Here is a 72,089-nt window from a genome sequence, read left to right as displayed (position 1 = left end):
TCTTAAACCTGTTCTGTCAGCAGTGTAGCCTTGTTTCCTGTACTGCTTTGCAGTGTCTCTTTCTTTCTTAAACCTGTTCTGTCAGCAGTGTAGCCTCGTTTCCTGTACTGCTTTGCAGTGTCTCTTTCTTTCTTAAACCTGTTCTGTCAGCAGTGTAGACTTGTTTCCTGTACTGCTTTGCAGTGTCTCTTTCTTTCTTAAACCTGTTCTGTCAGCAGTGTAGCCTCTTTTCCTGTACTGCTTTGCAGTGTCTCTTTCTTTCTTAAACCTGTTGTGTCAGCAGTGTAGCCTTGTTTCCTGTGCTTCTTTGCAGTGTCTCTTTCTTTCTTAAACCTGTTGTGTCAGCAGTGTAGCCTTGTTTCCTGTACTGCTTTGCAGTGTCTCTTTCTTTCTTAAACCTGTTCTGTCAGCAGTGTAGCCTTGTTTCCTGTACTGCTTTGCAGTGTCTCTTTCTTTCTTAAACCTGTTCTGTCAGCAGTGTAGACTTGTTTCCTGTACTGCTTTGCAGTGTCTCTTTCTTTCTTAAACCTGTTCTGTCAGCAGTGTAGCCTCTTTTCCTGTACTGCTTTGCAGTGTCTCTTTCTTTCTTAAACCTGTTCTGTCAGCAGTGTAGCCTTGTTTCCTGTACTGCTTTGCAGTGTCTCTTTCTTTCTTAAACCTGTTCTGTCAGCAGTGTAGCTTTGTTTCCTGTACTGCTTTGCAGTGTCTCTTTCTTTCTTAAACCTGTTCTGTCAGCAGTGTAGCCTTGTTTCATGTACTGCTTTGCAGTGTCTCTTTCTTTCTTAAACCTGTTCTGTCAGCAGTGTAGACTTGTTTCCTGTACTGCTTTGCAGTGTCTCTTTCTTTCTTAAACCTGTTCTGTCAGCAGTGTAGCCTCTTTTCCTGTACTGCTTTGCAGTGTCTCTTTCTTTCTTAAACCTGTTCTGTCAGCAGTGTAGCCTTGTTTCCTGTACTGCTTTGTAGTGTCTCTTTCTTTCTTAAACCTGTTCTGTCAGCAGTGTAGACTTGTTTCCTGTACTGCTTTGCAGTGTCTCTTTCTTTCTTAAACCTGTTCTGTCAGCAGTGTAGACTTGTTTCCTGTACTGCTTTGCAGTGTCTCTTTCTTTCTTAAACCTGTTCTGTCAGCAGTGTAGACTTGTTTCCTGTACTGCTTTGCAGTGTCTCTTTCTTTCTTAAACCTGTTGTGTCAGCAGTGTAGCCTTGTTTCCTGTACTGCTTTGCAGTGTCTCTTTCTTTCTTAAACCTGTTCTGTCAGCAGTGTAGCCTTGTTTCCTGTACTGCTTTGCAGTGTCTCTTTCTTTCTTAAACCTGTTCTGTCAGCAGTGTAGACTTGTTTCCTGTACTGCTTTGCAGTGTCTCTTTCTTTCTTAAACCTGTTCTGTCAGCAGTGTAGCCTCTTTTCCTGTACTGCTTTGCAGTGTCTCTTTCTTTCTTAAACCTGTTCTGTCAGCAGTGTAGCCTTGTTTCCTGTACTGCTTTGCAGTGTCTCTTTCTTTCTTAAACCTGTTCTGTCAGCAGTGTAGCTTTGTTTCCTGTACTGCTTTGCAGTGTCTCTTTCTTTCTTAAACCTGTTCTGTCAGCAGTGTAGCCTTGTTTCCTTACTGCTTTGCAGTGTCTCTTTCTTTCTTAAACCTGTTCTGTCAGCAGTGTAGACTTGTTTCCTGTACTGCTTTGCAGTGTCTCTTTCTTTCTTAAACCTGTTCTGTCAGCAGTGTAGCCTCTTTTCCTGTACTGCTTTGCAGTGTCTCTTTCTTTCTTAAACCTGTTGTGTCAGCAGTGTAGCCTTGTTTCCTGTACTGCTTTGCAGTGTCTCTTTCTTTCTTAAACCTGTTCTGTCAGCAGTGTAGCCTCTTTTCCTGTACTGCTTTGCAGTGTCTCTTTCTTTCTTAAACCTGCACGGCAAGCAGTGTAGCCTTGTTTCCTGCTTTGCAGTGTATCATTTCTTTAAAATACACCTAAAGCATTGTGAGTTTGTTTCCTGTACCTACACTATACTGCAGTGGCGCCTTATCTCCCTTCTGGCAGTATCTGTTCTACTTTGCCTTTTAATCATTTTCCTGCACATGCACTGCATTGCACTGCAGGCCTGTTTGTGTACCTACACATCTTTGCAGTGTATCCATGATTTGTGAACCTGCACTGTTCACAGTGTAGCCGTGTTTGCAGTACCTGTTCTACTTTGCTGTGTAGCGATATTTCTGTATCTGCACTGCATTGCAGTGCAGCCCTGTTTATTGCACTTACACATATCTGCAGCATTTCGTTGTTTTCTGTACCTGCACTGTCTGCAGGTAACCCTGTTTGCAGTACCTGTTCTACTTTGCTGTGAAGTCGTTTTTTCTGTACCTGCATGGCAGTGCAGCCCTGTCTTTTTACCTACACTGCTTTTGCAGTGTGTCCTTGTTTCCTGAACCTCCTGTTTGCAGTGCAGCCATGTTTCCACTATTTTCCCACTTTTCAGTGTAGCCTTGCTTCCTGAACTTGCAGTATTTTTAGTGTAGCCTTGTTTCCTGTACTGCTTTGCAGTGTCTCTTTCTTTCTTAAACCTGTTCTGTCAGCAGTGTAGCCTCTTTTCCTGTACTGCTTTGCAGTGTCTCTTTCTTTCTTAAACCTGTTGTGTCAGCAGTGTAGCCTTGTTTCCTGTACTGCTTTGCAGTGTCTCTTTCTTTCTTAAACCTGTTCTGTCAGCAGTGTAGCCTCTTTTCCTGTACTGCTTTGCAGTGCCTCTTTCTTTCTTAAACCTGCACGGCAAGCAGTGTACCCTTGTTTCCTGCTTTGCAGTGTATCCTTTCTTTAAAATACACCTGAAGCATTGTGAGTTTGTTTCCTGTACCTACACTATACTGCAGTGGCGCCTTATCTCCCTGTTTGCAGTACCTGTTCTACTTTGCCTTTTAATAATTTTCCTGCACTTGCCCTGCATTGCACTGCATTGCACTGCAGGCCTGTGTGTGTACCTACACATCTTTGCAGTGTATCCATGATTTGTGAACCTGCACTGTTCACAGTGTAGCCGTGTTTGCAGTACCTGTTCTACTTTGCTGCGTAGCAATATTTCTGTATCTGCACTGCATTGCAGTGCAGCCCTTTTTATTGCACTTACACAGCTCTGCAGTGTTTCGTTGTTTTCTGTACCTGCACTGTTTGCAGGTAACCCTGTTTGCAGTACCTGTTCAACTTTGCTGTGAAGTCGTTTTTTCTGTACCTGCATTGCAGTGCAGCCCTGTGTTTTTACCTACACTGCTTTTGCAGTGTATCCTTGTTTCCTGAATCTCCTGTTTGCAGTGCAGCCATGTTTCCACTATTTTCCCACTTTTCAGAGTAGCCTTGCTTCCTGAGCTTGCAGTATTTTTAGTGTATCCTTGCTTCCTGAACATGCACTGTTTGCAGTGCAGCCATGTTCCCTGAACTTGCAGTATTATTTGTGTCTCCTTGTTTCCAGACATAGCCCTGTTCTGCAGCATTTCCCTGTTTCTTGACCTAGCATTGTTCGGTGCTTCCTGATTTCCTTGAACTTTCTCTTCTGATGTAGTTTCCTTTTTCGCTGTTGTTCCCTTCTGTTCCCTGCTCCCTTGTTTTACAGTTGACAGCAGGCTTGTCTTCTTTTAGTGGTTCCTTAGCTCCCAGGGTCTTGCTTTCCTACCCCTGCCGCTTTAGTTCTCAGTTCCCTAGTGTGACACGTTTGGTCTCTGCCCTTCTAAGCACTACTTCACTCCACTCCAAGTCTCCATGTTTATTGTGGCTGTCGGTTTAGTTCTCCGCCATTGCTGTTGCTGCCTTGCGTGTTCCTGTGCGATCATTAGAATTCATGGGCACCGCTAACAACCCAGGCGGTGTGTTTTGTCCACTGTGAGTTCAGCTTTGACATTGCGTATGTTGGTATGCATGTATGGATGAATGTGGTATTTTTATAGTACGAACTTAGCCAAAAGGCTGCAGAGCACTGCACAGGGTCAACGACGAGTATAAAATCATCGATTGATTGGAGAGGTAGCTGGGCTGTGGATTGTTACTGCAAAGTGATGTAGTGTTCTTTAAAGAGGTGAGTCTTCAACTCTTTCCTAAATTGGAGCAATGCTGGGGCAGTCCTGACAGACACGGGATGTTGTTCCAGATCCTGGGTGCAAAGATGGAAATGGCCTGCTGCCTTGTTTTTTTTCTTTTTCCACTTCTTTGTCTGCAGTCTGATGCTCTCCTAGCTGGACGCCTCTTTCGCTGACGTTGTCGGAGCCGGGACCTTATCACAGGTGCGGCATTACTTCCTTGATTCTTGACGTGGGGCATTAACGGACCCCTGGCCTTTACGCTACGCTAGCGGCAATTACTCTATGAATTTTAATGCATTTGGCTGCTTATACCGCGTCGCCGCCCCAATATGAGAATCCCTGTTGAAGACGTCACGACCATTCCAAATTGATTGTTTCCCTAACTTGGGGTTGTTAATAGCACCTGGAACATATTCGTCCTCACCACACCGACTGGGACTACTTGATTTCATCTCTACTTGGGTGTCTTTTTCCCAATTTAAGGCATTCAAATTTGACCCATCGGGCTCGGTTTTATCTCCGGTTTACCTAATTCTGTTGGCTAATGAGTGCTGCCCTGTGAAAATACTTGCTTGCCCTGACGAAGTTCCTAAAGGCAAAAAAAAGGGAACGAAACGCGTTGGCTGTGCCTTTGCTTGATGAACAATTTTTGAATAAAGAAGAAGATACTTAAAAACTACTTTCTCTATTGACTTCATTTGAGTGCACCTTCCATTTTGTTTCTTTGCTCTCCTGGCTGCGTGTGTGCTGAGAAGAACCACCAGGGGTGGTGAGCTTGTCCACAAGATAAGTGGGGGGCTGGTGGTGATGGCTTTGTAAATAATGCCGCTGGTTTTGAAGGTGCTGCTAGTCGACATTGGGAGCCAATGAAATTCCCTCAAGATGGAGGTGGAGTGATCCTATTGCTTCAGGCTCTGGAAGAGGCGGGATTTCCTAAAGGAATGCCATTATGGAGTCTGGGAGGCCACGGAACAGGGCATTACCACCATCTGGATACAAGAGTACCAGTGCTAGAGCAGCTCTGAGGTTGCTTTCTGGAAAAAATATTTCACTTTCTTTAGTGGTGCGAGGTGGCATCCGGCGATCTTTGTTTTTTGGCAATGTGTTCTTTGAGGTTGAGATTTGTGTCCAGGGCGATTCTAAGTGACTTGCCATACAGTGAAAGTTGGAGTTAAACTTGTCAAGACTCAAGTCATAGCCAGAGTTGAACTGTGTTTTTGCTTGTTGTTCTTGACAAATATCAGGAATTCTGTCTCGGTTGAGTTGAGCTTCAGGTAGGAGGTGGACATTCAGGCCTGGATGAGGTGAAGGCAGAGTCTGAGGTGTTGGATGCTTGCAGCAGAGGAGACTTTCGGGCAGAGTTGTGTAACATGGGCATATTGGTGAATCTCGATGCGTTTATCTGTGAGTAGAGCACCAACCGGCCCCATGTAGACGTTGAAGATTATAGAAGACAGTATGGAACCCTACGAGTAGAGCACCAACCGGCCCCATGTAGACGTTGAAGATTATAGAAGACAGTATGGAACCCTACGAGTAGAGCACCAACCTGCCCCATGTAGAGGTTGAAGATTATAGAAGACAGTATGGAACCCTTCGAGACTCTATTAGTGTTGGAGACTGCTTGAAAGCTAGAGGTGCCCATGTGAACAAGCTGGCGTTGGATTGAAAGGAAGGAGAACCGTAGAGGAGCATTGTTGATGAATCCCAGTCAAGACTCCAGGGTGCGTATGGGGCCAGGATGCTCGACAGTGTCAAAGGCAGCTGGAAGGTCCAGCACCATCAGAAGGCAGCGGTCATCTTCAAGGGGGGCTTGTTGAGTGGAGTGGAGGGAAGCGAAGGGCTCTGCACTCAGTACGAAGTCAAAATTCAATACATAATTACCTAGTGGAATACACCAACTGAGGTGCCGCCAATGCTTTATTATTTATGTGTACCACCTAACACAAGGCTTCTGTTGGCATTCACGTGCCCGCTGACAGCCGTCAGGGGTGTAGATATTAATAGTGCAGTAGGTGTTTGTGTACCGGGCCCATGGGACTTAGAAGCCCTCTCAACTTCAAATATGGCTGTTTTTCAACTTTAGCAAGATGTGACAGGTCCGCATTCGCTGCTTGCACCAGGGCCCATGGACTCCGTGCTACGCTATTGTTGGTGTAGCAGAAGGGGGCGTGCACACTATGTTGTGACGTACAGGACTTTCTCCACGAAAGAACACAGAGAATTGAATCCAACCAATCCCTCTCCCATCCCAGTCCCTTCACCCTGGGGGTGCCACAAGGCTCCTCGCTCTCACCCACACTATTCAACCTATTAATTGAACCCCTCAACGAAATCCTCAAAGCATTCAATAGCACATGTATGCAGACGACACCCAGTTGTACATGAAAATCTCCTCGCCTGACGATATCAAGTCACTCAACAGAACCTTACACAAAACCCTTAACTGGCTTACCTTCAACCATCTCAAACTAAACGCCCCCAAAACGGAATTCCTCCTTATTCCCCCGCCCAATCAAGCATCCATCATTGAGGAATACATGAAAAATCTGCTCTTGACTGCTCACCACACATCATAGACTGGATGCAATCACTGGGTATAGTGCTGGATAGGAACTTGAGCGTGCAGGATCGCATCAGTGCTTCTACCAAAGGAGTGAACTTCAAGTGAGCATCCTAAGGAAACTAAAACCTTTCCTTCCCCCCTCCCCCCCCCCCCCCAGATGACCTCAAGTCCGCTGTGCAAGCATTAGTCATCTCACGATTGGAATATGGCAGTGCAACACTCTGCGGTCTGCCTAAGTACAGACTGGCCCCCCTCAGAGCCTCATTGAATGCGGCCGCCAGGTTCATCACAGGCTCCAAGAAGTACAATCACATCTCCCCGGACCTGAAAACTCTCAACTGGCTACCTTTCGAAGCGAGGATACACCTAAAACTTGCCTGCATGACTCACAAAGCCCTCAACTTCAACGCGCCTCTCTACAACGCAAAAACACTTGAGCTGTCGGGTGGTGCCCGTACCTCCAGGAGCTCTAGCACCCTCCTACTTGAACCAAGGAAATAAAAAATAAAAAAACTACAACCGTTCCTTCTCAGGAATCGCCCCAAGACTCTGGAACTCCCTTCCGACAGACATGAGGCTGATTCCATCACAGTGTCCTTCAAAAAGGAAATGAAAGCGCTACTGAGGAGTGCTTGCCTATCCTGAATTCAGGTGGGGGTCCTGAGTCACCTTATCCACTACCACGCGGACTCTCTCGCCTTATCCTACTGCCTAATTCTTTGCCAACTATTTTGTTGTTATGTAACTTGTCATTATGTAACTTTTGTTATTGTTATCTATTGCGATGATTCTGCCTCGATTGCCCCCCGCCCAATCCCCCCTCATAGGTGTCACATCCCTCTGTAAAGCGCTCTGATACCCTCTTGAGTCATGTTAGCGCTATACAAAACTTTCTAAATAAATAAAGGGCTGTGCACGTTATGACATGACGTCTCTAGTGGCCTTTCCAAGGCATTATCCTGTTTTATTGGAGACCCCCAGTTTACCTCACGCAGCCCTCTTCGGCAGTGGGGTTGCCCTGTCTCGCCCTCATACAGACATCCCGTGAGCAGGGGTGCGTGCGCCACGGACGCTGCTGACGCTCTGTGTCCACTGAGACGGATTGTGTGATGTGCAGGGCCTGGTTGTGTGTGTCTGTGTGTGAGTGATTCTCGCGGGTCTCCCTGCAGACTCCTCGCCCCTACACAAGATTTAATTGCTGCCGATGATGAAGCTGTGAGCTGAGCGCCTCGGACACCTCTCGTCCTCCCGTGGTTTGGGGGAGTGGAAATTACCGAGCGGGGTCTTTTGGGGTCTGACTGCAGCAAGTAGCAGGGACCTAATGAACGCCATTACTCACCCTCTCTGGGGTGGGGGGTTGGAGGGAGGGGGAAGCGAAGGGAGGCAGGGGTGGGGAGCGAGGAGAACACGGTTGGTGAGAGGGGACACAGGAAGGAGGAAAACAAAGAATCCAAATCACAAAGACATTTTAAAAGCAGGCGGTAATTTACACCTCGGCGCAAATACCGGCAAAAAAATGTAAGGGGCAGATTTACAATAACTGGCTCATCCCCAGGGATGCGCCAGTTATTGTGCGCCGCAGCTCCGCCACCCATGGTGCGCCGCATTTACAATGCGGCGCACCATGGGGCAAAAACGGCACAGATGCGTGACGCATCTGTGCCGTAAAGGTGACGCATTGCTGGAGTTGTGTCGCAAGCGCGACACAGCTCCAGCAAGGCTCGGGGGTTGCCCTATCTGTCCAATGCTGCGTCAAGCCTTATGCCTGCTTCAAGCAGGCGCAGGGTTTTGACGCAGCATTGGCCTAAAAGTGACTGAGTGAAATCTTGTAGATTTCACTCAGCCACTTTTGCGAGGCGCACCTGCCCCGGAACGCCCACCCTGCGCCGGAACGCCCACATGTGGCGCAGGGCTTTACAACGTGACGCATCTGCCTAGATGCGTCACGTTGTAAATAGGTCGCAGGGATGCGCCACGTTTACGCCGCCGTTGCGTGACGCAAACGTGGCACAAGCCCAACATAAATCTGCCCCTCCATATTTTTCTGATGCTGAGGGTCTTAGATTTACACCTGGGTGTGGAGTGCTGGGCAATAACAGGGTCGGGGTATTTGAACCTATTTTGACCTTGTAATTTGAACCGATGCATGGAACTGTTTGGGGCAATGCTATGAGGTAGAAGCAGGGGGCAATATCGACGTAAACACGATCGACCCGCAATTTACACTGAACGCGTAATAAGAGCCGGTGCTAAAGCAGGTAAAATTGGCACAAGTGCAGTTTGCACCTGTTTTAACACTAATTTATGGATCCTAATGATTGCTCAAGTCATATGCAAATTGTATGTCTCTGTCTACATAAGTTCATTGAAAGCTATGGAATAAATCTGCATTCTAAAAACGTGTGCATAGTGCATGAGGTATGTGCACGGTAAAGCGCGTTGACAGGCAATATTTTGAGCGATCAACAGACACATGTGTGTATACCCTAAAAAGTAATAATTATTAAAAATAACTAGGCCCAGCCATTGGCTCTTCCACTGAACTTCCAGATGTACATCGAGATGACGGCAATGCCCTGCTACCTTTGGGATGCAAGGTGACATCCGATCCCTGCCTCCTCCAGGACAGCAGGTGACCGTCGAGCCCTGCCTCCTACAGGACAGAAGATGACAACCAAGCCCTGCCTCCTCCAGGACAGAAGATGACAGCCAAGCCCTGCCTCCTCCAGGACATCAGATGACAGCCGAGCCCTGTCCCCTCCAGGACAGCAGGTGACAGCCGAGCCCTGCCTCCTGCAGGACAGCAGGCGACAGCCGAGCCCTGCCTCCTCCAGGACATCGGGTGACAGCCGAGACCGGCCTCCTCCAGGACAGCAGGTGACAGCCAAGCCCTGCCTACTCCAGGACAGCAGGTGACAGCCGAGCCCTGCCTCCTCCTGGACAGCAGATGACAGCCGAGCCCTGCCTCCTCCTGGACAGCAGATGACAGCCGAGCCCTGCCTCCTACAGGACAGAAGATGACAGCCAAGCCCTGCCTCCTCCAGGACAGAAGATGACAGCCGAGCCCTGCCTCCTCCTGGACATCGGATGACAGCCGAGACCGGCCTCCTCCAGGACAGCAGGTGACAGCCGAGCCCTGCCTCCTCCAGGACAGCAGGTGACAGCCAAGCCCTGCCTCCTCCTGGACAGCAGATGTCAGCCAAGACCGGCCTCATCCAGGACAGCAGGTGACAGCCGAGCCCTGCCTCCTCCTGGACAGCAGGTGACAGCCAAGCCCTGCCTCCCCCAGGACAGCAGATGACAGCCAAGCCCTGCCTCCTCCTGGACAGCAGGTGACAGCCGAGCCCTGCCTCCTCCAGGAAAGCAGGTGACAGCCGAGCCCTGCCTCCTCCAGGACAGCAGGTGACAGCCGAGCCCTGCCTCCTACAGGACAGCAGATTACAGCCGAGCCCTGCCTCCTCCAGGACAGTAGGTGACAGCCGAGCCCTGCCTCCTACAGGACATCAGATGACAGCCGAGCCCTGCCTCCTCCAGGACAGCAGGTGACAGCCGAACCCTTCCCCCTCCAGGACAGAATTTGACCGCCGAGCCCTGCCTCCTCAAGGACAGCAGGTGACAGCCGAGCCCTGCCTCCTCCAGGACAGCAGGTGACAGCCAAGCCCTGTCTCCTCCAGGACAGAAGATGACAGCCGAGCCCTGCCTCCTCCAGGACATCGGATGACAGCCGAGATCGGCCTCCTCCAGGACAGCAGGTGACAGCCGAGCCCTGCCTCCTCCAGGACAGCAGGTGACAGCCGAGCCCTGCCTCCTCCTGGACAGCAGATGACAGCCGAGCCCTGCCTCCTCCTGGACAGCAGATGACAGCCGAGCCCTGCCTCCTACAGGACAGAAGATGACAGCCAAGCGCTGCCTCCTCCAGGACAAAAGATGACAGCCGAGCCCTGCCTCCTCCAGGACATCGGATGACAGCCGAGACTGGCCTCCTCCAGGACAGCAGGCGACAGCCGAGCCCTGCCTCCTCCAGGACATCAGGTTACAGCCGAGCCCTGCCTCCTCCTGGACAGCAGGTGACAGCCAAGCCCTGCCTCCTCCAGGACAGCAGATGACAGCCGAGCCCTGCCTCCTCCAGGACAGCAGGTGAGCCGAGCCCTGCCTCCTCCAGGACAGCAGGGGACAGCCGAGCCCTGCCTCCTACAGGACAGAAGATGACAGCCGAGCCCTGCCTCATCCAGGACAGCAGATGACAGCCGAGCCCTGCCTCCTCCTGGACAGCAGGTGACAGCCAAGCCCTACCTCCCCCAGGACAGCAGATGATAGCCTAGCCCTGCCTCATCCAGGACAGCAGGTGACAGCCAAGCCCTGCCTCCCCAAGACAGCAGGTGACAGCCGAGCCCTGCCTCCCCAGGACAGCAGGAGACAGCCGAGCCCTGCCTCCTCCAGGACAGCAGGTGACAGCCAAGCCCTGCCTCCCCAGGAAAGCAGGTGACAGCCGAGCCCTGCCTTCTCCAGGACAGCAGGTGACAGCCAAGCCCTGCCTCCCCAGGACAGCAGGTGACAGCTGAGCCCTGCCTCCTCCAGGACAGCAGGTGACAGCCGAGCCCTGCCTCCCCAGGACAGCAGGTGACAGCCGAGCCCTGCCTCCTCCAGGACAGCAGGTGACAGCCAAGCCCTGCCTCCCCAGGACAGCAGGTGACAGCCAAGCCTTGCCTCCCCCAGGACAGCAGATGACAGCTGAGCCCTGCCTCCTCCAGGACAGCAGGTGACAGCCAAGCCCTGCCTCCCCAGGACAGCAGGTGACAGCCGAGCCCTGCCTCCTCAAGGACAGCAGATGACCGCCGAGCCCTGCCTCCTCCAGGACAGCAGATGACAGCCGAGACCGGCCTCCTCCAGGACAGCAGATTACAGCCGAGCCCTGCCTCCTCCAGGACAGCAGATGTCAGCGGAGCCCTGCCTGCTCCTGGACAGCAGTTGACAGCCAAGGCCTGCCTCCCCCAGGACAGCAGGTGACAGCCGAGCCCTGCCTCCTCAAGTACAGCAGATGACCGCCGAGCCCTGCCTCCTCCAGGACAGCAGATGACAGCCGAGACCGGCCTCCTCCAGGACAGCAGGTGACAGCCGAGCCCTGCCTCCTCCTGGACAGCAGGTGACAGCCAAGCCCTGCCTCCCCCAGGACAGCAGGTGACAGCCGAGCCCTGCCTCCCCCAGGACAGCAGGTGACAGCCGAGCCCTGCCTCCCCCAGGACAGCAGGTGGCAGCCAAGCCTTGCCTCCTCCAGGACAGCAGGTGACAGCCGAGCCTTGCCTCCTCCAGGACAGCAGATGACAGCCGAGCCTTGCCTCCTCCAGGACAGCAGGTGACAGCCAAGCCCTGCCTCCTCCAGGACAGCAGGTGACAGCCGAGCCCTGCCTCCTCCAGGACAGCAGATGACAGCCGAGCTCTGCCTCCTACAGGACAGCAGGTGGCAGCCAAGCCTTGCCTCCTCCAGGACGCAGGTGACAGCCTAGCCCTGCCTCATCCAGGACAGCAGGTGACAGCCAAGCCCTGCCTCCCCAAGACAGCAGGTGACAGCCGAGCCCTGCCTCCCCAGGACAGCAGGTGACAGCCGAGCCCTGCCTCCTCCAGGACAGCAGGTGACAGCCAAGCCCTGCCTCCCCAGGACAGCAGGTGACAGCCGAGCCCTGCCTTCTCCAGGACAGCAGGTGACAGCCAAGCCCTGCCTCCCCAGGACAGCAGGTGACAGCCGAGCCCTGCCTCCTCCAGGACAGCAGGTGACAGCCGAGCCCTGCCTCCCCAGGACAGCAGGTGACAGCCGAGCCCTGCCTCCTCCAGGACAGCAGGTGACAGCCAAGCCCTGCCTCCCCAGGACAGCAGGTGACAGCCAAGCCTTGCCTCCCCCAGGACAGCAGATGACAGCTGAGCCCTGCCTCCTCCAGGACAGCAGGTGACAGCCAAGCCCTGCCTCCCCAGGACAGCAGGTGACAGCCGAGCCCTGCCTCCTCAAGGACAGCAGATGACCGCCGAGCCCTGCCTCCTCCAGGACAGCAGATGACAGCCGAGACCGGCCTCCTCCAGGACAGCAGATTACAGCCGAGCCCTGCCTCCTCCAGGACAGCAGATGTCAGCGGAGCCCTGCCTGCTCCTGGACAGCAGGTGACAGCCAAGGCCTGCCTCCCCCAGGACAGCAGGTGACAGCCGAGCCCTGCCTCCTCAAGTACAGCAGATGACCGCCGAGCCCTGCCTCCTCCAGGACAGCAGATGACAGCCGAGACCGGCCTCCTCCAGGACAGCAGGTGACAGCCGAGCCCTGCCTCCTCCTGGACAGCAGGTGACAGCCAAGCCCTGCCTCCCCCAGGACAGCAGGTGACAGCCGAGCCCTGCCTCCCCCAGGACAGCAGGTGACAGCCGAGCCCTGCCTCCCCCAGGACAGCAGGTGGCAGCCAAGCCTTGCCTCCTCCAGGACAGCAGGTGACAGCCGAGCCTTGCCTCCTCCAGGACAGCAGATGACAGCCGAGCCTTGCCTCCTCCAGGACAGCAGGTGACAGCCAAGCCCTGCCTCCTCCAGGACAGCAGGTGACAGCCGAGCCCTGCCTCCTCCAGGACAGCAGATGACAGCCGAGCCCTGCCTCCTACAGGACAGCAGATTACAGCCAAGCCCTGCCTCCTCCTGGACAGCATGTGACAGCTGAGCCCTGCCTCCTCCAGGACAGCAGGTGACAGCCGAGCCCTGCCTCCTACAGGACAGAAAGTGACAGCCAAGCCCTGCCTCCTCCAGGACAGCAGGTGACAGCCGAGCCCTGCCTCCTCCAGGACATAATATGACAGCCGAGCCCTGCCTCCTCCAGGACAGCAGGTGACAGCCGAGCCCTGCCTCCTCCAGGACAGCAGGTGACAGCCCCGCCCTGCCCCCCTGAGATAGCAGGTGACAGCCGAGCCCTGCCTCCTCCAGGACAGCAGATGACAGCCGAGCCCTGCCTCCTACAGGACAGAAAGTGACAGTCGAGCCCTGCCTCCTCCAGGACAGCAGGTGACAGCAGAGCCCTGCTCCTCCAGGACATCAGATGACAGCTGAGTCCTGCCCCCTCCAAGACAGTATGTGACAGCCAAGCCCTGCCTCCTCCAGGACAGCAGATTACAGCCGAGCCCTGCCTTCTCTAGGAGAGAAGGTGACAGCCAACCCTGCCCCCTCCAGGACAGCAGGTGACAGCCAAGCCCTGCCCCCTCCAGGACAGCAGGTCACAGCCAAGCCCTGCCTCCCCCAGGACAGCAGGTGAAGGCAGAGCCATGTCTCCTCCGAGATGGCAGATGACAGCAGAGCCTTGCCTCCTCCGAGATGGCAGATGACAGGTGAGCCGTGCCTCCTCCCAGATGGCAGACCTGCGTCCACCGAGATGGCAGGTGACAGCTGAGCCTTGCCTCCTCCCAGATGGCAGACCTGCATCCCCTGAGATGGCAGGTGACAGCTGAGCCTTGCCTTCTCCGTGATGGCAGATGACATCCGAGCACTGCCCCCTGCCCCCTCCAGGACAGCATGCGACAGCCAAGCCCTGCCTCCTCCAGGACAGCATATGACATCTGAGCCCTGCCTCCTCCAGAACAGCAGATGACAGCCGAGCCCTGCCTCCTCCAGGACAGCATGTGACAGCCGAGCCCTGCCTCCTGCAGGACAGCAGATGACAGCCGAGCCTTGCCTCCTCCAGGACAGCATGTGACAGCCGAGCCCTGCCTCCTGCAGGACAGCAGATGACAGCCGAGCCCTGCCTCCTCCAGGACAGCATGTGACAGCCGAGCCCTGCCTCCTGCAGGACAGCAGATGACAGCCGAGCCTTGCCTCCTCCAGGACAGCAGGTGACAGACAAGCCTTGCCTCCTCCAGGACAGCATGTGACAGCCGAGCCTTGCCTCCTGCAGGACAGCAGATGACAGCCGAGCCCTGCCTCCTCCAGGACAGCATGTGACAGCCGAGCCCTGCCTCCTGCAGGACAGCAGATGACAGCCGAGCCTTGCCTCCTCCAGGACAGCAGGTGACAGACAAGCCTTGCCTCCCCCAGGACAGCAGGTGACAGCCGAGCCCTGCCTCCTCCAGGACAGAATATGACAGCTGAGCCCTGCCTCCTCCAGGACAGCAGGTGACAGCCAAGCCCTGCCCCCCCCAAGATGGCAGGTGACAGCCGAGCCCTGCCTCCTCCAGGACAGCAGGTGACAGCCAAGCCCTGCCTCCCCAGGACAGCAGGTGACAGCCAAGCCCTGCCTCCCCCAGGAGAGCAGATGACAGCTGAGCCCTGCCTCCTCCAGGACAGCAGGTGACAGCCAAGCCCTGCCTCCCCAGGACAGCAGGTGACAGCCGAGCCCTGCCTCCTCAAGGACATCAGATGACCGCCGAGCCCTGCCTCCTCCAGGACAGCAGATTACAGCCGAGACCGGCCTCCTCCAGGACAGCAGATTACAGCCGAGCCCTGCCTCCTCCAGGACAGCAGATGTCAGCGGAGCCCTGCCTGCTCCTGGACAGCAGGTGACAGCCAAGGCCTGCCTCCCCCAGGACAGCAGGTGATAGCCGAGCCCTGCCTCCTCAAGTACAGCAGATGACCGCCGAGCCCTGCCTCCTCCAGGACAGCAGATGACAGCAGAGACCGGCCTCCTCCAGGACAGCAGGTGACAGCCGAGCCCTGCCTCCTCCTGGTCAGCAGGTGACAGCCAAGCCCTGCCTCCCCCAGGACAGCAGGTGACAGCTGAGCCCTGCCTCCCCCAGGACAGCAGGTGACAGCCGAGCCCTGCCTCCCCCAGGACAGCAGGTGACAGCCAAGCCTTGCCTCCTCCAGGACAGCAGGTGACAGCCGAGCCTTGCCTCCTCCAGGACAGCAGATGACAGCCGAGCCTTGCCTCCTCCAGGACAGCAGGTGACAGCCAAGCCCTGCCTCCTCCAGGACAGCAGGTGACAGCCGAGCCCTGCCTCCTCCAGGACAGCAGATGACAGCCGAGCCCTGCCTCCTACAGGACAGCAGATTACAGCCAAGCCCTGCCTCCTCCTGGACAGCATGTGACAGCTGAGCACTGCCTCCTCCAGGACAGCAGGTGACAGCCGAGCCCTGCCTCCTCCAGGACAGAAGATGACAGCCGAGCCCTGCCTCCTCCCGGACATAATATGACAGCCGAGCCCTGCCTCCTCCAGGACAGCAGGTGATAGCCGAGCCCTGCCTCCTCCAGGACAGCAGGTGACAGCCGAGCCCTGCCTCCTCCACGACATAATATGACAGCCGAGCCCTGCCTCCTCCAGGACAGCAGGTGACAGCCGAGCCCTGCCTCCTCCAGGAAAGCAGGTGACAGCCCCGCCCTGCCCCCCCAAGATAGCAGGTGACAGCCGAGCCCTGCCTCCTCCAGGACAGCAGATGACAGCCGAGCCCTGCCTCCTACAGGACAGAAAGTGACAGTCGATCCCTGCCTCCTCCAGGACAGCAGGTGACAGCTGAGTCCTGCCTTCTTTAGGAGAGAAGGTGACAGCCAACCCTGCCCCCTCAAGGACAGCAGGTAACAGCCAAACCCTGCCCCCTCCAGGACAGCAGGTCACAGCCAAGCCCTGCCTCCCCCAGGACAGCAGGTGAAGGCAGAGCCATGTCTCCTCCGAGATGGCAGATGACAGCAGAGCCTTGCCTCCTCCGAGATGGCAGATGACAGGTGATCCGTGCCTCCTCCCAGATGGCAGACCTGCGTCCACCGAGATGGCAGGTGACAGCTGAGCCTTGCCTCCTCCCAGATGGCAGACCTGCATCCCCCGAGATGGCAGGTAACAGCTGAGCCTTGCCTTCTCCGTGATGGCAGATGACATCCGAGCACTGCCCCCTGCCCCCTCCAGGACAGCATGCGACAGCCAAGCCCTGCCTCCTCCAGGACAGCATATGACAGCCGAGCCCTGCCTCCTTCAGAACAGCAGATGACAGCCGAGCCCTGCCTCCTCCAGGACAGCATGTGACAGCCGAGCCCTGCCTCCTGCAGGACAGCAGATGACAGCCGAGCCTTGCCTCCTCCAGGACAGCAGGTGACAGCCAAGCCCTGCCTCCCCCAGGACAGCAGGTGACAGCCGAGCCCTGCCTCCTCCAGGACAGAATATGACAGCTGAGCGCTGCCTCCTCCAGGACAGCAGGTGACAGCCAAGCCCTGCCCCCCCCCCAAGATGGCAGGTGACAGCCGAGCCCTGCCTCCTCCAGGACAGCAGGTGACAGCCAAGCCCTGCCTCCCCAGGACAGCAGGTGACAGCCAAGCCCTGCCTCCCCCAGGACAGCAGATCACAGCTGAGCCCTGCCTCCTCCAGGACAGCAGGTGACAGCCAAGCCCTGCCTCCCCAGGACAGCAGGTGACAGCCGAGCCCTGCCTCCTCAAGGACAGCAGATGACCGCCGAGCCCTGCCTCCTCCAGGACAGCAGATGACAGCCGAGACCGGCCTCCTCCAGGACAGCAGATTACAGCCGAGCCCTGCCTCCTCCAGGACAGCAGATGTCAGCAGAGCCCTGCCTGCTCCTGGACAGCAGGTGACAGCCAAGGCCTGCCTCCCCCAGGACAGCAGGTGACAGCCGAGCCCTGCCTCCTCAAGTACAGCAGATGACCGCCGAGCCCTGCCTCCTCCAGGACAGCAGATGACAGCCGAGACCGGCCTCCTCCAGGACAGCAGGTGACAGCCGAGCCCTGCCTCCTCCTGGACAGCAGGTGACAGCCAAGCCCTGCCTCCCCCAGGTCAGCAGGTGACAGCCAAGCCCTGCCTCCCCCAGGACAGCAGGTGACAGCCAAGCCTTGCCTCCTCCAGGACAGCAGGTGACAGCCGAGCCTTGCCTCCTCCAGGACAGCAGGTGACAGCCAAGCCCTGCCTCCTCCAGGACAGCAGGTGACAGCCGAGCCCTGCCTCCTCCAGGACAGCAGATTACAGCCGAGCCCTGCCTCCTACAGGACAGCAGATTACAGCCAAGCCCTGCCTCCTCCTGGACAGCATGTGACAGCTGAGCCCTGCCTCCTCCAGGACAGCAGGTGACAGCCGAGCCCTGCCTCCTACAGGACAGAAAGTGACAGCCGAGCCCTGCCTCCTCCAGGACAGCAGGTGAAATCCGAGCCCTGCCTCCTCCAGGACATAATATGACAGCCGAGCCCTGCCTCCTTCAGGACAGCAGGTGACAGCCGAGCCCTGCCTCCTCCAGGACAGCAAGTGACAGCCCCGCCCTGCCCCCCGAGATAGCAGGTGACAGCCGAGCCCTGCCTCCTCCAGGACAGCAGATGACAGCCGAGCCCTGCCTCCTACAGGACAGAAAGTGACAGTCGAGCCCTGCCTCCTCCAGGGCAGCAGGTGACAGCAGAGCCCTGCCTCCTCCAGGACATCAGATGACAGCCGAGTCCTGCCCCCTCCAAGACAGTATGTGACAGCCAAGCCCTGCCTCCTCCAGGACAGCAGATGACAGCCGAGCCCTGCCTTCTCTAGGAGAGAAGGTGACAGCCAACCCTGCCCCCTCCAGGACAGCAGGTGACAGCCAAGCCCTGCCCCCTCCAGGACAGCAGGTCACAGCCAAGCCCTGCCTCCCCCAGGACAGCAGGTGAAGGCAGAGCCATGTCTCCTCCAGAACAGCAGATGACAGCCGAGCCCTGCCTCCTCCAGGACAGCATGTGACAGCCGAGCCCTGCCTCCTGCAGGACAGCAGATGACAGCCGAGCCTTGCCTCCTCCAGGACAGCATGTGACAGCCGAGCCCTGCCTCCTCCAGGACAGCATGTGACGGCCGAGCCCTGCCTCCTGCAGGACAGCAGATGACAGCCGAGCCTTGCCTCCTGCAGGACAGCAGATGACAGCCAAGCCTTGCCTCCTCCCGGACAGCAGGTGACAGCCAAGCCCTGCCTCCCCCAGGACAGCAGGTGACAGCCGAGCCCTGCCTCCTCCAGGACAGAATATGACAGCTGCGCGCTGCCTCCTCCAGGACAGCAGGTGACAGCCAAGCCCTGCCCCCCCCCCCCCAAGATGGCAGGTGACAGCCGAGCCCTGCCTCCTCCAGGACAGAATATGACAGCCGAGCCCTGCCTCCTCCAGGACAGCAGGTGACAGCCAATCCCTGCCCCCCCGAGATGGCAGGTGACAGCCGAGCCCTGCCTCCTCCAGGACAGAATATGACAGCCGAGCCATGCCTCCTCCAGGACAGCAGATGACAGCCAAGCCCTGCCAATTCCAGGACGGCAGGTGAAGGCCGAGCCATGTCTCCTCCGAGATGGCAGATGACAGCAGAGCCTTGCCTCCTCCGAGATGGCAGATGACAGGTGAGCCTTGCCTCCTCCCAGATGGCAGATCAGCGTCCCCCGAGATGGCAGGTGACAGCTGAGCCTTGCCTCCTCCGTGATGGCAGATGACAACTGAGCACTGCCCCCTGCCCTCTCCAGGACAGCATGCGACAGCCAAGCCCTGCCTCCTCCAGGACAGCATATGACAGCCGAGCCCTGCCTCCTCCAGAACAGCAGATGACAGCCGAGCCCTGCCTCCTCCAGGACAGCATGTGACAGCCAAGCCCTGCCTCCTCCAGGACAGCATATGACAGCCGAGCCCTGCCTCCTCCAGAACAGCAGATGACAGCCGAGCCCTGCCTCCTCCAGGACAGCAGGTGACAGCCAAGCCCTGCCTCCTCCAGGACAGCAGATGACAGCCGAGCCCTGCCTCCTACAGGACAGCAGGTGACAGCCAAGCCCTGCCTCCCCCAGGACAGCAGGTGACAGCCGAGCCTTGCCTCCTCCAGGACAGAATATGACAGCCGAGCCCTGCCTCCTCCAGGACAGCAGGTGACAGCCAAGCCCTGCCCCCCCCCGAGATGGCAGGTGACAGCCGAGCCCTGCCTCCTCCAGGACAGAATATGACAGCCGAGCCCTGCCCCCTCCAGGACAGCAGATGACAGCCGAGCCCTGCCGTCTCTAGAACAGCAGATGACAGCGGAGCCCTGCCCCCTCCAGGACAGCATGTGACAGCCAAGTCTTACCCCCTCCAGGACAGCAGGTGACAGCCAAGTCCTGCCTCCTCCAGGACAGTAGATGACAGCCGAGCCCTGCCTCCTCCAGGACAGCAGGTGACAGCCAAGCCCTGCCTCCTCCAGGACTGCAGGTGAAGGCCGAGTTTGTCTCCCCCGAGATGGCAGATGACCACGGAGCCTCGCCTCCTCCGAGATGGCAGATGACAGCTGAGCCTTGCCTTCTCCCAAATGGCAGACATCTCTCCCCCGAGATGGCAGATGATGGCTGAGCCTTGCCTCCCCCGAGATGGCAGATGAGAGCTGAGCCCTGTCTCCTCCAGGACAGCAGCTTCCTGTAGGGCTAGCCTGGGTCCTTTCACAAGCCTCCAGCCCCCTTGGGCTCTTTAGCTTGCCCTCTCAGCTCCCTAGCTTGCCCCGCCTTGTTGTGGGGGTCATCTTTTGGGTCCACCCTACCGGTAGTCCCCCCAGGTTTGGCTCAGTGGGATTCTCTTTTAATTGTCCGACTCGTCTCTCAGCCCTTCTTGCCTGTGGGATGGGCGGCCCAGTGAGTTTGTCGTTGGGGTCTTGGAAAAGGGTTGCTCAGTGGTAGATTATCACCCTGCTGATCAAGAGGTCCCTGGTTCTGACCCACCACCACCCTCTCATTGATGCCCACCTGTGGGCTTGTATTCTTGCCAGGTTATGCAGCTGTCATTGGCCATCCTCCCGGCTTGTTATATTTTTTGATGGGAGATTCAGGGTCTCAAGTGGCAGTTTTGGGTCCTGGGTTCTATCTCGCAGTTTGTTTCATACTGTACTCTTTGCCTTCTTTGGTGTTACATTGGTGTGTTCAGTCTTTTTTTTTTAGTTCCCCCCGGCATCAGTGTTCCAGCTTAGTACAACCTAATGTATGTAAAAGCTGAGCGGAGGTTGACAGACGAGTCTGTAATGCCTTGATTACATTGCAGTTATCTTAATTACTCCAAGACCTGGACTTCCTCGCCACTGCCCTATATGATGTCCTCTCTCCCTTGTTGGGGTCGCCACTGTAGCACCTCTCCAGGACTTGAACGGTGGTCTCGGGTTGTTGGTGCTCAGTATTGACAGGTGGCTCCTTCAGTAGAAAGCTAGGTTACGGATGATGGGGGCGTGGCCACAGCATAAAGAGGAAAGAAAGGCTATGCCACTGTGCAGGAAAGGGGAAATGGCTTCTTCCAAAGTATGGGCGATCAGCCTCTGTATTGGGACCACCTCATGTAAGATGGACGACAACAAGGAAGACTACGACTCAGAGTAATGAAGATTACCGATAAGTAACCGGGGCTTTCCATGGTACTCCCTGAGCTCATGCAAGAGCCTTTCTGCCTGCTGTTACGGAGGCCTAAGGCGGGTAAAGTTCCTGGGCAGACAGTCAGATAGCTCGAATGGTCCCCCGTTGGGTGTTTAGACGTCAGACGGCCCTCGGTATTGAACCGGAGCTGAAGAATGGAAATCATTTCAGGGCGCCAGAGCTACTCTTGAGAGCCCTTCAATATCCGGCTCACAAACGAGCTAAAGAGGGGGAGGGCAGACGAGCGGCTCCGTAATTACAATAATTGTTCTCCTGAGACAGCCAAGCACCTCTCCTTTGTCTGCTCATAGTGAGCACAATCAGGGAGGACCGGATGGTTCTCTTCCTGGAGAAGCAGAGGATGCTGGGAGTGGGAGCCCACAGGCCTTTATGTGCTCTCAGAAGTGCAGAATGTTAAGCAGCGTCACTTTCTTGATTGTGTGTGTTTAAAATAAGACATCCTACAGTGGTTACCTACTGTGGTGTAAACTGTGGTCAAAGTGGGGGGAAAAACCAGGGGAACTGTGGGCAGAGAATCAGAGGGCGGGAATAACCCAGAATTGGATCAGTGGGCAGAGGTGTGGCCAGAATGTGCAAAACATCCCATTTTTTTAGGATTTGTTTGTCATTTAACTGACCAGTTACAGCTTATTAAGTTATTTAATTCAACCAATGGATACACATGTTTATTTAAGGTTGAATAGGAGTTATTGACATTAAAATAAATTCCTGAAGTGGGATATGTTTCCAATCACAGAATGTCCAAATGCTCTTAAAAGTGGAATCACAAGCCATTTGTCTCCCAGGCAGGAATGTTTCTGATATCAGCATTTCTCCCTTTTTCGACCAGAACAGTTCAAACATGAATGGCAAAATATCCTAGTCTGCAAATATTTTCTATATAGTTATGGCTCTGCCATATTTGCACACAATACAACACCTGCTACTTAATCTGACAATTTTAACCATTACATTGTTTGTAGCCCAAACTGATCAAAAGTTACCATGAACTGACTTGTGTTGCTGAGAAGTGGACGGCCCTTTGCAAAGGTTGACTGATCATCTTTCTCAGTGCTGCATTTGCATGTAAAACTGGCAATCATAAGGCAAAATCTTTCCAGAGACTGTTAACATGTGTAAAAAATGTAAAAATAATAAAGAATCAGAAAATATAGTGCATTATGCTGCAGGCTTTTTTTTGCTGCATAATTTAGTCAGCACTAAGGCATAACTGTGTCTTCCGTTGCTGCATAATTCCAGTGCCCCCAAAGCAGGCAGCACATGTTAAAAGTGCTTGTGCATGAAGCAGAGAGACTGTGAAGTTTGTGAACTTAGTTTGGTGTGCATGCAAATCCTGCATTGCCGATCCCTGGTGAGCTGCAGCTACTACAGCTGAAACAAAGCCTATGGAGGTACCAATGTGTGAGATGGACAGGCCTCAAGGGCAGGACCAGCCATAGCACTGGTGGCGCCCTGTGCAACACTGTTTGTTGGTACCCCCAATGACCACCTCCGCCATGGATTCACCCACTGCCACCCTTTAACAATGCCCTTCAAGTCTCCATAACCACTCTCTATCAGATGCATTTAACCCCTTGGCTGCTGAGGCTATTCCCCTGCTGTGCTGGGGGGCAGGGGGGTGCGCACAGCGCCCCCATGCTCTTGACGAGCTCAGCTCGTCATGAGCCACGGTGCTCCGGTGCTCATGAGCACCACGCCCGTTTAATGGAACGCATAGCACAGCAGGGGAATTACCCCAGAGTGCGAGCGTTCCACGGGCCATGACGAGCTCAGCTCGTCATGAGTACCGGAGCACCGTGGCTCGTGACGAGCTCAGCTCGTCATGGGCATGGGAGGGAGTAAATTGATTTCCGGCACCACTGATAACAGGAGTCGAATGACATTCCTACTAGTAGGCCGTATAGTTTAATGATGATTGTTCTGGGGAAACATAAACTCAGAATTTAAAATGCAATACCACGGTTGGGGGTTCTCTTTAATAATCAGAATTGGTTTCTATCTAAATAAACCCTTTTTGCAACATTAGAATAATCAAAGACTGGGGTGGAAAACCATAACACTCTAATTTATACCTTGCAGTTTGCATGCAGCTCTTAGATGACAGTTAATAGCTCACTGTTCTATGTTAGGATTTTAACTTATAAACTGCTGTAATAAAAGGATCTCCCTGACAACAGCAGTATCCCACTGACCTATTTACATTATATGCACTGCCAGGCCCGGACTGGCCGTTGCTGGCTACGGGCAATCCCCCGGTGCGCCGCACGGGTGGGGGCCAGTTTTGGGCTCCTGGGGGCCGTTTTTTTGTTACAGGGCCGTTTTTGCAGCATAGCTGCAAAATCGTCCCTGTAACAAAATCAGCAGAAAACCGGCCCTGGCAAAGAGCTCGGCGGCACCCCCAACCCCCCCGCTGAGCAGGGGGTGAAGGCCGAGCACTTTGCCAGGGCTGGTTTAAGTTCCCAGTCCGGCCCTGTGCACTGCGTGATCTGCATGGTACATGTTCTTTGCAGCAGGCACATTAACCTTTTCCTGTACCTTTCCATGAGTCAAAACTTCCACCAGACAAAACACTGATCTCTCTCTAGGAAGAACATTAATCGTCAGAGTTATCATGACATTTTTATAGTTGCCGAAAACTGCTTTAGGCCAGGAAGAAGGCAGCAAGTGCTTTTAAAACCGTAATATACTTGAAAACATGAGGCCCCCACACAAAGTTAGCGCTCTAGGTCCTATGACTGAGGTCACAGGACCCCTGAGAAGGGCCATCTCAGGGGTCCTGTGACCTCAGTGATAGTGTCACTATCACTCTAGGGTGTGCTGCTTCGTAGGCCGGCCCCCAAGACTGGAGGTGAACTTCAGTATGGATTGTGGTGGACAGGCCTTCATGGTTAACCCACACTTGCCACATCTAGGGTCACCTGCTGGTCCTAAGACACCAGGGCTTCTAAGGTCTGGCGGGGCCTGCTAAGGTCTAGCATGAGAATATGCCCCCTCAGGAGAGTGGTCTGGGGGACTGGTCATGAAGGCTGAAGCTAGTTCCCCACTTCCAAATTCGGCAGCTCTGATCATAGTGCCACATCCTCTCCCCCACTGAACACTGTACTGCCCCACTGACAGAAACTGCCTTCAGTTACACCCCAGTTGTGCCCCTCTATGAACACCTGATGCGACTCAATTCAAATGACACTCTAGACAAGAGTAATATGCTGCCTAAAAAAAAGTAACAACATCCTGGAAAAAGCAAAAACAAATAGGGAATGCAAGATTAAGTAAAGCATGTGAAATGTAAGCAGGAACAACATGGTTACCTTAACACTTTCACACTTATTCAAAAATCAGTGAGTGCTTTTCCCTGAAAAGTTAAGGACAGGAAGGGAACTGTTTCAATGTCCAATGCGTATATCCCAAAAAAGGTAAGCAGAATGGTTTATAAAGACCACATCTGGGAACACAGAGCTGCGGTGCCCATTTTTTTTCCCAATACACTTATCAATCAGACATTGCAGTACCTCCAGGACTGGTGCACTTCCCCTACCAGGGAAAACAATGCTGTTCAAAGAAAGACAAGAAAACAAATGTAGCGCTTCACTGGCAAACTGTGTAAAGTGTGGCTAATGTGTTTGGGTGTGAATAAAACCAATCTGGCCACTTTGAGAACACTCTATCCTGCTTTATTTAGTTATTTTTTTGTCTTCATATTTTGAACCTTTTATTCCAGAGGCTGCACTTTGGGATAGAAAAATGACAGAAAAACATGACATTTCCAGCAAAAGTGTTTTTCTTTTTTGGATCCATTTCACAGGGGAACAAATAAACGAAAGGAGGCAAGAGAGGTTGAGAACCCTTTCTTGGATCACGTTTGCAGTAAATGAGCAGGAGCAAGACAGAAAAAGAGGGAGTAAGAGGAAGAGAGAGGGGGGGCTGCTGCCAACAGCAGAGCAGGAGTGGACACTGTCCTTGTCTTCTCTGGGCAAGAACAAAAGACAGAGTCCGAAGGGCCAGGAACGCCAAGTCTCATCTGTAGGTCTTTGATATTTCTGCCGTCCTGGGAGGCATGTTTCAAAATAAAAAGTAGGGGAACGGAATGTATTGAATTTACGAAGTAGGGGCACGCCGTGCCCTGCTGATCCCGCCCACTTCGACCACTGGGTGTAAAAATGAAGGTCCCTCCAGCAAAATATGAGGATGGCCCCTGACCCTCCCATGTCAATACATGCCAACATTTAGAAACAGGAAAGTGAGGGATGAAGGACACAAGGAGGAATGTATTCTTCCCATTGACTCACATTGAAACAGAGGCAATTTTAGGCAGAGGACAGCTAAAATAAGGGTTTTTTGGGGCTTTATGAATGGGGAGTCTCCTGCCTGAATAGGGTCTGTTGACATCGGGTTCCTGCAGCTCCCCAGTTCTTCCTAATTGCTTAATTGTAATTAATAACACCATTAACTGTGGCTACTTTCAGCTCTGTGGACAGGTTTGAAGACACCCTTGATGTCAGCAGAGATGGTGACTCCTATCATGCACGAATGAAGAGACCTCATGAACGCTTTCACTATAACAGACGAGGCTGCAGGACCCAATCTAAGGCGCCTGGGAACAGCTGAGCTCTCGCAACTGCAATAAGGTAAGGTTAAACATAGAAAATTGTGACGTCAACAATTAAACAAACAGAAGCAGATGCAGATTCTTGGGTGTTTCTTTCTTTTTAGCAAGAAGATGATTTAATGTGTCCACACATGAAGAAAAGTCCACAGTTAGCCGACACGTGTTTCGTCATGCTTCGGTGAGTCAACACGACTCTTCAGGGCTTGTGGCCCAACTCAGAATAAATGAGTTGAGATCGGTCTCGTTATCGTTGTAGGATTATGTCAATACGTGGTCACATTCTTTAATCTAATGGGTTGCTGTAATGGTACGTCAGGTTTAGTTAGGAGCAAGGAGGTATTCCTGCTTCTATGTATCGTTCAATAGGGGAATTTCTGATTTCCAAGTTCAAGCTTAATACGGGTGCGTATGAAGCTGTACCGGGAGGGGATCCAACTGTTAGGTCGCTGTGGAAACAGGTGCGTTTCTCTTTCGCGATGTTCAGGAGTACGGTATCCCTCCTCTGTTGATTCCCGGTCGCCGTGTTTCGAAAGACGGACCCAATCTAAGGCGCCTGGGAGCCAGTATCAGCGCTACGGCAGACCTGCTCTGTAAATGAGTTTGCGTTTTCCAGATTTTGCTGCTGACATGCAGCACTGGCAGCGACAGAAAGCCGCTTTGTAGCAGGACCTATGTTTAACCAGCAGGACACCTGTTTGTAACTCAGCAGGGTCATCTCAGGATTTCAGCATTCTGAGGCGGATAAAAATGGTGCTACTTGGTTCACTTAATAAGAAAATGTGCTGCTTGCAGTGCTACAAAATATCAAATGATGCGGCAATAGGTTCTACATTAAATAAGCATTGGCAACGCCAACAGGCCTCACCTATCATGTTGTACAGCTGCATGGTTAAAACTTATCAAAAAAAGGCGCTATGAGCAGTGTGGCTGTGCAACATGGCGAAAACTTATAGGGGCAGATTTACAAGCCCCTTGCGCCTCATTTATGCCGCCGTTGCGTCACTTTTGTGACGCAGCGGCAGCGCAAATCCTGCTCCATGTTGCGGGGGTACTTACAACGTGACGCATCTGGGATGGCGGAGCTGTGGCGCACAATAACTGGCGCATCCCTACTGATTTGCAGGGATGCGCCAGTTATTGTAAATATGCCCCATAGTGTCTTGCACTTTTTTCTAATTTTTAGCCACGATGTACAGACATGATGCTGAACAACATGGCTAAAAGGCATTTCAAAGCCAAAAGCTCTCACATAGGTGAGACCTGTTAGCTTTGTCAATGCTTGTCACTCTAATTGTGCTATTAAAGGGGCTTGCCCTGGAAAACAAGAAATGGCTCATGTTGCAGGAAGCTGTGGCGACTGGCCTGCCAGGGGCTTGGCTCTTCTCTGAAGCTTTTACCGTGTTTGTAGACTGGAGCAGTAGTGGCGTCGGGTGTGGAGGTGACTGGCCTTCAGTCCCCGAAGAGCAGTGCTGGCTTGGGGCAGTGTCAGTCGGCGGTCTGCCAGTCTGCAGAGATGGAGTTTCACACTTGACCCATCTGCTTGTGGCTGCTCTCCACCACTGGTATTTCCAGGTGATCAGTCATAAAAGGTTTCTACAAGATCCATTAATGGGTTTATTTATATTAAAGCAATGCTTGTTTTTATAATCTACCTCGCAAGGCTGGGAGGTTGAGTTGGCCCCACTGAGACTCTTACACATAGACTTCAGATTAGCTAGATGTAGACAACAGGCACATTTACTCACTTTTGATAGTTATAATTGTCAGTCTGTGGTCAAGTCCTTGTGGGAGGGGTTTTGTATACCCTGCTCTACGAACTAATAAACAGATTTAGTTTGGGCATTTTTTTGTGTGATCTTGGTGCATATGTGACCAAGAACATGTGGTGCCCTGATCCTGAACTGCTGTGTAAAATAGCCTAGGGGCATATTACCAAGGCGGGCCATATGTGATTATTGCCGCTTTAGCAGCCGTTTTCGGTCGCTAAGCGGCGATAATCCTATCGCCCTATTAGCAAGCTGTCGCTAACAGCAGTTAGCGACAGCTTGTAGGCGATAGCGAGCGGTTTGGGGCTCGCTTTGCATGTCAGCGATATTTATCGCTATAGACATGCAAAGTGGTCGTACCCAACCAGTTAGCGACTGAAAGCAGTCGCTAACGTCTCTATCGCCTATTAGCAAGGCAGGCGTAGCGATGGAAATCTTCGCGCTAAGCGCGAATATCTCCAAATACTAACGCCTGCTCAGACCAGTTCCTAGCCATTATATCCAATGGGAGGTGGATATTATGGCTAAGTCCCTGTTAGCAGTAATGATGCATGAATATCGCTGTATTCTCAGGGATATTCACGGATTTCGCCGCTATCGCCAGATATATTATAGCTTTTGAGATAAACGTTGCTAATAGCACGTTATCTCAGCGATAATATCCAGCGATGCGCGGCGATAAAAAAATTGCGGCTAAGCCTACTTAGCGATAAAAATCGCGAGTTGTTGGTAATATGCCCCCTAGTGGCCTTAGTGCCTGCTGAAGCGATCTGTGTGCCACGCGCCAGTTCACAGGCTCAAATTCTAGTCGAGCAGTGTTCATCCTTGCAAGGTGGATAAAACAAGACCCTTTGAATTGGATGGATACACTATCGTTTTACCAACAGTCATTCCGTTCTTGGTACACACTGCACACACTTACAGATTTCCACTGCAGGGGAGTCCTTGCAGCTCCCACTGTTGGGTATAATTAACCGGATCACGTGGTTGGAGTTATTCAGAGTGAAACCCATCCAACTCTTGGCCCCTCACCGGAGGCTACCAAAACAAATAGCAAATTCTGCCTCTTTTGATTGTTTGGAGGAACCTTATGGAAGGAATGAAATAATGATGTATGTAAACACTGTAAAGCATGAGAGGTGGGGCAATACGGACAATCAGAGGGAGGGTGTTAGGGATGAAGGAATGCGGACAATAGGGGGAAGAAGCAACGCGGACAATGGGAGGGTGGGAGGTGGTAGGGAAGAAGCAACGTGGGAAGAAGCATCATGAGGTAAGAAGAAAGAAGCAACAAGGGGCAAGGGGCATGAAGAAAGAAATGAGAGGTGGGAGGGAAGAAGAAACACGGGGGAAGAAGAATGAAAATGAGAGGTGGGAGGAAATAAACAACACGGACAATAGGAGTGTGGGATGGAAGAAGCAACACGGTAAGATGCAACAAGTACATAGGAAGAACAAAGAAACAAGAGGGGTGGGGAGAAGAAGGACAATAGTTCCTCAATCACAGTGTAAGCAGTGGCAGGAACTAATCCAAATTAATAAATCAGTACTTGGTCCATGTTCCAAATGAAAGAAGAAGAAACATCAGCATGCACCAGTCAACGAGAAGGCAGCAAATAAGAGCGCCTATGAAGCCAAAAAAAGTTAAGGATTGGGCCGGCTCCAAGACCCTTTTAAGAAACAAATTGTCTGTCAAGCAAGAACACATGCGCTAGCGCATGCACTGTCTCAAAGGATAAGTGGAGAAGTGTGGCTCACTGGTTAGAGCAGGCAGACCCTGAAGCAGAGGTCAGACCCGGGACCAGGGTTCAATTCCTGACGCGGCAGGATCTTGAGCTCAAATGTCCATGGACTCGATAATTCTCGCTTTGGTGCCTGACCTAATCATGGGTTCACACTCTGCAACTCTGGGCATTAAGCTTGCTTAATCTCCACAACGGCCCCCCGCGGTGGGATGCCTGGCTTTCACCTTGGGGATGCCCTGTAGGGGCTATCTCACAGGGAAAAACCAGGACGGGTTCCCAAGGCAAGCGCAGAGATACCCCTTCGGGGGTCGATTCAGGCGCTATATAAGAAACATAATAATAATACCTAAAAACAAGTGATTATATCATTATTTTAAGATTTAAAAAACAGAGGTTTCAAAAGATGTTGAAGGTACATGCGCAGCAGGCTTCAACACATAAGGAACACATTCTAAATATTACTGAAGCACATTAGTTGATGTTTAAAAAATAAATAAAATACATTATAACACTATAAAAAAAATACCTTAATCATACCTAAATTATGTTGGAAGTTGTATATTGTAATAGTGATAATTATTCACACTTACGTAAGTATTTTGTGTATCACTATTTTGGTTGTATTTTTCAGAAGCACCTTAGATGGTGTATTCCAGTATGGTTATGACACATGTTTTAGAGCTCATGGCGTGCACCCATTGTACTCTTATTCACAGTTGAAATCTGTATTTTATGTGATTGAATAAGCAGAGCTATGGAGTGCACTATATGGTTTCAATGTTTGTTTGGCAAATGTTAAGTACCATTTACACAATTTGAGACCAAATTTAGGTTACAAAAACCCAGATATCTCATCACTAGTGATGGAGCACAATAATGCCCTTTTCATTTGTAGGGGTGCATTATAATCACAGGTAGTTCGCATTCTCACATATTCCTTTTTTGTGTTAACATTTGACCATTAGAAAGTGTTCAGTAATAACATATGAAAGTGTGATGATAGAAATGTACCGCGCCATGCAAAGAGACAATGTGGCATTCATGTTTTAATATTGTAATCCATAGTATTTGATGTTGTTTGCTTAATGATGTGCTCACATGTAATAATGTAAAGGATTTAAATGTGCACCATATTAAAGTTTCACATAGTTGTGACTAATTGTGTTACATGTAGGATTTCATAAGTTGTTTGCAATGAAATGTATTTGATTTTGATGTGTTTTGTACTGCACCGATGCGGAAACGCCTAAATGAAATGTACACTTTATAGGGCCAGATGTATCAAAGGGATTTGCCCTTTCTGTGTCTATGGGGAAACATGTTGATACATATGGCCCTATGTGTATTTGAAAGGCCTATGTGCTTCATTTTGTGTTGGCCGATTTCTGTAGGCGGCCTGAAATGCTTTTTCCCTGGAAGCTCTCGAGTTGAGATTTTATTGGTGAAATTTATGTGCATGTTGAATTTGTTCTGTTCTTACGTTTCTGTTGCAGGTGGAGAAAGTCATCTTTGTTTGTTAGAATAACACCTTTTGTTTTAGGAGAGTTAAGCTCCGGAGGAGAAGATACATTTTCGGTGGAACGTTGATAATTGGGAGATGTGTTCTTTCTCTCCGAAGGAGGCTTGGGAATCAAGGTCATCGAGCCAGGAGCAGGAAGAGTGGAGAGTGTGATGGAAATTTACCTATGAGAAGTGACCAGAGAGATGAGGTGATCTGTGGGTTTGTTATATGTTTCTGTGTTTTATATTAGGGAAAGTGTCCCATAGGTTGAGTTAGGAGTTCAGAGAGAGAGGAGTTAAGGGAGAAGGTGAGGAGATCGAAGGAGAGAGGGAGCTTCTTAGAACGAGCTCTGCAGCTTACGTTACTTGACCCATGCAACGTGAGTGTACTTCTTAGGAAGTCTTCACGGGCTGACCTGACACCTTTTCCTGATCTTGCCTGGGAAATGCTAAGTAGAGATGTCTCAGTAGTGGTAGCGTAGGGACAAACTAATGCTTTTTATTCATTTCGCACAAATGAAGCCAGATCTTGACCCAGGGGCTATTATTGCCTGCGTTCTGCTTCTGGAGATTGTCATTCTGTTTATGATTCATCGCATAAAGTTAGCCTGTAGGTTTAGATTAGTATTAGTTCCCATGTATTTCTACAACCTCGTTATGAGGTGCCTGTATATTCAGTTGTTTTTGGCTCTGTAATAAATCCACTAACTTGGTATTCGGAGTCTGTCTTCCTTCCAAGAGTCATGGTATGGAAAGTTTGTATCCTGCTTTAATGAATTATTTCTCCCCTCTACACTTCTCAGCAGGAAACAAGGGTCCATTGGCCAAGAGTTCCACAGTAAGTTGGAGGAAGGAATTCGGTTCCATCACTAGCAGCTCTAGCATACAGTTAGTTTTTACATTAATGGGCTGATGGGAAAGATAGAAGTGTCACCTCAACAAGTAATGTTATTAGAGGTAAGAGCAGCCCAAAAAACAATATTGTTGGCATTTACCAACTTAATGGTCCACAAAAAAGAAAACTGAATGACATCAAAGTCAGATGGCATAAGACATAAGCCCAAAAAGTGAGCTATATTAGGAATCATGCATACACCTGAGAGTCATTAGAAAGATATGGTTTCCGCTTCGTCCAATTGAACATTCTCGAAAGAGTGCACTACACAAGGGTTCATTCAGCTGTGGATATTTGGGTAAACATGTGCTTTTGAGGCTGTGGCCAAGAGGGTGCTTTTATCTACATATTGTGGAGTTTCTCAGTCTTAGAAAAATACTGGGAGTAAGTTGGAAGGTGTAGTTCCGTGGTTTGAGGGTCCATGGTTCGGTGGTTACGAAACCGTTCAATAAAGGTCGTCGGAAATAGACGATTTTGGTGTCAACGGACCGCAAATCACGAGTGCGGTATGTACGAGTGTTTTCGCATCAATCAATCAATGAGAACACTACGTATTTAGAGATTTCGTTCAAACCCTTGGGTTCCATTTTGTGTGTGGCAGCCATTTTGAGTGGTTGCCCTCACATAGGCCGATGACTGCGGCGGAACGAGTCTTTGGGACACGTACACCTTAGCTGACTTCTGAATGACCTGGCCGAACTGTCTCCCTTGCGCGAGGCTGACCTCGTTGAGCCAGTTCCTTGTTAAGCAGCTGGTCAGATAAAGATCAAAGAGAAGGACATGCCAGAGTTTACAGTACACTGCACCCATCTTTCTATCTTGCCACTAATCTGTTTCTGCTCCTTCCTTTACGACATAATCACTGATTTGGGTTGAGGGTTTTATGATGGGTTTGTCCGGCCTGACTGAACAGGATAAGGGAATGTGCTTGGTCATTTCTGGTGGGCTGGACAACGGAAAATGGGATTGTCGTCATGGGATATGTTTGAAATGTCACTCTACGATTGGTCAGTTTGTATGAACCCAATGCTAATTTGGAATGTTGTCTGAGGCTTGATTTTTGGCATAAAAGACCATGCTCCGCTCATTGAATTTGTGCAGTCTCTGACGAACCACCCGTGTGTGCTTCGTAGACCTCTGTTCCTGGTTGCAGCAATAAACCGTTGTCGTTGACGTCATCAAGAAGTGTCCCGTGTCTCTGTTTGCCAAGACAGGGGAACTCGAAGGCATCTGGCGTTTTCCCTGACGCCGCTGGGTTCTAAAACCCGGTCCTTTAAAGGAAGCTGGAGGCGACACTGCGGGTCCCCTACTAAGGAGTGATATAGCATAATGATGGGCCAGCTTATTACCACCAGCCACTGAGGAATGGACCCATAATATGGAAAAAGTGGGATGTAAAGGGAGGGGGCTGTATGAAGATATTTATTACAAACTTGGCAGACCCGAGTAACACATAATGGACTTGCTTAAATTAGGACAGCAAGTCAAGGAGAACAGGTAGCAAAGTACCACAGAGCCCCTGGCAAAGCGATTACTCATTACAAGAACTCAAAAACCCGCCCTGTAACAAATATTATCTGGAGTAAACCGCTTATAAGCGTACAGGTGAATTACAATGCCATTTTGCCTGCATTAGTGACGTATTCAGTCATAACTGTAATGTGTACATCTTACAGACACCGTATTTCTGCTTGCAGTGTTGTCACAAAAAGTTACTAACTGTTTAAATGAGCATTAAAAAAATAAGAAAAACTCAATAAAATGTCTATTTGTAAAAAATATTTTAATCTTTTCTTCTATAATATCCTTGATTCAGGTTCCCTTAAATTTGCATGTGTAACCCCATGTATATCCCAAGATGACATTTGAAATTTCGTAAACTTTATTCAGATATTTCAAAAGGTTAGCCAAAAATGGAGTTTGAATCTCCCTATTTTCACTAAAAAAAGGCACTGAGTTATATCTCTGGCACAAATACAGAAAATCCCTGATGAGGGGCGAATAAAAAAGAAAACTTACCTTGAGGGCGGGGCCCGCATCTTCTCTGCTCCTGCTCTTCTGCCTCTGACAGGAACAGGAAGCAGGCAGCCAGGCTCCCTCCCCTAGGCCAATCACAATGCTGCAATTCCGCATTGTGATTGGTCTGAGCGCCGTGACACGGCGCTCAGTCAGAGGCTGGAGGAGTGGACATGTTCTTCATGCAGGCTGTATTGCAGCCTGCATGAAGAACAGAGAAGTAAGCATGGCTGTTTTGGGCGGTCCGAGAGGGCCGACCAAGCAGTCATTGCGCACTTAGGAGTGGGCAAACCACTCCTCCCCTGCTCCCAAGGCAGCTCCGCCCACCTGCCCGCAACACAGACGGACACAAACCATTAAATGATAATAACTAAGTTATTATTATTTTATGTTTCGGAAGTTGGCACTGCAGTGAAGTAGTGAGGCAACGCTCCTCCGCCATAGCGGGGGAGCCGCCACTGACAACACCACAAGACACATAACTTGTGCTGTCCACCATGTTATAGTTGTTGCATTTGTTCTATTGGCACATTGTTTTTTGAGCATGGCAGGTGGTCCAAGTTATGGTGTGTGAGTTGTGTGTAATAACCATAACTGGTGAATTTCAGTGGTCATCAGCCTTTGAGCCAGAACCACAGCTGTTATCACTGTGAACACATGTGTACAAAAAAGATAAACAACAGCAAACTGTGTATTATGGTATTAGATAGGGGTGTGCAAAATAGTTACAGGGCATAGAGCATCGCATTCTTAGACGTCAGTGCTTTGCAAAATGCTAAACTGCCAAAGTATTTCCCTTCACCCCTTAGCTACGGCGGCTATTCCGCTGCAGCGCTAAGGGGGAGGGGGGGCACGCGGCGCTCCCATACTCATAACGGAACCACTCCATCACGAGCCTCGGGCACGCTGTGCCTGTGACGGAGCGGTTCCGTCACGGCCCAGCCCGCTCAATGAAATGCGCTGCGCAGGCGTGAAATCAGCGCCGCGCAGGCGCGCCGAGCGGGCCCTGACAGAACCGCTCCGTCACCAACACAGCCCACCCGAGGCCCGTGACAGGGCGGTTCCGTCACGAGCATGGAATGGGTTAAAGAAGTGAAAAGCAGGAAGGGGTCTTGTGGCCTAGGAACTGTCCTACTATTTCATCTGACCACGAGCCTGCAGCCCTCCTTCTGCATCTTTAAGGTTCTTACAAGTAGCGCCCCGCCCCCTCACCAAGGCAAGAAGCGCTGGTGCAGGCATTCTTGAGGAACAGAACACAACATATGTAGTGTAATTGCATTTATATAGCGCTTAATACCCCTGACGAGGCGTCGAAGTGTAGCTCATTGGGTGGTGGTTAATGTGTTAAAAATGACAAAATTGGACAAATATGAGCACCTAAAATATAAGATCACCAAAATATTTTTTTTAATTATGTAGCCTCTGCCATTTGTCTCGCGGCCCACCCACGCGTCCTCAAAGTCCTCCTAGATAAATAATCCTGGTCGGCGTGTGTACATATGGCTCAGATATCCATTAGTCTTTGGGTGAATGGGGCCCCCTAAAAGGTGTGGGGACCCTAGTGGACAGGGACCCCCACTCTCAGGGGCTGCAGGGGGTTCAGGGTCCGGCGTTACAACCCTGTCCCAACGCTTATTCTTTGCAGAGCACTTTGTCTGTCTCTGCCTAGCGCAGGCATGCCTGCTTGCTTTGCCTCTGGCTGCAATCCCTTCCAAGCAGCATCTGCCTGTTCTTGTCGCTCTTCGCGGGGCCTGTATGGCATATGAAACAAGCACTTTATGTTGACAAAAATGTCATGATCTGAGCCATTGCACTTTATACAGTTGCACTTCACATCACATATACTTAACATCTTCAAAGGACTGAAAAGGTCAACAAACTCCATGGGCCTTTAGCTAACCTACCAGCTACTGCAGGTCCACCGGCTCCTCGCCTGAGTAGTCCCTCCCCTCTTATTTAGGGCGGACTTCCCAGCTCCAGACCGCCACGCCTTGCACAGCTGTACCGGACATGAAAAAATCAACATTGTTTCCTATGTGCAGAGAGAAACCTCCCAGTACATCAAGAACATTGGGGCATATTTATCAAAGTTTTCCGTTGCCCTTGGCCACTAAATGAGGCGCCGGAGCGATGCAACTCTTTAGTTAGATAAATCAACCCGCAAGACACTTTGCGTGACCCTGCCTGGCTTGATAACTCTAGAGAAACACAATGAAGCGCAAATTGCTGCGTTGCGTTACTTTGCCCCAGGGACGTTCCTGCGAGTCCATCCATAATTTTTGGCTCGTTACCAGATTTACTATTAGTGGTAGACCTAGGAATGCTTCAAGATGCTACCACCCCCCCCCCCTGCTCCCCCTCAACAAGAAGAAATATCTTTATTCCTCCTCGATACTTCCATTTTTTTGTGTGCTGCATTCTCACCTTTGAGTAACAGACTATCAGACACGAACCCTGATCACACATTCCCCGTCTTAAATCTGAATGCCAGGTTGAGGTGGGACTCGTTCAAGTGTCCTTCTCAGGCTGCTTTCCAGAGACAGACTTTGTGCAAAGTGATGCATTCTGCCATAGTGGAGTAATAGGCTCTTTCAAAGTCACATTTTAGCATTCATTTATTAACCCCTCCCCTGCTGATGACGGAGAAGTTCCGTCATGGCCCTGCCGCCGCGCCTGCTCGGCGCTGATTTCACGCCTGCACGGCGCGTTCTATTGAGCGGGCGGGGACGTGACGAAACCGTTGCGTCATGAGCACAGCGCAACCGACGCTGGTGACGGAGCAGTTCCATCACCAGCATGCGCCCGCCGCTCGGCCGCCCTCCCCCCTTAGCACTGCGGCAGAATAGCCACCGCAGTGAAGGGGTTAATTTACTAGAAATATATATGAATAGACAATAGGTTATTAGAAAAATTCATTAAGTGTTTACAATAATAAAAAAAATTGTAACGTGTACTCAAATTTTATGCAGCAAATACTTAATATATTCTTAGGTATATGGGGAACGAAGGATCACTGATAAACAATACATTCTTAGAGACTGAAACTCAGGTATTTCCATCAAATAGCTCCTCTTGCATTTTTATATACCATTAGCTGAATCAGTGGCAAGCCAACACGTGTTAGCTGGCCAATTCAGCAATTTACCAGCCAATTATTTTCATCACAGTTCCATACTGTGACAGTTTTACACCGGGGCAGTTTTACCTCCCAGTAATTCAGGCCCCTAATTGTTAGGAAATGCCATCTATATTGAGACAAGACCTGGTAACATTTGTTCAGAACCCTGGAAAGAATTAAACAAGTTTAGAAAACTGGTGAGTAATTGTTTTAGGAAGCACTGACCACGCACTCTGTGTGTGTGTAATAACGATGAGTGGGTATAATAATGGAGTCATCAAGTTTGCAAATTAGAACATTTTCTTTTAAAGTGCACGTGTTCCGCGAACCGCAATGTTGGCGTAGTTAAAAAGTAATTGGAGGTAATAAAGACACTCTGCGTGTCAGCAGGAACGTTTCTGCTGCTGTCCAGAGCTGGGAGCCCACCAGGGCCGGACCGGGAACCCAAAGCAGCCCTGGCAATTTTTGTTCGGACCAGCTCCCTGGGTGCCTCATTTATGAAAAGTGACGCATCGCTGCGTGAAAACAGCGATGCGTCACTTTTCACTGCGCACTCCTTGCGACACCAATGATGCGTCATATTTAATGTATGACGCATCATGTCGCAAGGATTTACAGATACGTCAGTATTTCTGACGCATCTGTAAGCGCAAAAGTGACGCATTTCTGGAGTGTGTCACAAAAGTGACGCAACTCCAGCAATGCGTCCTTTCACATGGGGAAAGCCCCATGTGAAAGGGCTTGCGTCAGTCTTACGCCTGCTGTGAGGCAGGCGCAAGATTTTGACGCAACAGCGTCCTAAAAGTGACGCAGTGAAATCTCATAGATTTCACTGCGTCACTATTACGAGGCTTTTTGCGGGAGAACTCCCCCTCTGCATACATTATACCTGACGCAGGTATAATGTGGCGCAGGGGTTTAAAAAGTGACGCATCTACCTAGATGCGTCACTTTTTAAATATGGCGCAACAAGGCACATTTTGTACGCCGCTGGTGTGTCACAAAAAGTGACGCACCGGTGGCGCAAAACTGACGCAAGGCCTCATAAATAAGGGCCTGGGTTTGCAAGTGTGAAGAACTGCCGCTTTTGTTACTGGGGGCCGATATTGCAGCAGCCTGCCCTCCGCCTCCTTAAAGTCCCGGTGGAGGCTACTGTTTTCACCCAGATGGGCACTTGCAGGGCCGGACTGGCCTTAGCAGGCACCCACCGGGCAATCCCCTGGTGCGCCGCACGTGTGGGGGCCGGTTTTGGGCCCCTGGGCGCCGTTTTTGTTACAGCTACAAAATCGGCCCTGTACCAAAATCGGCTGAAAATTGGCCCCGCAAAGAGCTTGGCAGCACCTCCAACACCCCCCCCCCTCCCCCAGTGGGGAGGGGGGCTGGCCGAGCACTTTGCCAGGTCCGGTTGTGGTTCCCAGTCCGGCCCTGGGCACATGCCCCTCAGCAGTGGGTTTCCTTTCAGCAGCTCAGGCTCCGTCTCCTTTTCCTGCTACCAGAAGTCCTTTCTGGGACTTCTAGGAGCCTGGAAAGGAGATTTCCACCAGCATGTTTCCTGGTACATGTAGGTTTCATGATTGACCTCTGGAAATACTTCAAGGGGGAAGTGGATCTACGCTGTCCTTGGGCGAAATCTAGGAATTGGCAACATTTTAGTTACAACAGTGGGATTTACATTGCATAATATTTAGGCACTTTCTGAAAGTTTCATGCTGCACCATTTTGTTTTATGTTTTTAAGCAAATGTGTATCTTGCAACATACAAGGTAGAGACTTGTCTGCACAGAAAATGTTTTGTCAAGAGAAATGTTCTAGTTCGCCCTGCTTCCTGGCGGTATGTTTTTATGTGAGGTGCACACTTTCTTCTAAAACGTCACACAACAGATTCACATTTTGCTGTAACAGTGTACTCTTGTTAAACTTTAATGGAATTTCACAAAATGTCACGAGAAAAGGTAGCTGTAATAAATGTTTAATGTACGTTTCTTTGGACTATTTATTTGAAGGGATTTTGTTCACACAGGGCAGTCTCTAAGCATAGGTGACACAGACAAGCACCTGTGGTTGCACCTGCTCAGGGTGCCTTTGTTCAGCAAGAAATTGCAATGCTACCTGTTTGTCCATTAAAAAAATAAAATTCTGTAAATGTTTACATGGAGTACTGCATTTTTTTCTTTAAACAAAACTGCCACAGCTGGCTGTAAGTTCCAAAAAAACTGAGAAAGCAAAGAAACTTGATAAATAAAATGCTTTCTCAAGTCTAAATTGACTATGCCTTATGTATGTTGTTCAGATACTTGCGTAATGCATGAAATGTACTAGCATTTGTAATGCTTTAAATTGAGATATTTATATTCCATGTAGCAACCAAATTAACCAAGCGTGCTCCCAAATAATCAACATTGTTTCATGGACAAACGCTTCATTTTTATAGGGATAATCGAGGAGGTGATCGTTAATGTTAATGAAACTTCTAAAGCGCCCGTATACCCTGGGGTGTCTTGGCGCTGAACTGGAGTATAAGCCCTGTAGAAATGAAAGAGGAGGGGTTAGTTTCAAAACAACTAGTTTTTTAGTTTTTTTTCTGAAGGAAAAGAGAGAGTTAGCCTCTCTCATGTCAACAGGAAGAGTATTCCATATTGTGGCCGCACAGTAGGCCGTGCTCCGACCTCCCCAGCTCGCAGTTCGGATCCTTGGTACTAACATTAGTCTGGCATTTGTAGATCTTAACTGTCTGCCTGGGTGATACCATGAGAAGTTGTGTTTCAGCGGTACCTGTCCTGTCCCATTCAATGCTTTATAGGCAAGGCAGAGTACCTTAACCCCTTCAATGCTGATGGCACACAGTGCTCATGTGCTGATGACGGCTCCCAGCTGCCATGACCATGCACGTGATCGGAATGTGCCGCACAGGAGCGGAATTCCGGCCGCGGGCAAGGGGTTAAACTTGAAACATAGCACCACAGGCAACCAGTGGAGCTTCTGAACCTCTTCTTTGATTGATTGGTACTTGGGTATATTCAATAGGTGCCTGGCTGCAGCGTTCTGCACCATCTGAAGTTTCCTTAAATGTTGTCTCCGAAATCCAAGGTATAAACCGTTACAGTAATCTAACTTTGACAGCACCAAGGTGGTCACAACTGTTTTCCTGAGATCATAGGGAATGTAAGGCATAACCTTCTTGAGTTTCTTTAACAGATTAAATGAGGCTGAGACTGTGGCATTAGTTTGATGTGCGTAGGTACAACGTGGATGTTTATAGAGATGATCGAGGAGGTGTTCGTGGGTGTACGCTTCATATTTATAGAGATGATCGAGGAGGTAACTGTGGACTTGCGCTTCATGTTCATAGAGATGATTGAGGAGGTGATTGTGGATGAAATCATCATGTCTATAGCGATGAGCAAGGAGGTGACTGCAGATGTGCTCTTCATGTTTATAGAGATGATCGAGGAGGTGTTCGTGGGCCTATGCTTCATGTTCAATGAGGTGATCGAGGAGGTGTTCGTGGGCGTATGCTTCATGTTCAATGAGGTGATCGAGGAGGTGTTCGTGGGCGTATGCTTCATGTTTATAGAGATGATCAAGGAGGTAATCGTGGATGACCGCCATGTTTGTAGAGATGATCGATGAGGTGAACACGTGCCTGCTTTTCATGTTTATTGCAATGAGAAAGGAGGTGACCGCAGATGTACTCTTTATGCTCATAGACATGATTGAGGAGATGACTGCATACATCATCTTCATGTTTACAGGGTGATCAAAGAGGTGATCATGGATGAACTCCATGTTTATAGAGATGATTGAGGAGGTGACCACAGTCGTACTCTTCATGTTCATAGAGATGATTGAGGACATGACTGCAGACGTACTGTCCATGTTTACAGGGATGATCGAGGAGGTGATTGTGGATGAAAGTCTTGTATATAGAGATGATCGAGGTGGTGACCACGTGCCTGCTCTTCATGTCTATAGCGATGAGCAAGGCGGTGAACGCAGACATACTCTTCATGCTAAAAGACCTGATTGAGGAGATGACCACAGACCTACTGTTTATGTTAATGGAGATAATCGAGAATGTGACCGTGAACGTACTCTTAATAAAAATGATCGAGAAAATGACAGCAGACGTACTCTTCATGTTCATACAGATGATTGTGGAGGTGACCACAGACGTACTCTTCATGTTCATACAGAAGATTGTTGAGGTGACCACAGACGCACTCTTCATGCTTATAGCGACTATCGAGGAGGTGACCACAGACATACTCTTTACGTTTATAGCGACTAACAAGGAGGTGACTGTAGATGTACTCTTCATGTTTATAATAACCATAAAGGAGGTGACAGCAGACCTACTCTTCATGTTTATAGCGACCATTGAGGTGACCGTAGATGTACTCCGCGTTTATAGCGACCAACGAGGAGGTGACCGCAGATGTACTCTTCATGTTTATAGCAACCATCAAAGAAGTGACTGCAGACATACTCTTCATGTTTAAAGCGACCATAGAGGAGGTGAGTGCAGACGTACGCACTCTTCACGTTTATAGCGACCACTGAGAAGGTGACCGCAGATGTACTCTTCATGTTTTAGCGACCACCGAGGAGGTGATCGCAGACGTACTCTTCATGTTTATAGCGACCATCAAAGAAGTGACTGCAGACGTACTCTTCATGTTTATAGCGACTATCAAGGAGGTGACCACAGACGTACTCTTCATGTTTATAGCGACCATCGAAGAGGTGACTGCAGATGTACTCTTCATGTTTATTGCGACTATCAAGGAGGTGATCGCAGACTTACTCTTCATGTTTATAGCAACGATCGAGGAGGTGACCGCAGATGTACTCTTCGTGTTTATAGCGATCATCGAAGAGGTGACCGCAGATGTACTCTTCATGTTTATAGCAACAATCAAGGAAGTGACCACAGACATACTCTTTATGTTTATAGTGACCTTTGAGGAGGTGACTGTAGACGTACGTATTCTTCACGTTTATAGCAACCACCGAGAAGGTGACCGCAGATGTACTCTTCATGTTTATAGCGACCATTGAAGAGGTGAGCTCAGATGTACTCTTCACGTTTATAGTGACCACCGAGGAGGTGACCGCAGACGTACTCTTCATGTTTATAGCAACCACCGAGAAGGTGACTGCAGATGTACTCTTCATGTTTATAGCGACCACCGAGAAGGTGACCGCAGATGTACTCTTCATGTTTATAGCGACCACCGAGAAGGTGACCGCAGATGTACTCTTCATGTTTATAGCGGCCACCGAGAAGGTGACCGCAGATGTACTCTTCATGTTTATAGGGACCATTGAAGAGTTGACCTCAGATGTACTCTTCATGTTTATAGTGACCACCGAGAAGGTGACCGCAGATGTACTCTTCATGTTTATAGCGACAATTGAAGAGGTGACCGCAGATGTACTCTTCATATTTATAGCGACCACCGAGGAGGTGCCCGCAGACGTACTCTTCATGTTTATAGCAACCACCGAGAAGGTGACTGCAGATGTACTCTTCATGTTTATAGCGACCACCGAGAAGGTGACCGCAGATGTACTCTTCATGTTTATAGCGACCACCGAGAAGGTGACCGCAGATGTACTCTTCATGTTTATAGAGACCACCGAGAAGGTGACCGCAGATGTACTCTTCATATTTATAGCGACCACCGAGGAGGTGCCCGCAGACGTACTCTTCATGTTTATAGCAACCACCGAGAAGGTGACTGCAGATGTACTCTTCATGTTTATAGCAACAATCAAGGAAGTGACCACAGACGTACTCTTCATGTTTATAGCGACCATCGAAGAGGTGACTGCAGATGTACTCTTCATGTTTATTGCGAATATCAAGGAGGTGATCGCAGACTTACTCTTCATGTTTATAGCAACGATCGAGGAGGTGACCGCAGATGTACTCTTCGTGTTTATAGCGATCATCGAAGAGGTGACCGCAGATGTACTCTTCATGTTTATAGCGACCATCAAAGAAGTGACTGCAGACGTACTCTTCATGTTTATAGCGACTATCAAGGAGGTGACCACAGACGTACTCTTCATGTTTATAGCGACCATCGAAGAGGTGACTGCAGATGTACTCTTCATGTTTATTGCGACTATCAAGGAGGTGATCGCAGACTTACTCTTCATGTTTATAGCAACGATCGAGGAGGTGACCGCAGATGTACTCTTCGTGTTTATAGCGATCATCGAAGAGGTGACCGCAGATGTACTCTTCATGTTTATAGCAACAATCAAGGAAGTGACCACAGACATACTCTTTATGTTTATAGTGACCTTTGAGGAGGTGACTGTAGACGTACGTATTCTTCACGTTTATAGCAACCACCGAGAAGGTGACCGCAGATGTACTCTTCATGTTTATAGCGACCATTGAAGAGGTGAGCTCAGATGTACTCTTCACGTTTATAGTGACCACCTAGGAGGTGACCGCAGACGTACTCTTCATGTTTATAGCAACCACCGAGAAGGTGACTGCAGATGTACTCTTCATGTTTATAGCGACCACCGAGAAGGTGACCGCAGATGTACTCTTCATGTTTATAGCGACCACCGAGAAGGTGACCGCAGATGTACTCTTCATGTTTATAGCGGCCACCGAGAAGGTGACCGCAGATGTACTCTTCATGTTTATAGGGACCATTGAAGAGTTGACCTCAGATGTACTCTTCATGTTTATAGTGACCACCGAGAAGGTGACCGCAGATGTACTCTTCATGTTTATAGCGACAATTGAAGAGGTGACCGCAGATGTACTCTTCATATTTATAGCGACCACCGAGGAGGTGCCCGCAGACGTACTCTTCATGTTTATAGCAACCACCGAGAAGGTGACTGCAGATGTACTCTTCATGTTTATAGCGACCACCGAGAAGGTGACCGCAGATGTACTCTTCATGTTTATAGCGACCACCGAGAAGGTGACCGCAGATGTACTCTTCATGTTTATAGCGACCACCGAGAAGGTGACCGCAGATGTACTCTTCATATTTATAGCGACCACCGAGGAGGTGCCCGCAGACGTACTCTTCATGTTTATAGCAACCACCGAGAAGGTGACTGCAGATGTATTCTTCATGTTTATAGCGACCACCGAGAAGGTGACCGCAGATGTACTCTTCATGTTTATAGCGACCACCGAGAAGGTGACCGCAGATGTACTCTTCATGTTTATAGCGACCACCGAGAAGGTGACCGCAGATGTACTCTTCATGTTTATAGGGACCATTGAAGAGTTGACCTCAGATGTACTCTTCATGTTTATAGTGACCACCGAGAAGGTGACCGCAGATGTACTCTTCATGTTTATAGCGACCATTGAAGAGGTGACCGCTGATGTACTCTTCATATTTATAGCGACCACCGAGGAGGTGCCCGCAGACGTATTCTTCATGTTTCTAGCAACCATCTAGCGGCCCTCGAGGAGGTGACTGTGTCCTAAAGAGAGGAGGACTGGATCAAAAGATTTGGTACCTCATGTTCGCGAAATCTTAATGTTGAAATACATTTCAAAGCTTTTCCATAAAGTAACTACAATATAACGTGAAACCAGACCCTGAAAAAATGTAAATGGAAATATAAACATGATGTATCATAATTAACACAGCATAACAGTTACAAAGTCCTTCTTCCATGTGAATTTGCTCAACACGATAGCCATTACTATCTGGATTAAGAACGTTAATTAAGGCTTTATGTAGGCGAGCATGATGATTGGGTTTATTTATTTTTTTAATTCAACTAAAAATGCCTTTGTTAATCTATGTTTTATTGATATCAATTTATACCAATAATTGAGCTCTTGATGAAGTGCAGCAGTGTATAAAATGTATGAAGTATATAAAATACAATTATTGGACTCATGTTGAGTGTTTGACAATTGAATGAATAAGAGAAAGTAGCTGCTTTTCACTGTAAAATACAGAACAAGGCTGCTATTTAAAATAGTCATTCGAAATGTAATTAGATTTTTTCTAAGGCCTGTTTCTCAATGATGTGTGTGCACCACAGACAGAGAAACCTCGTGGCAGCATGAGTCCTGCCAGACAATGCCTTCTGCAATTGCTCTGCCAGTGTTCTCCGGGTCCTGTCTACCTGCCACTGATGGGTACATACTTGCCTTTTATTGCAGGCAGCTGAACCCTTGTCGCACTGACCACGACATTCACTATTAATGCGGGTGATTGTCTACCTTTCATCATGTCTAGTTCTGATATAATGTATTCATCGCTGCCGCGAGGCTCCATGTAATGCATGACAGGGTTCAGCCAGTCCTCGCTTTTCAACCAATAGCGCTTCATGCTCCTCAACCGTTCGGGTTCATCTGAAATCAAAATGGCGGCCCTAATGGAGCTTCCCATTGAAATGCATTGGACTGAATTCAAACTGTAAATGTTTGCTCCAGAGATCTGGGTGCCTTCTCGTGGTAGCAGTGTGCAAGAGCAGTCGGTCCTCGTCTGATCTCACGTGGGACGTACCCGAAACCACTTGTGAAGCAGCCTTATACCAACATCACAGATGCTACCTGCTCAACAAGCCTAAAATTCAGCATTTGCGCCAAAGTCCCCTCTGCCATTTTTTAGAATCCCATGACAAATCGTTTTCAATCATGAATGTCCTTTAGTGGGTACCCGTGGGTTGCAGCTGCGACCCCTGACTTGCCCCTTGCGACTACTGGCACTACATTTGCAACCCCTGGCCTCAGAGCTGGAAAAATCAGTGCCTCGAACACAGGGGTAGCTCGTCCTTATGGACATTGGTTGGGGTTTCAATCAGTTTGTTTTTTTATAATTTTTGTATTACACTGATAGTTGATAGTATTATTCCCTAATAGTGTAATAAAAAAATTGAGTATAATTAGCTGGAGTATGACCCTCCCTGGCAGCTGAGGCAAATAACAAATGCTTTTAAATGTATGTTGTGTGCATGCTTACGGATGAGAGTTTGCTTATGTGAGGGGGCAGCGTGTGTATGTGTGATTGTGTATGTATGTGTAAGCATGTGTGTGCGAGTGGACGTAAAGGTCAAATGGTGTGTGATGTCACTCCCGCTACCCCCGACTTCTTGTTGAATTGACGGTCATGTCTTTAATTATTACTGTGCTTAGAATTTAAGGATTTAAATCCAACCAAGGTTAATGACCTAAAATGTACCATTTATTACCGTATTTGGAAGAAATTCCTTGTGTGGATACTAGACCTGGGCGGTGACCTTCACTCCGTTCGCAGAGTTTGCAGAGTTTTCTGCACGCCGCACCGCGCGTGAAGTGCAGAAAACTCTGCTTCGCGATGTTCAGCTGAGTTTTTTCCCCGTTCGGAATCGCAAGTGGTAAGTTCGCGATCACGAAAAGTAAGTTGGAGAGCGAGCTGCCACTCGGGTAGAATTTCTATCCGAGCAGCAGAAATACCAGTACAAACTGCAGTTCGCACTGCACTCCGCGGCTCGTGGAACTTCGCAGAGGTTTTTTGTAACTTTGCGGAGTTTCGCGTAGCAAAACTCTGCGAACTCCGCCCAGGCCTGGTGGAAATGCCCAATCGACCGTGCTTGGTACGTGTTGTTACTTAAAAGCCTTCATTCGTATATGCGTTCATCCAGCCATGCCACTACCTTGCTCTGTGGGGTAATAAAAAATACAGGGGTCTACAGCACTGAAAGGTGTGAAACTAACATTGTCCCTCCCCTGTACTGGTAGACCACACGAAGGCACCCTTTCTTTCTTGTCTCACTCGGCAGAACTGTGTGCGGACATTTGCTGCATCAGGTACAAGAGCAGGTATTACCTCCTCTTCTGGGGTCTTCCTCTGTCCACCTGTCCTGTGCCCTTTCTCATAGGAGGTCATCAGTGCATGGGTGAGGCCCACTGTCCCACAGACCACAGAGATGAGCCACAGTCACCTGCTACACCAGGGCTCAAGTCCTAAAAAAAGAAGTGGGGGGACGCTGTCACCGGAAGTGACTTACAATAGGAAGTGACGTCACAAAAGGTGGCTTGTATCCTCATCACATTAAAATGTGGTTAGTTATAAATGAGTAGAAAAGTTTGAGGCGTCTATGTTGACGGTTATTTCCCCCCAATCAGCTCATAATCCATCAGCACAGTGGGACCCTTGCCGCCAGGCCGATCCAGTAAGCCAATAGTATTATACACGTTCCAATTTTCTTTTTCTCTAACAATGCAAACGATACCAAACACTGTCCAATATTTACATTGTGCGCGAAATAAGTGACTCTTGGCTTTAAATGACAAATGTGGTCTTAGAATCAGATCAGTTGACTGGGGGTGAGTGTTTGTCTGTCATCCCCTTTTGTTTCGCTTTGTTCACCCTAAGTGTGGCAGGGTATGCTCAGACGTGAGTCCCTTGCTCACTTGGCCACTGGATTCAAAATAGCCTGGCTGATGATGATTATGAATCCGAAACCGGTTCCAGGATGCTTGTTTCTGGTCCAGGGAAGACATGGCTTGGCAGTTCGGGCTGGACTGTTCCCATGAGGCACAGGGTCAGACTGATTTGCATATGGCCATGTCTGAACTGGGGTGGCTGAGTGAGCTAAAGAATGGTGATGGATTCAACCCAGATCAGTTGACTCGGTGAGTATTTGATTTGCTCTAAAGCTCCTTCCATCATCCCCTTTTGTTTCGCTTAGAATGAATGCACAACTTTCACTAGTGGATGCATGTACTGCCTCAGGTTTGATTGTTCCTTTCATTACCTGCATGCATGCTTTTTTACACTATCGTCCACTAGGTGGCACCTCTGAGTGAAGTCCAGCTGTTTGGCAGGGGGACGGCGTCCACCCGTTAAAATAAGTGGGGGGACGCCATTCACCCGCGTGGTACCTTGACTCGAGCCCTGTGCTACACTCTACACTCCATGCATCTCCCACCGCAGTGCACGTTTCTACCACGCGATACGCCACGGTGGTGTTATCTGCATCCTGATTGGTCTCCTTCAGAATGGAGAAACAGAAAGCGTGGTCCCTGAAATCACGCCAAACAATGTCTGTAGCGAACAACATCCTTCACAGAAGGCAGGGAGTGAACGATGACAACCCCAATGGCCAGGTGCGCGCTAAGGGCCTCGTAGGGTGGAGAGACAGTGCAATCCCATGTTGTATTATTTACTTATGTCTTACCACGTGCCATTCTCCTGCATGTGCAGAGTGAATGCAATCAGGGTTCGAATATCTGCTGCTACAGTAACTATTGAAGTACTTTTAATGCATTTTATTTAGTATGCTTTGCACGTTGTCACTTTAAACTGCAAAATTTGCAATATCATGTTATAGTATTTATTGATGTATGGTGAATTGGTCTGGATTTTTGATGTTATTATGAATGTATTAGAAATTCTTAAATAGTATATGTGGTACCGTTTTTTTTAACATTGTGTGATGTGATGATGTTTTGATTGCAATGATTTTTATTAATCAAGCAATAAAGATTTATATATGCTGAAAATAAAAAAGGGTGTCGAATATATGCTACAGAATGAGGTCAGATGTTCCCTCGATGTGTAGCTGGGTGCTGGATAACCCAATTGTGCTTGTCATGAGGTCCAAATGGAAATGGGATCTGGAGCTGACAAAAACAAGAAAGAATTATAGGGAAGATCAGCCAGAGGTGCGCCAATGTGCTGCTGTGAATAGTGCGGCAGGTGCAGCTGCACCAAGGCACAGAGGCCTCAGGCTCCCACTTCAACCAGCTTTTTGCAGTATTGTTTTCTCTCCAACAAGCAGCTAGAGGGCCTGTTTGCCTTGCTGCCCTAGGGCCCTCAGCAATCTTATACGCCGCCGGTGCGGCTGTGGGTGGGTGGGGGGGGAGGGGTTTGAAGTTGCCTTGCCTCATGACTCCCAACTGTCTTTTCTAGGTTCTCTAGGTCACGACCTAGGTAGGTGAAGCGATTCTGCGTGGCTGTCTCGTCTCTGTCCCTGGCATGAAGGCCCCCTCTAGCCTTTTACATCTGACGTATATATACGTATATATCAGACCATTATTGAACCTTTTGGAATAAACAAATAGGAGGAAGTGATCTGATGTTCTTTAACTTATTTTTATTCTGCCAAACCAAGCTTTTTGAACAACAATAACAAACGAGAAAGCAAATGACCAGTTGTTATGAAAGCTTGTCACGAGTCAGCAATAATTATTTTAGAACAGAAGGTACCAGATTTAATACTGTGAATACACGCGAGCAAACTTGATGGTCACATTGCAAAAAAAAGTGAGAAGCATTCTATTTGTATCATTAATATGGAAATGATGAACAGATGTGCCCTAGAACAAAGGACACCTAGAAGAGGAAAAATATTATAATTATAACACCGCATAACTTCTTTAATCTTCGGGTGTAAAGCGTCAATGGGGGCAGTTGGGGCAACAGAAGACAGGTGCCTCTCGGCAGCTGCCATCCATCTCCTGGTCCGAGACAAACAATATGGTCTACGTGGGCATGCCCGCCATCTTTGTTTCCCGACCTCTTCCTGCTCATATGTCCACACAAGACACACCCAGGCCCCCTCACAGTCTCAGCTGCTTGCTAGGCCACCTACTGGTGTACCCGGGAGCATGCAGTCTGCCTGCCCAGAGGCGTGAGCTGATTGGCTGACAAGTGATTCCTGAACCATGAAGTGACGGTCAGGGAAGTCCCGCCTATTTATCCACTATTTCCTGTTCAAGGATGTCAAACAGGAAGTCAATGGCAACGGGCAAGCAGCAACCTCCGATGGAACACCAGTAGACGCTGAGTAGGGACAGATTTATGCAGAGGAACTCTGCTTACTAGCCATGAACTGGAATGTTTTGATTGTAAGGAATTACCATGCCTAATGAAAACCTTTCACACCTCTGCTATAAACTAGGCCCTAGGGGTAGGCAAAATGTAAAGTTCATTAGTGTTGATTTTTACAAAGTTTCAATACTTCCCAAAGGTTGTTCAGTTGCAAAAACTTTACTAAACTTCCCTTGTGAGTAAAGATTCTTACAAAAACATGTTTGTGAAGGATTGCCTTTCAGAACCCTTTTCCAAGAAAATGTAATTTTCTCTGAGATTTGAATCTTCAAATTCGATTTGAGATGTTTTTTTGTTTGTGCAATTTAACTCTTGGAACCTTTGCAAAGTGACAGAAGCCTGCAAAGATTTGTAGAAATTTGTAAAGGAAAAAATCAGCAAATTCACACAGACCTACTTCAAACATTTCTTTCATTGTTGTACTGTTTCCAAAGAAGAATCCAAGAAAGTACCAGGGGCCACCAAGGTATTGACATTGAGGGCTGGCCCATGGCACCTCCGTTGAGTTGTAGGACGATCAGTGACTGCCACCCAACACTACTGCGGCCTCTTCCTTCCTTTCATTTGCATTTGGCGAAGAGTGGCGAAGAGTCGAGAGCGCCCCCTGCCGCTCGCACTGCGTCGCGCCCTGTCTGGGTTCTGGTTGCATGTGCAGTAGTAAGCGGTCAAGGTGTAGTCAGGGTGCTGAGAGGGCGTGGCTCCTTCTAAGTCATGGACTCCAGCCAGGAGGTACTGCTTCTCCATGCGTGGGCGGAAATAGGTGAGCTGGCAGCCTGGCACCACCTGAAATAAAGCAGAAGAGACACTGGTTGGTGGGAATTAAGAATGTAATATGGGTAAGGTGTGCAATGAGGGCCCCTAAGGTCTTCGAGGGGGGCCCCTGCTGTGTGCCCCGTGATGGCTGAACTGGGCAAGGCAATGTACAATCTGACCAACCGCAGCACCTGGGTACATAGAGAGACTACATGGGTGGGTAGACCTTTTAAGAGTCAGAGCACATGTACTGAGTCCCCATTAGCAGGGCTCAGGGCATTTCAGAGCCATTACACCAGTGCCTAGTAGTCAAAATGGGGGGGAAAGTGGGGGTGAATCCTGCAAAAAGCTGTTTCTTCACACTGATTTGATTGATTGATTTGATTTTGGGTTTTATAGAGCGCATAGCTACCCTAGGGCATCCCAGCGCTAGTGACCACTGTCCTGTGGGGTGAGGAAACATGGGAGGAGGGCTCAGGGGAAGAGTAGGGTCTTTAGTCGTTTCCTGAACCTGAGGTGATTGTGTTCTTGCCTTAGGGAGAGAGGAAGGGCATTCCATAGTCTGAGGGCGTTGTACGAGAACAGGCGACCGCCTGTTCTGGACTTCCTAATTCTGGGAAAGTTTGCAAGGGAGAGGGAGTTTGATCTTAATTGTCTACTAGACTGTTGTTTTGTCACAAGTGGCCTAAGGATGGGAGGGCCTTCGTTGTGCATTATTCTATGAGCTATGCACAGGGATTTAAAGTTGACCCGTTCCTTCACTGGCAGCCAGTGCAAGCTTCTAAGGGCTGGCTTGGCCGAGTTCCTTGCTGCGGTTCCTGTGAGGATTCTGGCGGCCACATTTTGTGCACATTGAAGTCTGTGGACTACAGAAGCTGGGGCCCCCAGATAGAGGACATTGCCATAATCCAATCTGGAGTTCACCAGCCCCTGCATTAGGAGCTTCCTGGATTGGAGGGGGAGTAGATGTAGAATCTTTCGTGCCATCTTTATAAGGCCGAAGCAGGTTCCTGCGGTTTTCCTAGCTTGAGTCCTAAAACTGAGCTCCTGGTCCAGCCATATCCCAAGGCTCTTTACTTCGGGTTTGGGGGATGGCGGGGTTCCCATGCATGGTGGCCAGGGAAGGGGAGTGGGGATTTTCTTAGGGTTTCCCAGGAGGAGTATTTCTGATTTCTCCCCGTTCAGTTTTAATCGGGAATCGCACATCCACTGGTGTAACTTTTCCAGACAACTGAATAGATTAGGGAGGGCGTTGTCTGATTGGTTGAGGGAAACGACGAGCTGGGTGTCGTCAGCATACAATATTGATTTAATGCCAAAAGGTTTGACAACATCCTCGAGTGGTTCCATGTACACATTAAAAAGTGTGGGGCTAAGGAAGGATCCCTGAGGCACCCCACACTTAAGTGCTTGAGCCTTGGAGGTGGAATACCCATCTGCTACTTGAAAAGACCTGTCTTCAAGGAAGGATGAGATCCAGGCTAAAGCGGAATCCTAACTAACGTTTGCATGGAGGTTGGTGTGGCCCAATAAATGTGTGCACTGTGCAGAGAGGCTTTTAGAATGTATCGGAAGTCGCAGCTATATGATGTTTTGCGTTGAGTTGCACCGTGCATGTACCTGAATACATGTGTAGTAGATATACCCCCGAGTTGCCTCACACTTTGGTGCCCCCTGTTTTAGTGCTATCACAACTATGAACTCATCTGGGTTCATGATTATAATAGAAATGTGTGGCCGTGGGCACCCCTCTAAGCTTGATTAAGTTATAGCTGCCCTTTTTATTAACCCCTGACGCCCTCAGTCTGACCAGATATTGGCCTGGCAGGCACGAATGACAGCGTTGCAAATCACTCCAGTTTCCATTTTTTTTCTATATTTTAAAAATAAAAATGAAGGACAATAAATTATGTTTCCTTGTATTTAAGTGTAGAAATCAGTACAAATTGAAAACCGAGAGCCATAATCAAGTTTGGGGGGGGGAGGGGGCGGAATTTTTCTTAAATCCACGAATGCAAATCTATCACTTTGTGGTGGAGCAAAATGCGTCCTCATGTCAGGTTTCTGACGAGGGCGCATTTAGAAACGCACCTTGACCATCAGCAGCCCGCGTACTATTTTCCCATGCGTTTGTGGCACATATTTAATAACACACATGTCCTATTTGCAGTAAATGTTTACAGTGAATAGTGCATATTAATGTGCAGTGACATAATTGTATAATTTGGGGAATTTCTTGTAACCAGCATAAGGCGAAATCCCCAAAATGACGTGAGTTACGCCAGCGTGATGTAATTTCACCCACACCTAATAATACAAGCCCTCCTTTCCTCATCCTTGTGCCCTGTCCCCCTGCACAAACACACGCACTGCTGACTTCACACCCTCACCCCTCCCTGCTCATTTACCCCGGCTCTTTGTCCTTGCACGGTATGCCTCGCGCACTCCACCATCCTTGCACCATTTACACCCTCGCTTCATTCTGCAGCCTGGCTTATCACCATTCAGGTTCTGCCGACCCCCAGTCACAATAGAGGGACATGTCTATGGCTGGAGGGGACTATTCCTTATTTTAAGATGGACTTTTACAGAGTGTGACCCTAGCCTTGAGAGGCAGCACGTGCTGGGCACAGCAACAAGACAGAAGCCAGCATGTGAGGACAGAGGGACAGGCAGGTACTTCTAGGAAGAACTAGGGCCACAAACACGGAAGAGATCAGAAACACAGGACGAGGCGGGTGAGGTGGAGGGGGGAGGGGCTGCAGCCCAGCAAGGCACAGAATTGTGAGCTTATGTGCTCTCGTGCTCAGTTCTTCCTGACACTACGGGGCATATTACCAAGCATAAGCGATAATTATCGCTATTGCTTGGTTAGAGACAAAAATTTACCGCTGAGCTGCGGCAATTTTTATCGCAAATAAACCTTGGTATTACCAAGGTTTATCGCAAATGCGATAAAAATCGGCCGCAATGCATGAATATCGCTGAAAAGTCAGCGATATTCATGCATTACCGAGCTAATGCTCTTAGCCATGTTATCCACCTCCCTTTGGATAACATGGCTAAGAACTGCTCAGGGCAGGTGTTAGCTTTTGGAGATATTCGCGCTCAGCGCGAATATCTCCAAAAGTTGGTAATCAGAGATAGCGATGTTAGCGACTGTTTCCAGTCGCTAACATCTTGGCACGCCCACTTTGCATGTCATTAGTGATAAATATCACTGACATGCAAAGTGGGGCCCAAGATGGTCGCTATCTCCTACTAGCTGTCACTAACTAGCTAGGTAATAGGGAGATCATTTTATCTCCGCTTTCTTGGCTTTTAAAGCCAAAAATGCGGAGATAAACCCCCTTGATAATATGCCCCTACATTCCTTGCACACTTACTCGCTGCCAGTCTCTTCTTCCTGCACACCTATTTCTTGTCACTTCATTCCTTGCACTCTTGAGCCCTGACTCTGTCCTCTCCTTCACTCCTTAGCTCTGATGCTGGTCTCACTTTGCACTGTGAAGCCTTTGCACTCTCGTGTGCTTGCACACTATCTTGGTGACACTCTGATTTTCTGACACTCTTTTCTCCTTGAACACCTGCCCTTGCAGCGCCCGATCCGTGCACAGTGACCCCTGCCACACTGCTCTCCCTGCACAGAGAGCACGTGACACCCCTGTTCCTGTTTATTGCTCAAATGCTCCTCTGCTGTCGGTGGCAGCCTGTCACACTCGTGGCCTGGCTGCTTCCTCCCAGCCCACCCCTTTCCCTGCTTAGCTACCGCCTGGTTACACGTTAGACGCGCCGGATGTGTGATCTGATTGGTGGAGCTAGGGTCAAAATGTCAGAGGACAATCCGTCATATCTAGAAATGAGTACTTGGAATAGAGGGAGAGAGAGAGAGGCAGGAGAAAGATGGAGAGAAAGGAGTAGTGTGTGTGTTTGTGTGTGTGTGTGGGGTGGGTGGGTGGGTGGCAAGGGTGTGTGTGTGTGTGTGTGTGTGTTGGGAAGGCAGAGGGGATGGGGTGTAGGAAGATCTGTAAATTGCACAACAGGTCAGTGAGGTGGAGAAGGCTCTTAACTCATGGCTGTCTCTGCTCCAGCCTGACTGGCCATGAAGTATCAGTCATATGTTATGTTATGTTATATTATGTTATGTTATGTTATGTTATGTTATGTTATGTTATGTTATGTTATGTTATGCTATGTTATGTTATGTTATGTTATGTTATGTTATGTTATGTTATGTTATGTTATGTTATGTTATGTTATGTTATGTTATGTTATGTTTGGAGAAAGCTCTTAACTCATGGCTGTCTCTGCTCCAGCCTGACTGGCCATGAAGTATCAGTCATTTGTTATGTTATGTTATATTATGTTTGGAGAGGGCTCTTAACTCATGCCTGTCTCTGCTCAAGCCAGACTGGCCATGAAGTCTCAGTCATATGTTACGTTATGTTATGTTATGTTATGTTATGTTACGTTATGTTATGTTATATTATGTTTGGAGAGGGCTCTTAACTCATGGCTGTCTCTGATCCAGCCTGACTGGCCTTGAAGTCTCAGCGGCATGTTATGATATGCTATGTTATGTAATATTAACTATTTATGTCATGGATGTTATGTTATTTGGATTTGTAGAGCACGGCTAATCACCCTTGAGGGTTTGCGGGTGCTGAATATGTTCTGAATATGTTCTCAATCCCTCTGCTCTTCCCTCAGGTCTGTCTTCCACTTCCTCCTCTGCCCCCTTCTCTTTGATTACCTGTACAAACGTGAAGGTAGAGTTCCTTCGTTGGGCGCTTTGTAGGACTACCACCGTCCTTCCCGCAGGTAGATCGGCGGAGGAACACTTTGCCCCGGGCCGGAGCGAAAACACGGCACATGGCGAGGCTGGGATGATATGGCCAGCCGGTCCCTTCTGCCGAGCCGTCACCAGGAAGGGGTCACAGCCGTCTTTGTCCCCCGCGGAAGGGGACAGGAAAGCGTAAAGCACCAGCAGGAGCCCCGTTGACAACTTCATCCTTGAGCAGACGTCCTCCAAATTTATGAGGGGTGAGTGAGTGAGCGAGTGAGTGAGCGAGTGACAAACAACAGATGAGATAAAGACAGTGAAAGGACGGAGGGTGCTCTGGTCATTACTGTGAATCATTTACCCGCATCGCGGGGGACTTCACTCCCAAAGATCGTCCAAAACCTATAATGATTGACTAATGTCCCCACCGAGCAGAAGGTCTTCCCCCTTGGTGGTCCGGCCTACCAGGAAAGGAGGTGAACTCCTGCAGCTGAGGCCTCTGGGGCTGGGGCAGTGAGAGTTGAACATGAGGCAGGTGATTACCAGCCAGTGAGAATGCAGGCATCATTCATTTTCAATTAAATTATATAATTTATTGGTGATTTTCTAGCTGCTGCATAACCTTGCAGACACCCAAGAGCGTCAAGGTGAAATGGGATGAAGTGGAAATGGAGGGGCGACGCAAAAGAAGGGCAAAGCCCCAAGACTGGAAGTATTTTCATCATTAACATTATTCATTGTCCAGGACCTTTTTTTAGTTGAGAAGAGGTATTAAGCAGCGCAGTGATCACTCCTTCTGACGCTTCCTCTCAAGAGCACAATAACTCACTTTGCAATCATAGGGGCATATTAGCAAGAACCTCGTTAAAAGGCATTGAGAAAGGGCTATTGGAGGCCTGGCAGGGATTGAAGAACAGATGATGTTCCACACCAGAAGCCACTCTTCAGAATGCCGCCTATGGAAACCCAAATAAATGTGGGGTACTTCAGAACATATAGGTGAAAGTCAATTAAGTAAATCAAATGTCGCTTTTGAGGGGGTTACCATGTCAACCTGGAGAATACATTTCAGTGCAAAGCAAAAATAAAGTTGGAGACCATGAAATGAATTCTACTTTTGTTCTTAATATGTATTTGAAGTATTATGCCACGCAATAAGCTGTTATTAGAAACAAATAATTTAAACTGCTATTGAAATGCAGATAAACAAGAATATAATTGGCTTTGCAAGGTCAAGGTGAAAAGGTAACAATATTTCTTAATAATACTTCAGCTGTCCTGTTTTCAGTGTTTATGTTTTCTGTGTTTTCTGTGACTCTTTTAAGCACACAAAGTCTGTGTATTGCACTCTCACTCACATTCCATTACCCTCGTTAACATCTCATTCTAAAGCACCTGAAATGGGGTGCTTAAGTTTGCTCCCCACTGTCTTTCAGCTCTCTTCGTCTGACTACATCAAGGCTGTGCTGCTGTTGGGTGGACATTCATTTCTGCCAAGGGTCCCCCATGGCAAATGTCTCACTTTAAGTATGTCATGACCTTTTAATAGGCATCACATTGCACTCTGGGACTTTAACTGTTGCTGTTGACATTGTAACTGTTGGCTCAAAAACCCCAGCAGTAAAGTGCAGTTGGTTAAAAAAATCCAGGATTAGCTGGAGGTATCACAGATACCAGTGGGACACCTTGGACCTACGAATTTTGTAGGTACAAGAAAAGCAATGTGCCAGGTTTTCACCACAGTGCCATGTGCACGGTATCAGAATACTCCTCACAGATACCTGGCACAACACCTTGCACTAAATGTTTCACGCTTGGAGCGTTTGCCAGTAGACCTGCTATGAATACTGTTTTGTTAGAAACAGGCTGATGTATAAAAGGGTTTTACACATTCTGTGGGTTCATGCAATGGTTGATATTGTCCAATATTCTTAAGAGCCAGCCATTGCACCAAACTGTGAAGGAATTAAACACTGCCAAAAGGTCAAATATGCTTCTAATATTCCCAAATTCTCAACAGTGCACAAAGTAATTAGACCAGACCTAAACCATGCTTCTAAACCATGCACCTTGAATTTAATCACACAGAACCAGAGGAAACAAAAGGAAGAAGAATCAATATGATAGTGGCATCCCTAAGCAACACAATTCAAACAGAATATTCTTAGACCAGCCAGCCTTTCTTGCTGCTACCTTGCATAACTAGGTCAGATTGTGTAGGCCCGTTCAGGAAGAAATAAAAAAGGATTCATTCTCTCACTTTCCTTTCTTTGAATGGCATTTTAGTTTGTGACTGGGCAGGTATTTACAGGTTTACATTGACAGCTATTTCTCTTTCGGTGCGGTTTTATCATTTATTAAAGGTTTAACCCTAAAACAGGATAGACTAGTAATACCCAATAGAATCTCTATGAAGTACTAAGAGAAACAGTTCAATTCAATTCCATTTGCAGAAGGAAAAGGCATACATCTATCACACAGCATTCATCCAAGGGCTAGAAGTGTAAACACATGTTATTAAAGATTAATTTGCATACTTGAATTATTTATTTTTGTGATATGACGAAAAAGGAATGCATAGCTATTTTACAAAATATATATGATAACATGCATGTGAGAAAAATGGTATGCTTACTATTTATGTGATCAATCCAGTTTTGGAGAGCATATGTCAGTCTAATACAAATAAATACAATAGATTGTTGGAAATATTCAGCAAAGATAAGATGGACTAATGATAAGATTAGAAAGTGCGTGTTCTGCCAAAAGATCAACAAATATTTAAACACTATTGCAAGCCTCAAATCAAATTTAAAAAAAGATAAACAGCTGTAGAAAACATATTGCTGTGAGATTTCAGGAAATACACAAATTAACATAAATAGAGTTTTGTTTTTCTCTTAAATAACTTACTAGTGGTTTGAGAGCCACCATTCTTTATAAAACAGGTTGTGAATATTTCAAAGATCAGACGTATTACATTCTTCTGGAAAATTTGCAACCTCAATATCGTTTTTAAAGGAACCTTTCTTACGACGTAAGCGGGACAAGGTACCATGTACTCAAAGTCCTCCACATCTTCTGAATACATTTAAATAGAGTACACATTTCTGAACCAAAGATTCATAAGGGGAGAAGTATACATTACATAGTCAGGGCTGACATAAAAGAAGAATGCTTTGGTATATTGTGCTAATGGCAAAAAATCTGTGCAGAACTTAGGTGTGTAAATAACAATATAGGGCCTGATTAGAATGTCGTTCGGAGTTGCCTCCAACCGACATCCATGCAGTTTTGGAACTGACCGACCTCGGGCCGGTAGTCTGAAACCGCAATTTCGATGCGACTGCATATGGTGCGTTCGCAGAGTCCCATTTCCCTATGGGAGCTTGTGCATCGGTCAGAAACCGGCTGCAGCACAAGTTCCCATAAAGAAATGGGAGTCACTGTAAATCCCTGGACCGTGTATCAGGCACATCACAGTGCCTGCCACATGGTGCAGGGATTTACAGGGGGCACCTTAGGTGCCCCTTGGCCCCCAACCAGAGGCTGTGGAAGAAGGGGGGGCCTGTTAGGGGCCCCCAAAGTTACTTTCTGACAGGCTTTCTATTTCAGAAAGCCCTACATAGAAAGCCTGCCGGAATCCGACATCCACACAGGATTCTGTGGCAATTCCAACGGGCGGGCAGACGGGCTCCTTGAGCCCGTAGGAAGCTAGCCGGATTGACCGGCCGATTTCAAATCTGACCGCCGTCATTGTAATATGGCATTCAGATTTGAAAACCTTGGATGATGGTCAGAAAGCCTCCGACCTTTGGTCCTGATGAACTGATATAATATTTTTTTGATTTCCTGGCAACCATTGTGCAGTGCTGACATTTGCTGACATTTACCTGCTAGTGCATACTTTGTTAAGCCTTGTTTGCACTCCGTCAATGCCGAGAGCAGCTGCAGCCGGTAGTGGGAGTACCGGATCGGTGGTGACGTGGAGAGGTGCAGGGTGGGGGGTGGTAATGTATGGATTACGGAGTTTAACAGGTAAGTAAACATATAAAAAAATTAAATGAATTTTGTTGCGCGCACTGCATTGCATTTGGTGATGCAGCGCACGCAACGAAATTTGTTTTATTTATTTATATGTTTACTTACCTGTTAAACTCCGTAATCCATACATTACTACCCCCCACCCTGCCCCTCCTCCTCCCCACGTCACCGCCCGGCCGGTACTCCCACTACCGGCCGTGGCTGGCCGACTGTGCTTTGCCAGGCAGTGTGCACCACAGCAGATGGATTCCTTGGAAGTATAGTAAGTGCCGGAAGGAAGCATTTGCTGCAGAGAGGCGTATAGTGAGGCATAAACTCTATTTCATACCTCAGCAGGATGATTTGTACTAATTCTTGGTTAGTGGTTCCTTTTACTTATTGGTTGTGGCTTTCCCTCACTCAGAGGTAGCGCATTTGAAAAAACTAGGCCTGGGCAGTGAACTCTGATCAGTTTGCAGAGTTTTCTGCACTGTGCGGAGCACGCGGAGCTCTGAAAAACTCCGAAACTTCTTACCTCAACATTAAGTTGGTGGGGGAGGAAAATCCAACACTAGACTACCTCCCAGCAAGATTTTTCAATGTAGGTGGTCGTGGATGGTCGCGAGGACTCGCGTTGAGAAACCATCCGTTCGTGTTGAGGAAGCTGCTGCTCAAGTAGAAAATCTACTCGAGCGGCAGAAAGAAGCAGCGCCCTCTTGTGCTGCACATGGTGCATTTCGTTATGATTTTACAGCGTCGGACATAAAAATCAGTGCGAACGACATGACCTAATGCACTCCACCACTTGCAGAACTCCGCGCAGTGTGGTGGAGTTTTTTGGTTACGCGGAACTCCGTGAACTCTGCCGAGGCCTAGAATAAACACTCTCTAAAAGAAGCGAATACACTCAAAAGTGAGCATAGGGAATAATACATTCTATAAAGGTGGAACAAGGAAAGAGTAAATGTGGAAAGAAGGAAAAGGAAAAAGTACTATGTGAATAATGACAACTAGTCACAAATACATTATTGACTAATCTACTACAGTCCATGAATTCTGTTTCTACACCTCGCTCTACATTGACGTTGCTCATGATAATTCCTATGAATTTATTTGTCTTTCTGCCTTAGGTCAAAATGGACCTTCCAGTATGTCTGAAAACACATAGGGAAAATAAAATACATAAAAAGCCAACATTGCATCTTAGCCTGTCCTCTTTGGTTGGTAATGCCATGGATGTGTCAGAGGTCTCCAGATGTTACATATGAAGGGGTTACCTGTGGCCGGAGAGCTAAGCACCCTCCTTCCTTCGTTCATTCGCTCTCGTGGAAGTGGGGAAACACTGAAGTATGGGTGGGCACCAGGGGCGTCTCTCACTTCAGATTTTCTGATCTAGGTGTGAAGATGCTGAAGCAGGCTCTCTAGCCCAATGGCTGGCCTTGAAGGCTGTTCCCAGTGTCAGGCCGGAAGGGATGGGGTGGCTGTCAGCAGCAGGTTCAGGGCTAGAGCAGAAGAGTGGCTGAAATTCCCGCGGGTCTCCCACTTCTGGTAGAAGCAGCAAATAGGCAGGTGGGGCCAACATAGCCTCTAAGGTGGACAATACGCCCAGCCTGAAGAAGGTCAGGGTGGTTTTTGCTAGCCCACAAGTGAATTTACAAGTCCCCTAACCTCATGCCACAGCGGAAGAAACAAAGAAGAAATTGTTTAATGTTTTTAGCCTCAAGATTTAGGATACATGTAGGCTGAGGTTTACTCAGAATTTCATCATTTTGAAGAGTCACAGGCCTATCATCAAGATTAGGTACTTAGTCCTGACTGGACTGCCTTCTCAATCAGCCTAATTACCCTGAGAGGGGAATGTTGCTTTCTGAAGAGATCTTAACACCAACTTGAAAATACTTCACTTCCTTCACTGTGATTGGCTGACAGCCGTCCTGAGGCGCGGTGAGGCTAAGAGATACTTTGACAGAGGCCCAGAGATCATTGTGAAGAACCCACATAAGGCAACAGACCTGCTGCTGACCGTTCTCCCCCTGGCCTGAGGTTCCCCAGTCTGCCTCTATCGACCTGGAGAGTAGCAGAGAAGTCCAGTGTTCTATTCTGCCTGGTGCCCAAGGATGTTTTGATTGCTTTCCATGTGGCTGTGCTCATGAGTGCTTGAGCCTGCTGAGTGCCTCTGCCCTTGAACAACTGTAGGAATGTTTTGATAATTTGTATTGGTCAAAATATTTTATTATATATAAGAATGCACAGAAACCAAATACATAAACTATGACCTAATAATAGTGAAGCACTGCTTAACAAGATAGCGATTAATTTAGACATTGAGCTACTGATATGAGTATTAACTTAATTTAAAATAGAAATAAAAATAATAAGCTGCTATGACATTTTACCCAATGAGTAAAATTAAAACTTCTTTACGGGTAGGTCTGCAATATTGGCATCTAAAGGTTCCCAAATTAACAGTCACTTTGTGAAAATGTAAGACTGCAAGCAAGAGATAAGACAGCGCCTTTTGCTCATAAAGGTAATCCAAGCCCACCATGTATGAACTAATAACAAGCTGCGATTTTTCCAATTCCAATTCCAAGTAATAGATTTGACAGATGAAGAAGTAAGGAATTGAAAAATTGCATTGTAATGGGCTAAGCATAGATGACAAAGCATATGATTTACAAATAAGCAAACCATAGGATATAAATCCATACAGTAGACAAACAGTAAATGTTTTAAAGATCAATCTTTAGTTGTACATTGTTCAATGTCAGTACATTGAAGAATCAATTTTAGTTTTACAAAGTTTACGAGGAGTTTATAAGCAATTCTATAGAATAAACAACTTTGTCTGATATCAAAAATAATGATAGTCAATCAGAAACATTACAGAGCCGTATTTTCCCCATTGATTTAAATAAAATATTACGTTGAATTAATTATTCCAAAATGCATGAATAATCCATATATTAAAGGAAACACATTTTTATTCATTTTAAAAGCGCATGTCCACGTGAATTGTATAACTTGATTATTTTTAATTGAATTTCTTTTGTAGCTCTGTAAAGGTTCAAACATGTTACCTTCACATGTCTTGCAAAAAGAAAATATCTGCATTTAAGCATTTTCAAAACATAACTTTATTACAAAATTTTAAATGTGGATTATGCCAAAGAGAGTTTATTTTGTTATTGTTATTGTATATTTATATAGCGCATTATCACCCAAAAGGTCTCTAAGCGCTGTCCAAAGGGTCCAGAGAGGAGGGGCAGCGAGTCGGGCATGCTTTATATGGGGCTCCAAGCTTCCAGGAAGAGAACAGTTTTTAATCTCTTCCTGAAAGTGAGCAAATTGGTCTCTTTACGCAGGCTTTCAGGGAGACTATTCCATAAAGGTGGCAGCATGGTTGAAAAAGCTCTCCCTCCCAGCGTAGAGCGCTTAAAACGCGGACATACCAGAAGACAAGCTGCTGAGGACCGCAGCCTCCTACTGGGAACATAATGTGCCAACTTGTCCTTGATGAAATTCGGGGCCGAGCCATGAATGGCTTTGTGAGTGATGCACAAACTTTTAAACTTCACTCTTTGGGGTACAGGCATCCAGTGTAAGTCCTGTAACAGTGGAGTAACATGTGTCCTCCTAGGTTTTTTGAAGATCACCCTGGGTGCATCGTTCATAACTCCTTGAAACCTGGCCAAGGATTTTTTTGGCAACCCCACATAAAGTGAGTTACCATAGTCCAAGCGGGCAAGCATCAGGGCCGAAACCGCAGTCTGTATAGTGAAGGAGGATAGCAGCGTTGACAGCTTCGGAAGTTGTCGTAGCAGCCCTACAGAGGTTCCTACCACAGCTACAACTTGTTGGGACATTGATAGCGTGACATAAATTTTTATCCCGAGACTTTTTACAACGGATGCAGGTGTAGGAGGCTCTCCCAATTCACCGGGCCAGAACAACTCGCTCCAGGGGTTTCCTGCTGTGGTGACCGCTAGCACCTCCGTTTTATCCGGGTTTGGTTTCAGGGAGTTTGCCGACATCCAATTCACCGTGAATTTCAAAATTTCTTGCATGTTCGCCTGCGATGAAGGCAACTGATCTATCTGAATCAGAATATGGGTGTCGTCGGCATAGTTGTATACCCTACAATCCAGCTGATTTAGCTCAGCAATCAGAGGCTGCAGATAGACGTTAAAGAGCAATGGAGACAGCACCGAACCCTGTGGCACTCCACAAGACAGAGTCCCTGGCTCAGATACCAGATCTGCAAGTTGAACTCTTTGGGAGCGTTCTCTAAGGAAGAAAGCTAACCAAGCGCTGGCTGTCCCCTGGATCCCCAGAGCAGCAATCCGGGAGATAAGTTGACTGTGATTTACTGTGTCAAACGCCACAGAGAGATCCAACAGGATCAGAGCCCACGGCGCCTTCCTATCTGCTCTTATTCTCATCTCATCCAGAATCGAGAGCATAACTAGTTCTGTACTGAAATCAGGCCTGAAACCTGCCTGATTGGGTTCAAGAAGATGGTTGGTCTCCAGGTAAGAAGCAAGAGACTGCAGCACATGCTGTTCAAGTATCTTAGCCAGGAAAGGCATCTGGGAAATAGGTCTGAAATTCTTCAGATCCTTACCATCCGCGCCTGGTTTCTTCAGCAGCGGGGTCACTCGGGCCTCCCTGAAATTGCTCGGGACCTGTCCGGTCTCCAAAGAATGGTTCAGGAGCGAGAGCACCCTGTCCTTTACACAGGATAGAGCCAATCTAAAGATTTTAGGAGGGCAGGGATATGAGGGGGGGCCTGATTTCACACTCCCCGCAATCACTGTCAGTTGTTGGTCTGTAAGGGCAGGAAAGAGGAAAAGGGCATTAATATTTGTAGTTAATAGAGAGTCAAATTCTAACAGGGCTGTTTTCATAGCTCTAGTAACCGTAGATGGTATACAATTTTTAGGATTAAGCATATCATAATAATAATAATAATAATTCCTATTTGTAAAGCGAAAACATATCACCCCCTCAAGGTTTCAAGGTGCTAGGGGCCGTCGGGGAGATTAAGTGAGGTTTTGCCTAGAGACACATGATGCTAAAATGAGTTGCCGGCGGCAATCGAATCGTGAGCCTCAAGCTCCAGAGTCGGCTAGTCTGGCCACTGCACCACACCGCTCCCTCATAGACAGTATAACAGAAAATGTAAACAGTGTTACTACATTTTCTTAAAGTAAAATTCATTTAAGGAAGTTAGAAGGGTTAATTTTGAACCAAAAGGATCATTGTCTGATTAAAATAGCCAAATAATATTTATGAAAATCAGATAAGCCTAAACCAACTTGTTCCATACTCAATTTAAGCTCAGGGAAAGAGATTCTCGACTGTTTATTGCTCCAAATAAATTGGAAATTAAACTATCAATTTTTTATAGACTATACAAGGAATTTGTACTAATAGCACTGATACCAAATATAAAAGATATAAACTTTATGGAAGTCTTATTATCTTAACTGTTTCTATTCTATCCCACCAATTTTAATGTTGTGAAGTCCACCTTTCGATTATTTCCTATATTTTAAGCAGAATTGAATTACAATTTAGGTAAACTGTTCTTTCTATGGAATTAGGAAAGAGAATAGCCAGATACCCAGATATGTGAGTGTTGTATTGCACTAAAGAACACTGTTGTTTTAGTCAAATCAGTGCAATAATGAACACTCAGTGGGGCACATTGATATCTGTTATCATTTAAAATATATCCAGCTACACATGCATAGAATGTTAGAATAGCAAGGATAACTGGAACATTGCCAATTGGATCGTTAACGTATGATAGTAAACCATACTCATATGCAGAAATTTTAAAGACCACATCTATAGTTTCTATTCCACTATTAAGATCACAGTTGGGATTAGGCAGAACAATAGTTCAATAAAAAAGCATTGTCGGTCTCCTCTAAAACAGATAAAGAAGCTAGAAAGTTTCTAATTAGAAATTATCTAATAAGCCCATATTTAGGTCCTTGGTTTAATGTATAAAGCTTTAACCACATTTTAAAAAATACATCCAAAATTAAAAAAAATGCATACATTTTGTCAGAAATTTCCAGTTTAATTTTGTCAAAAGCTTTCTCAGCATCTCATACCAAAAGGCAGGGAGGTGATGAGATTGTGTTTATATACAAAAGAACATGGCAAAAAGTCAAGTGTTATCAATAAAAAAATCTGTTTTTAGTAAGACCTGCTTGCACAGGTGGGATAAGTAAGTGAAGCTGTGACTGATAACTACCCGTCAACTAGAGTGTTAACATATAGATTACTGTCATTGTTAATGAGGGCTGTTGGTTTATAATTAGAGGCTAAAGGATAATCTTTTACGGATTTAGGTAGAACATTAATCACAGCTCCTGCAAAGGACCCTTCAATGGGGCATGCTCATGAAAATATTTAAAAAGCAGGAAAGGAATTATATGGGTAAAAAATGTTGTATACAATGCCATCAGGTCATGGTACTTTACCAGATTTAAGAGATTTAACAACAATTGAATTTTAATTTACTTCAAATTGAGCTTCTAGAATTTCTTAGTCTTTTTGAGATAAAGTAGGTAAATTCCTTAAATGAACGCAGTCATTAAGTGTTTTATTTTATTATGATTCTACTAATCATATACTTTTGGGCAAAAAGATTTAAATTAACATTAGCGTGCAAAAAAAGTAATAGTGGTCTCCTAGAAATTATGATACCATTCAGCTGATGTTTTTCTTTTTAATACAAACATAATTGGTCAAAAACATATCTGACCTAGGAGTATTAAAATATTTGGATTTGTCATTAAAGAGATGAATAAATGCTCTTTTGCTTAAATAAAGAGTGATGTGTTCATCGTAGTTTCTTCAATTAACTTTATATTATTGATTGTGGGTGGTAAAGAGTCTCTCAAGTTCAGTTGTCTTTTCTCTAATTTTTAGATATATATGCTGAAGTAATTTATTTCCATGTGCCATTATGAATATGGTTATACCTCTTACAAATAAATTAAAGGCTTCTTCGTGTACTGTTTTTGAAATATCTTCGGCTTTATTGCATATAAAATAATCATTGATAGTATTTGGCAACTTCACTTTATTATGATCATTCAAAACATTAAAACAAGTTTTTTGTTCATATAGGAATTGATCATGGAGAACTGATGATCCTAACAACCAGGGAAATCAAAGCATATTCTGTGTGCTCATTTGTTGGATTTTGGATTTGGAAGTTATATGACTCATTGTGCAATGAAAGGATGTAGTCTACACTGGAGAGCATAGAGTGGAAATTAGAAAAGAAGTGAAGATTTTGGGTGTAGGAAAGTGAGGCCTACAATGATCAATTAACTTAGTGTTATGAAAAAGGCTTTAAATAGGTTAAAGGATTGGGAGGGTCTACATTTAAAGGAGGTCACTCTATCTAAAAGAGGATCTGTATTCAAATTAAAATAACCTCCACCGATAAGATGAATAAGTTCAAGGTTGTTAATTTTCGATGTTATATCTCTCCAAAAACAGGATCTTCGGTGATAGGTCAATTAATGCTGTATAAATTGAAAAATAAAAGTGCCAAAATTAACTTTAATGACAAAAAATGTACCTTCTGACTCCTTGTGTCTCCTTAGAATTTGAATAGGTAACTGCTTTGAAAAAACAATGGCTACATCATTTTTCCAACCAAAGGATAAACATTAGATAAGCATCAATCCATTCTATAATCATAATTAAAAGAATTGTATAATTAATATGAGGTTCCCAAAGGAAACACATATCAGATTTCTGTTTAATTAGTAATTCAACAAGTATCTTTCTTTTAATAGTGTCTTCAATGTTTAACAATTAAATAGGCAATCTTCATACTACTCGTGCTAGCTATAATTTATAAAATAGAAGGTGTAAACCATAGAAAATACGTAATTATGCACAAAGTACCTTAACCAGTAGCTCACAAGTGTAAGGCAAGAAAGTCGGACGACACATATAAATAGAAATGTGAAGAACAGAATACAAAGATTTATACCAAGGATACCTGTTTTTTTTATTAAAAAATAAAGAGAAAAAAATCTGATTTATAGGCTTAGAACCCTAAAAAACAAAAAAATGTAAAGGTTGTCAAGAGTCTGCGAGTCCATCAGTAATGGAGCCTGTTGATCCAGAAAGGAATTGAGGTCTTCTGCGGAGTTGAATCATTTAGAGATGTCATTTTTCAAATTCTCATAGTGGAAGGGTCAAAGAGACCATATTGTACCCAGCATCTCTCAATCTAGGTCTCAACATTGTAAACACTTTGGGCCTCATTTACAAACAAATGGCACGGTGCTGCAAGCCATTTTGCTGCACCGAGCCGCATCCTTTTAAAATCATACGGATGCGTTGTATTAACAACAATGTGACGCATCTGTGTGCTTTCCCGTGCACTGGCACACAATTGACTGCCATGCACCAGCATATGCACCCTTGCGTCATGTTGCAAGGGTGCCTGCTTTGCGGGGATGATTGTTTTTGTGCAGGAAAGCACACCTTCCTGAAGAAAAACAATCATTAACCCCTTCACTGTGGCGGCTATTCCGCCGCAGTGCTAAGGTGGCGGGGGCGGCCGCGCGGCGGGCGCATGCTGGTGAAATAGCCGCTCCGTCACCAGCCGCGTTTGAGCTGTGCTCATGACGGAGCAGTTCCGTCACGGCCCCGCCTGCTCAATAGAACGTTCAGCGCAGGCGTGGAATCCGCGCCGCGCAGGCGTTCCGAGCGGGCCGTGACGGAACCGCTCCGTCATCAGCACAGCGCGACCGCGGCTGATGACGGAGTGGTTCCGTCACCAGCAGGGGAGGGGTTAATGGCATATTCCTCTTTCTATGCATGCTGAAAAAATGAAACAAGCATAGAGAGAGGAAAAACGGGGAGAAATAAAACTATTTCTTCACATTGCACCACTCCTAAGCTTCTCATGGGGAGGCGTAGGCTTCTGATGTATTCCCAACTTTACAAAACTTTGTATATCTGGGAATGCGTCCGGTTCCATGGATGTTGTGTGGGAACACTCACAGCAACACCCACGGAACGCCCCTTTCACGCAGAGTAGTGCATGAATGAAAGGGCCCCTACTTACAAGGCCATAAAAAAACACGCAGAATGACTTTACGTAGCCTTGTAAATATGGGCAGGCACACTGTGCCGCCGGTGCGTCCAAAATAGTGATGCCCCCCAGCAGCGCAATGGCCTTGTAAATGAGGCTCTTTGTGTGTGGCCATTGTTTCATTCATAAAATCCAGGTATATTAAGACCCTATTACCTTCCATGAACATAGTATTGCTCTTGTTCTCTTCCTAATAATGATAAGATTATGATGACATAAAAAAAGACTTGCCTGGGTCAGATTGCTTTGCCTCAGGATGCAAAGGGATGCAATGCGCCTTGTGAGTCTTGCATTTCTTGTAGAATTTTATATTTACTAGTTTCTATATTCAGTTTTCCAAATATGACCTGTAATTCTATCCTTCAATATTTTCTGGTATGTTAAAGATACAGTGATCGTATTGCCCATTTCTCTTCCCTAAATCCAAACGTAACTTCACATACGGTTAATATATGCAATCACAGGATAGTTTTGCACATTTTTTGATTTATCATCTCTGATTAATATAAAATCATTATAAAAAAGCCTAATTGATAGACTTACCACGATTTTCTAAATATTCATAGTATCTGCATGGATAACCTCTTTAGTAGAATGTGCAGCACATATTTTCTTCCCCAATTTCCCACAAACAAGAAGTTAAATATCATAATTTCATGTTTCAGGGAAAAGTTTGCATTTCTTTTAACAGCCTGAACCCTTCCCAGTGGCCCCCTATGAGGAGAAAGTCCCTGGGCGTTGGCGGCGTGCTGCCCAAAAGGACCTTGCCAGGAGGCAGGGAACAGAATAATGCAGTAAGCAGAAATGCTTACAGAAATCCTCTCTATGCAGGAATAGAAATTTGGTGGTGTTGAAAATGGGCGGAAATTCTGCTCCAAACCTACCATATTCTTTGGCAAAAGTTGCACCTTCTCAATCATTTTTTTTTTTTTTTAGAAACAACAGTCACAGCCTAGTGCTTAATTTGAGCAGGTGGTTTCCAGTGCTCGACACAGGCACATAATTGTCAACATCGGCACTTATAACGATTTGCCACATAGGGGCTCTGTTTGCCTAATATAGAGATCAGTAAAAAACATTCGTTTATCAAATCAACAAACATTAAAAATGATTACTACCTGCCGCACAGGCCATTCTTATAGAGTTCTGGATCTGGAATAGTTTAAAATGTCACACTCCTGGGTGTATGATGGTTAGTAGTTGTGTTGATACTGAGAATGGAAGCTCTGGAAGGGGCAATAGGTGGTGCAGGCTGTATTGGCCTCTTTCCGAGGGCCCCGTCTCTCATTTATATACAAATTAAGCACTGCCAGAGCCAATTTGACTTATCACTTGATCTTGAAGGGAGAGCCTTTGCCGTTGTAAATTGCGATACTTAATTTCTGGTTGTGTTGCAATTCTGCAGAAAAACACGAGATGGCAGTAAAGTATCAGGAATTCCCCGAATACCCACCGGGTTGTTTGTAAATCAATTGCAGTAGATCTGGTCATGCTGAGACAATGGAAGGGAATAGAGCAGACATCAGAGAAGAAGGGGATGGAGTGGAATGACAACAAAGGCAAAGAAGGATAAAAGGAAGGAAGGAGAATTTAGGCAAGGAAGACTTCTGTGCCCACAATCATGAAACCAAAGTGCTGCAGTGAGAGGATGAGGCTTTACGGCCAGAGCTGCCGACTTTATAACTGGGGAGCCAGCTTCGAATCTCGGCGTCTTCTCATCAACCTGTGATTCTGGGCAAATTATCACTTAATAATCAGGTGCCTAAAAAAACGTGAATGTGACCTTGTATAATATAACGTGCTCACTTAATGCCTCCAATACCTTTTAGTGGAACTTTATAAAATTGCAGAAAAAAAAACCTAGGTGGCATAATCAGAATTTAATAATTTACCACCACCACGGGCCCCTCTTCCCGTGCCGCAAGTTAATGTGCAAATAAATTCTAGCCAGATACGTCTGCCTTCATTATTAATGTATGGAGCGCTTTCATCTAAAGCGCCTATTACAAACAGTCATCAAGCAGTACAAATGTCAGGGTCATTGTGTAAAACAGGAACGCAGCAGGAGCAAAGACACATCAATCAAAGTAGGAATCTAGAGGAGTGAAGAGAAAGCAAAACTAAGGATATCACTCTCCAGATGTTTATTAAGAACAAAAAGAGGTGAAGACAGTCGGTTAAGAAGTGACAACTAGTGTTAATTTGGACTTTTAAAGAGACCGAGACCGAAAATAAGAATGGAGACAGGTCAAAGGACCTATTCAAAGCATCATGAGCGAAGAATGAAAGTGATGACGTAGCTAATAAGGACTGTGTAAATCCAGGCGATATGGAGAAACGAGAGCTTTAATACTTTTTAAAATGATGAATGTAATAACATTGAACAAAAAACACAGGGCATCATTTACAAAAAAAAATGACATGGTGCCGTAAGCGGATATATGACATCACAATGCATGCTTTTACCACGCATGCTTTTACATCGCAACTTTTACAACGCATGCCTTTACAACGCATAGTGTTGAGGGGTGCTGGATAGTGAATAGTTTAATTTACTATTCCAACTCCAGTCTCCGTGGATAGTAGGGAAGGTGTTGGATAGTGAATTAAATCTATTCCCTATCCTAGAGCGCCCCCCAGCGCAATGCGTTGTAATGGTTTGCGTTGTAAAAGTTGCGATGTAAAAGCACTGCGTGGTAAAAGTTGCGTTGTAAAGGATGTTTCCCGCCATAAGCCATTTTGCTGCGCGGAGCTGCGTCATTTTAAAAGCACAGGGACGCGTCTATTAACAACAATATGACTCAACCGCGTGCTTCCCCTGCGCTGGTGCACAATTGGCCACCAGCGCAGGCACTCTTGCGTCATGTTGCAAGGGTGCTTGCATTGCGTTGATGATTAGTTTTGCGTATGAAGAAACACCTTCCTGCACAAAAAACAATAATTAAAGGCATTTCCCCTTTCTATGCGTGCTGCAGAACGCAGCTCTTCATAGAAAGAGGAAAAAGCGATGAGAAATAAAAGTATTTCTCCTCGTTGTGCCATTCCTGCACCTCCCCTGGGCAGTGTAGGATTCTGATGTACTACCAGGTTTACAAAATCATCTAAATCCGGGAATGCATCAGATTCCATCGATGTTGCGTGGAAACACTCAAAACAACACCCATCAATCAATCAATCAGAGTACTTGTAAAGCGGTAAGGAGACAGACTAGTGCTGTCTCTTCCCAAGACAAAAAGTTGTTTAAAAAACGATTTTCACTTTCTGTGTTTACTGTCGATGCATGTGGTTGTTACAGTTAAAAATTGTAGTTTTAGCCTGCCTGCAATTGTATATTTTATCACCTGTGTTGTGTTTTAAATGTGTGGTCTTCCCTGCCCATGATTGCCTTCATTTAGTGTGTTGAATTGTGGGATTTGCAGTCCAACCTCTGTAGTTTGTCCCTTTCATTCCTTGGTGACAAATCTGTTTTCCCTCCAAATTTCTCATTTTCTCTGTGCTTAGGCCTGTGTGCTCAAACAGTGCACCCCCAGCCACCATTTTGTGTTCACAAGCCAGTGAGGCCAGCCCCCCTGACCCCCCCCCCCTCCAGCAACAGGGATTTTCTACATCAGAGGGTGCTTCTGTGAGCTGTTTAAACTGTATTTACTGGGGCCTGTGCACTTCATTTTTTGGCCAGCAGGTAGAGTAAAGCTTTATTCAAACAGTACTGTTAGATTTCGAGTTAGTGAAGCCTTTACCTGCTGAAGTCCAAAGTTGTGGATTGAGCCTGTCTGTCTCCTAGGAGATTCTGAACAGGAGCAAGCAGCTGCCCAGACCCCACCCCCAGGCCAGCAGACCATTGGCTATTCAGCTACCAGGCAAGTCTTAGCCCTCCTCTCACAACTGCCCAGGCCCCTGAAGGCCTTGCTGGGTGCACCCCAAATCATTCTCCTCCATCTTGTGAGTTGCAGCCTCCCTGTGCCCCAGATTGCAGTGAGCAGAGTCCAGGAAGTGGTAAGGAG

General features: G+C 47.7%; 1 long non-coding RNA gene across 1 annotated transcript; it reads right to left on the bottom strand.

Moving 5' to 3' along the window:
• Nucleotides 1-48,630: 48,630 nt before the first annotated feature.
• LOC147678691 (uncharacterized) lies at nucleotides 48,631-55,232 on the bottom strand. The gene is made up of 2 exons (XR_015302491.1): nucleotides 54,894-55,232; nucleotides 48,631-50,170 (listed from the first exon to the last, which is right to left on the bottom strand). It is a non-coding gene; the product is annotated as an uncharacterized LOC147678691 (long non-coding RNA).
• Between the last annotated feature and the right edge of the window lie 16,857 nt (nucleotides 55,233-72,089).

This window comes from Lissotriton vulgaris, chromosome 12 (assembly GCF_964263255.1).
Source record: "Lissotriton vulgaris chromosome 12, aLisVul1.2, whole genome shotgun sequence".
In the NCBI taxonomy this organism is placed as follows: Eukaryota; Metazoa; Chordata; class Amphibia; order Caudata; family Salamandridae; genus Lissotriton; species Lissotriton vulgaris.
This window is presented reverse-complemented; position numbering and strand designations above follow the sequence as displayed.